This window comes from Diabrotica virgifera, chromosome 6 (assembly GCF_917563875.1).
Source record: "Diabrotica virgifera virgifera chromosome 6, PGI_DIABVI_V3a".
NCBI classification, from domain to species: domain Eukaryota; kingdom Metazoa; phylum Arthropoda; class Insecta; order Coleoptera; family Chrysomelidae; genus Diabrotica; species Diabrotica virgifera.
Genome location: NC_065448.1, coordinates 71,387,169 through 71,459,257, shown reverse-complemented (window position 1 = coordinate 71,459,257; position 72,089 = coordinate 71,387,169). Strand labels below are relative to the sequence as shown.

At 32.2% G+C, this 72,089-nt stretch overlaps 1 protein-coding gene across 1 annotated transcript; it reads right to left on the bottom strand.

Annotated features, from left to right (window-relative positions):
• Positions 1 to 18,739: 18,739 nt before the first annotated feature.
• On the bottom strand, positions 18,740 to 40,265 carry LOC114344555 (adipocyte plasma membrane-associated protein Hemomucin). Its single transcript, XM_028295386.2, has 5 exons — positions 39,951 to 40,265; positions 27,362 to 27,681; positions 23,772 to 23,940; positions 21,806 to 22,214; positions 18,740 to 19,007 (listed from the first exon to the last, which is right to left on the bottom strand). Exons 1-5 carry the CDS (start codon positions 40,073 to 40,075, stop codon positions 18,765 to 18,767), a joined length of 1,266 nt encoding a protein of 421 aa, XP_028151187.1. The 5' UTR covers positions 40,076 to 40,265; the 3' UTR covers positions 18,740 to 18,764.
• Positions 40,266 to 72,089: the final 31,824 nt, after the last annotated feature.

The window sequence follows — 72,089 nt, the reverse complement described above, 5'->3', positions numbered from 1 at the left end:
ACGCCGACCGGCCTTTTGAAGTTTAGTGTTTAATGGTTATACGATTAGCGAACTGATTATTTATGTAAAAAGATATACCATAATTACTAAGATATATCATCTGTGGTTTAGCGAGTTTTTGTAGTTAGTAAAAATAAAGTTGTTAAACCACTTTTAGTTCACTTAGGTCCGGTTTCACCAACAACAAATAAATCAATAAATAGTTATTCGTCGAATAAAATTTATTAAACGTTTATATTTATATTTTGTTTCAATATAATTTTGATAATTTAAAGTTAAACCAGCGAATTTACTTTCTTATAAATATTTACAGTGAGATTAACTTACCTATTTATTCAAAGAGTAAGTATTTATTTGATAAATAAATAAAATAAGTCCAATTTGACGTTAGTAAAATGGAAAAATGTCAGTTTACTGGTCGAATAACTTTATTCGTAGAATAAACAACCATTTGTGGTTCGTGAAACCGGCCATTAATCCCTAAACCCACATTGACAGAAACAACAAATTGGTGTCAGAATTGGGATTAAGTGACAGAAAGTATTTTCGAGATGGAGGAAATTCGAGATATGATTGTCGCAGTGGAAAACGGCCAAGAAGAAAAAGAAAAACATCGACAAGAATCTGAAGAGAGACGTCGAGAAGAAGAAAAAGAAGCTGAAGAAATACGTCGTCAGGAAGAAAAAGAAGCTGAAGAGAGGCTGGTTGAGAAGAGTTCAGGTGTCTTGAAATTGAGAATTGCAAGGAGGAATGGTCGGTTATTATCAAGAATTTTCTTGATAAGTGAACGAATAGAAGTCGTAGAGGAACGAATGATAGTACTCTACTGCTTTGACGATCAATAACCAATAACTCCTTTCTGGTGACAGTATTTTCCCAGAGTTTCACTGAAGTATCCTATGACGTGTCCCTCACCCTCCTGAACTTGGGAAAGCACCCGCGATGCCATTTTGAGAAGCAACCGTATCAAGCACGAAATGGCCCCGTTCTTTCGTATATCCCAGAAAGGAAGCCGTAGTCAATTTATGCTCGAGTGTGGTGAAAGCAAGCTGGCAGTCTGGTGTCCAGTCAAATGGCAGCTTCCTCAGTTAATAACTGCAGAGGACAAGGAAGCTTCGAACATCGTGTGTTTGTTTCTTGGTGTGGGCCATTCTTGTACTGCTTTTATTTTTGCCGATCTGCTGCAATTCCTGAGGATGAAATTACATGTCCAAGGAAACTAACTTCTTGGAAGAGCTCGCACTTCTTGGTATTTACTTGTAGGTGAGCGTTCATTAGTCTGGTGAAAACTTCTTTCAAATTGGCAAGGTGTTCGTCTAAATCTTTTCCGATTACCATGATATCGTCGAGATTTACCAAACAGGTTTCCCAAGTCCTCTAAGTACTAGCTCCATTAATCGTTCAAACGTGGCAGGTGCGTTATACAATCCGAATGGCATCACTTTGAATTAATAGAGCCCATTTCCAGCAGAAAATGCGATCTTTTCTCTGTCTTCAGGGTATACTGCAACTTGTCAATAGCCGCTTTTGAGGTCCACAGTGGAAAACCATTTCGATCCAATCAAGGCACTAAGGCCAGCATCAATACGGGGCAGTGGATAGCTATCTTTCTTGAAGATGCTATTTAATATTCTGTAGTCATACAGAATCTCTAGTTAGTTGTGAAAGCCAGCAACTTTTTTTAAGCAAATATGGAAGGTGATATGACCCTGGAGCAATTGTTAGCTCTATACGGTTATCAATGCGAGAATCAAGCAAACGAAGACCCTGGCCAAAAACCTGGCGAAGATCCACCTGAGGAGGAAGAACAGGAACAGGAAGTCGAAGGAAACAGTCCTGAAATGTCGGAATCCATAGAAGAACAAGATAGTGTACCTTCTCCCCCAGAGCCATCAAAATTGAGTGTTCTGTATGAGCCAATACCTGACGACCAAGATGAATCTCGTTTATTACGCTCTGTATCATCGAGAGTAAGCGAAGAGGTGGGTGAAGACTATGATTACAGCCCTGTTGAGGAGGATTGGAGAAAGGTTAATAAATGCCCAGGAATCATTACCTTGAGGGATGAAGATGAGAATACTACGGAGTGTGTATATCAGCCGATCAGGACGATTATGGTAGGTAGTGATCTTCGTGTCTTCGGCTACTAATAACTTTAGCCCATTTTACTCATTTCTAGAGGACAGTAGAATTTCTTCATTGTCGACGACTAAGGTCCTGTTTTTGACATCTACAATAAACCTATTATTCGGACATTATGATGTCGACGCCTAGAACGAACTCAACTACTATGTCAGCTATTAGGACCACTACTTCTATCTCGACGTATCCCAGTTTGATTTTTACGCATCTCTCTCCATAAACAGTTATGTCTTCACCTGTCTCTGTCTCCAGTATGGAAGGTTTCGATATTGTTCTTATAAATGACTGATCCAGGAAACGTTTAGTCATAACTAACCTAGTTGCTCCAGAATCGATGGTAAAACTGCATCTGTGGCTATTGATAATTCCATCGGCAACTAAGCTGTCGCTACTTCGTCTAATTGTGGATATTGAAAATTTGGGGGCTTGAGACAGGGTAGCCAACGTGTGCCCCTTGACGTTGACTTCTTTTAGTTTTCCGAGTTACGTTGCTGTTATGGAGGTTGCCTACTGTCCTCTGATACGTTATCTGTAATTACGTTGAAGGTGGCCTACCATACCATAATAGGGAACTTGAACATTTTTGTTTTATTACATAATACTGTTCAATTTACAGTACAATACAGAATTATACTCGTCCAGTGTAGCAAACCCCGAACCCCACAATATGGAACGAAGAATACTAAACGTAGGATCTGAAACACTACCAGAAATTATTAACGAGGAAGTTATAACTGCTTTAAAACAGATGAAAAATGGAAAAACTCCTGGAGATGACGGAATAACAAAGATGATTACAGCTCGAGGTCAAACTATTTTAGAGGTAGTTAAAATCTTAATGAACAAGTGTCTCTTTGGGGATGCTTTTCCAACGTCTTGGCAAAATGCGCAGGTACTTTTACTACACAAGAAAGAAGACAAATACAAACTAAAAATTACAGACCAATAAGCCTGTTACCATGGCAGTGAAGCCTGGGTCCTGAAAGAAACATCCAAAAACAAACTCGACACATTAGAAAGTCGATACAACAACGAACTTTATTAACTCTATAAGGAAGCACCCCTGTCAGGGGACATAAGGCCGGACATGTGATAAGAATGGGAGAGGATAGGCTACCAAAAAGAGCAATGAATGCTAGAATGCAGGGAAAGAGACCGGTTGGAAAGCCAAGAAAGCGCTGGGAAGACACAGTAAACAGTGACACACAAGCCCTTTTAGAAGTCCGTGTACGGAGAAGAGCAGCCACAGACAAGCAAGGGTGGAGGCAAAAAATAAAGGAGGCCAAGGCTCAATTTGGGCTGTAGTGCCGTACAAGAAGAAGAAGCCTGTTACCACATCCGTACAAACTACTTACCAAAATAATTACCAACAGACTATTCAAATAAATTCCGATAGTTACCAGCCTGTTGAACAAGCGGAATTCCGCAAAGGTTATAGCACCATAGAACACCTACAGACAATAAGGACACTTATCGAAAAGTGTAACGAATACAATGAACCTTTTGATTTTACATTTGTGGATACAATAAGGCATTCGATTCCATAGAACTCTGGGCCATATTACAAGGAATGAATAACGCAAGGATTGATTCCAGATATAGAATACTCCTAAAATACATATCCGACAATGTAATTATGCAAATTAATGTACCTGAAGTTCTAACAACAAAATAAGTGGAACAACGTGGAATTATAATTGATGGCAGATTTTAAGTCATCTAAGAGTTGCCGCTGACATAGTACTCATAAGCGACAATATAGAAGAACTAATCTACATACTATAGGAGCTTAAATAAGCATCTGAGAAAGTCGGTTTAAAAATGAATTTAAATAAAACAAAAGTGATGACAAATAAAGACACAATCGACTTAGATAGAAGTGAGATCCAAAGTGTCGAAAAGTATACATATATACCTAGGTCACACGATCAAACTACGCAAACAGAATCAAACGGCAGAAATAACTAGAAGAATCCGAATGACTTGGGCAGCAGTAACAAGACTCAGTGATGTGTTGAAAAACAAAAAGATACCAATAAATATCAAGAAAAGGGTATTCAACAGCTGTATTTTATATAGGTACCAGTTATGACTTATGGAATGGAGACCATGGCACTTACAGAGTCGTCAGCCAATAGATTAAGAACGACATCTAACGGGTGATCCAACAAGCTATAGGAGTATCTCTAGTGGAATATATATGCAATGATGACGTGCGAAGCAGGATGAAGGTGGAAGATGTAATTGGAAGAATTGCGCAGAGGAACGTGGAACTGGGTAGGGCAAGTGGCCCCATACAACATCGAAAGGTGGACGGGAAACATTGTACATTGAAGACCACGTGAGCAGAGTCGTAGTGGAGGAATACCACAAAAACAATGGCTAGAAGACATCAAACCAAAAATTGGGAAAACTGGCACCAAATAGCAGAAAACAGAGAAGAATGGAGGCCTTCGGGCAGAAGTGGATTCAAACAGGCTAAAAAAGAAGAAGGAGAAGAATGTTCAATTTCGTTTAAAAATAAGATTTTCAATGTTTCACGCCCCAAAAACTTAGGGTAAGAACAGAATAAGTAGGTCAAGATGGAGGTGTAGGTCGCGGTGGATGCTACTAGTTAAGTCGCGGTCGATGTCGACAGCACATAGCAAGGAGGGCACCTGCGCTGTCAGTCGAGCTAGAACCACTATCAAGTGATTAAATTTAATGAAATTTGAATGACAAAAAGACTATGCTTTTGCGATGTTGTGTCAGTCAAGTGATGATAGTGATGAAATGTCAGCTGTAAATAATCAGATCCTCCTTGATAATTCAAAAATTTACTGTATTTAAGTGCTTTAGAAATTCAAAAATAAACTGAATACAAAAAAGGGATTATATAAAAAGTATCAACTCAGATAGCGCAGGTAATGACAACTTGTCTTCGAACGGACCAATCACAGGGAAGCATCCTTGTAGGCCGCGCAGTAGACATCCATGTAAAACAAACTCATTTTATTTTTAAAAGCATCGATGTAAACCTCCACCGCGACTTACCTGCTCTGTTCTCTTCCATTCACTACAATGTGTTTGTTTTACATGGATATCGACATCGACCGCGACCTCCACCTCCACCTCCACCGCGACCCACTTGTTATGTTCTTACCCTTAGAATATCTTCGCAATATAAATTTAAAACCTTCTGTGTATTTAAATCATTTCAAACGATCGAAAAAGCATAAGAAAACTTGTGACGTCAGACGTCACATAGCTATTCTCTGTAATGACAGATCTCGTGTCTCGTATAAAAGTCTAACCGTTTTATTTATACTGGTATATAGTTTTTGAAGAGATAGTATTGAACTGTGTGTGTGAAGATCATTTTAATGTAAATATTTAATATCTGTTGTCTGCTTAATAGTTTTTTAATAAAATCAAGTTATTTTGAACAATATAGAACTTTTGGTATAGGCATTTCGTAAATGTACATTACAGATTGAATGACATTTCTCTATACAACATGTTTCTGAAACTGTTTTTACTGTATAATTAAAATAAACTAATTATAATAAAATTTTATGTTTACCTATAATCTAAAATAAATACCTAATGTATAAAAATAAGTATTCGAAAATCACATGAACTATTCAAACTCTTTCTCTCTTTCTCTCATGTTATCTGCCTACAGAATGTATAATATATAATGTAAAAATATGTGGCCACCATAAACATACACTGATAAAACCAAAAAGTAGCCACTTATAAAGATATTAACTCCTATTATTATCCACTCCGCTAACTCGTCGACCCCCTGCACAATGTCCAGGCATGCTTTCAATCAAATTTCGAATAGTTTCTTGCTCTCTAGTTGTTCCCATTCTTCAACAAGAACTTCCTCGACATTTTATAGGTTTCTTAAATTGTGGAATCCAAAAAGCGCTCGCCTAGTCTTTAATCACTATGATTAACACTGCAATCAATATGATTTAAAAGACATCTGGACTCGTCAGTAAGCATCCCACTGCTCCATTGTGCCATAGTCCAATTCATAGTCAAGGAATCAAAGGAGGTAATTTAGCTGGCCTTCTTGCATTCAACCCATGTTCGTGAATCCGATTACGTATAGTTTTAGTATTTACTCTTGTACCTGTAGCTTCTACCAACTCATTTTGTAGCGTTCGGGCAGTACCTACTTTGACTATTTCTTACTGCAGAATAGTTGTAAAAGTCGAATCTCTCTAGCTGTAGTCGCCCTTGCACGATGCGTGTAAGGTTGTCTTCTAATAAGTCCATGCATTTTAAGTCCATGTAAAAGTTCCAGGCTCTATTTATCGCAGCACTACTAACATTTAACATTTCTGCAGTACAGCGTCTTGAGTAACCTTCTCGAGTTATTGCCCTAGAAATTTGAATCTCTGTGAGATACACTCTGCGCCTTCGGGGCCTTCCAAGCACATCAAAATGCATCATTAATTTTTAATAACTTTAACGTAAAGGGCCTAGCCGGGTAAGATGATGAAAAATGCCTCCAATTCTATTCGAATTGCAAATAGGTCAACATTTAGCACATATAGAGAAATTCACTTTCTGAAATTTTTAGCCCCTTAGGTGGTCACGTGACCCACCTAGAGCCTAATTAGACTTTTTATGTTTTTATTTTTTATCTCGGTCGCATCGAGAGCTAGCGAAAAACTGTAAATAAAAAAGAATGTGTGTGTACTTTGTACGCACGTAAGAAGTTATACTTCTATTATAATATAATTTCAACGAAATAAATATACCTACTTAACAGTTACAATACAAAAAATTAACAATAATTACCAAAAATGAACCAAAACTTAAAAATGCCAAATATTAAAAAAAAAGAAAAAAGTATGAATCATCCGGGATTTGAACCCGCAATCTCGCGATTTTTTGATCTCTGGTCCAATGCTCTACCAACAAGGCCATCAAGCCGCATGCTAGTTACGTTTCAGATATACATAATTATACATCCCGGTGACAAGTGAAATATAAAAATAGATGTTTTATTATTTTACGCCCAAGGAAGACAAATCCAAAGACACAAAATTATAATAAAAAACCTTTTAAACCACCTTTTTCAAATTGCGCAAGTTGTATTATTAATATTAATGTTAATAAATGAAATATAAATATTTTGACGTTTCACAATTTGACAATTCACTTTTAACTGCAGTGCCTTAAAAATTTTAAAGCACTAGTGCCTTAAAGCAGCATTTTTAACGCTCCTATGGAGTCCTAAAAATTGCATTTTTAACACGTTTGTAGAAAAATATATTTAAAAACACTAATATATTCTTTCCACACCTTTTCTGGACTGATACATACATAAATTAAAACATTTTGAAGTATAACTTCAAAAATATGATATGAAAACTATTTAAAAAGGCAATATAACTATTAATAACCTTTGTTGTTTCTCTTCCCACAAATTTTAAAACGCAACAACCATACATAACCAAACTTAACGATCCCAATAACTGAGCGGGACAAGCCGACGTGAACCGACTACAAGCACAACCAGATTGTCGATCTTTCGATGTATACGCGGTACGAACGAATGGATAAGTACATATTTTAGAACTTTAAAACTTCTAAAAATCTTATAAGTTTTAAAAGTATTTAAAACATTGTTTATTTTAAATCATTGTTCATTATCACCTAATATATGTATTATTCTGAAGCTAATTCTTTGTGGCATTTACCTATGTAATTTATTATTCTAAATGGGAAATAAGCCACAATTTAACTTATATTAATGATTGTATACTTCGGACGTTTAAATATACAAGTAGTTTTTAATAATAATTGATTTCAGACAATTGTTGTGGTTGTGTTTTTTTTGTAAAATTTCCACAACAATTGTCTGAAAACAATAATTATTATTAAAAACTACTTGTATATTTAAACGTCCGAAGTGGAAGTGGAAACGTTAATATGTACAATCATTAAGTTAAATTGTGGCTTTACTATTTCCCATTTAGAATAATAAATTACATAGGTAAATGCCACAAAGAAATAGCTTCAGAATAATATATTAGGTGATAATGAACAATGATTTAAAATAAACAATGTTTTAAATACTTTTAAAACTTTTAAAAGATTTTTAGAAGTTTTAAAGTTCTAAAATATGTACTTATAATTATAATGATCATTCGTTCGTACCGCGTAATACATCGAAAGATCGACAATCTGGTTGTGCTTGTAGTCGGTTCACTTCGGCTTGTCCCGCTCAGTTATTGGGATAGTTAAGTCATAACCAAACCGTCAACCGTCCGAACCACAGCTGCGCTACAGCTGCCATATTTTATAATTTTTGACATGTCATTTGAACATCCAATCAGAACAAAGTTATAATGCGCATGCGCCCGGATCGTAGGTTTTAACATATAAAAATTCACCCTCATATCGCGCGTAAATAAGTATAACTTCAAAAAAGTTGTAAGTTTCAAAAAGTTCTGTCCGAAAAAATTGTTTTTTTATTTTTTGGCGGGAAATTCAAATTTTAGGACGATTTTAGAATTTTAAATAGATATAAAAAAAAATAACTAAGACAATCGTTCTCACGAAAAAAATTTATAACGTGTATTTTTGCATAAGGTTTCACCCTGAATTTTTTCAGATTTTTAAAATTGGTGAAACGTACTTTTAAAAATAAAAAACCGGATTATTTCGCTTTTTGATACAATTTTATACAGGGTGTTTAAAAAATCTCACAGTCACTAGTACATGTAAAAAACTAAAAAATAATTGGGGTTTGCTTAATAAAAAAAATTTGTAATGTCAACCATTTTCAAGATACAGGGCGTTGAAGAAAACAAAATGTTACACATATTTATATAAAAAATTAGCAATAACTACTAGTTATTGCTAATTTTTTCGCATACAATAAGGAATTTTATATTCATCATTGGCGCGCATACGGGTAATGGTATGAATTTTTAAAGAAAAAAAGATAATACGCCACTGACATATTTCAAATTAACAATCATTTTTGAATTCCTCGTTCAATTTGTGACAAAAAATCTCTCTTCCCATTTTTTCATACGATGCGACATTTTTATGCAAGAAATAAAATATTTTAATCCTTACAAAATATTCGAATTTCTATGTAAGTTTCAATACATCTACTATACATTAATACATTATAATACATATTAATACATTATAATACATATTAATACATTATAATACTACTAATACATTATACTCATATGTACAGCTGGTTCCAAAAAAAAACTGATACGACTCTTAAAGCGTATTTTGTAGAAAATTGAGCAGTGTATTTTGAAGGATAAATATTTATTATTTACATAATGGCTCCACATTCTGGCAAATAACTAAAATCAAGAATTATAAGGAAATTAGAAGATGGTTGGTCACTATCTGCCGTAGCAAACCATTTTAACGTAAAAGCAGAACAACCGTTTTTAATATTAATAAAAGATGGAGAGAACAAGAAACTCTCGAAAGAAAGCAAGGTTTGGGAAGAGCTCTCTGAAGAAGACAATCTCATAGTTCCTTTCACGCAGATGGGCCAAAGACTACAAGCTGTTATCACTGCCGATAGAGATATTACAAAATATTAATTTTATTTTTACATACCTAAATTTAGTCTAGTTTTGATCTTCCAAACCATCGCTTTCTTTCGAGAGTTTCTTGTTCCCTCCATTTTTTATTAATAGAAAAACTGTGGTTCTGCTTATGTTAAAATGTTTTGCTGCCTCTGGTAGTGCCCAGTTATCTTTTAATTTGGTAAGAATTCTTGCTTTAATATACATATTGTTGAGTTAAGTCGTTTGTTTTATTCCTTAATAATAATAAAAATGATAACAACAACCCTATTTTATGTAAAAACTATCATTTACATACTCTTTATAAAATGCAGAAATTCAAAATAATATAAAAATTTAAACCTTAATTATTATTACAATTTATGAATTAACATTATATAATCAGTTGTTAGTTTGTTTATTTTAACTGACTTTGACAGTCTGTCATAATAAATATAATATAATGTCAGACCAATCAAATACACTGCTCAAAATTATCAAATCTTACTAAGAGTCGTATCAGTTTTTTTAGGAACCAGCTGTACATCCATATAAAAACTGAATTCTAATACGTTGGAAGCGGTAAGCTATTTTATTGTTTGCATGAAGACGGCGCGTCGTATGAAAAAAAGGGTGTAAAGACTTTTGTCCGAAATTGGACGAGGAATTCAAAAATTAATATTAATTTGAAATATGTCAGTGGCGTACTATATTTTTTTCTTTAAAAATTCAGACCATTATCCGTATGCGCGCCAATGATGAATATATAATTCTTAATTGTATGTCAAAAAATGAACAATAACTAAATACCTCTTAAAACCTGCCAAATTTTATTACAATGTTGCCAGTAGTTTCGGCAAAATCGTAAAAAAATGTGTAAAATTTTGTGTTATTTAACGCCCTGTATCTTAAAAATGGATGACATTACAAAAAATTTTTATTAGGCAAACCACAATTATTTTTCAGTTTTTTACCTATCCTAGTGACGGTGTTACCTTTTTTAAACACCCTGTGTAGAATTTTATCAAAAAGCGAAAAAATGCGGTTTTTTATTTTTAAAAGTACGTTTCACCAATTTTAAAAATCTGAAAAAATTCAGAGTGAAACATTATGCAAAAATACACGTTATAAATTTTTCTCGGGCAGAACTTTTTGAAACTTACACTTTTTTATTTAAAGTTTTTCGCTAGCTCTCGATGCGGCTGAGATAAAAAATAAAAACATAAAAAGCCTAATTAGGCTCTAGGTGGGTCACGTGACCACCTAAGGGGCTAAAAATTTCAGAAAGTGAGTTTCTCTATATGTGCTAAATGTTGACCTATATGCAATTCGAATCGAATTGGGAGCATTTTTCATCATCTTACCCGGCTAGGCCCTTTCGGCAGAAATTCAATAACGGAGTAAATGTGATTCCAAAATGTTATCAAGTTTTGCTTTTTTATTGAATACAAGAAAAACTAAGCTACGAAACTTGTTTTTTTCTTTGATTTATAAAAACTATATATATGTCTACTGGGTGAACGTACATATTTAAGTTCCTACCTAATGCAATAAACAATTTCCATTAAATTAAGTTATTGGCTCCTTTTTCGTTTTAATCAGCGTATTTACAATAGGTAAGTTATCAGACCGGTCTTTGGAAAAACCCTCTTCGGTCATATTAAAAAAATTGTCTTAACAAAAACGCTCAAATATTATAAAATGTTCACAACAACTATTTAAAGCTAAACTGTATATTTATATAAGTAAATTATATAAAATGACTACAAGTAAACGAATGTCAAACGTAATAAATTAATGGCGCTGAACTTGAACATGTTAGCAATAAGACCAATGAAGGCGCGTTTTGGATTAGCTGCTATAATTTGAATTTTCTTTCGATTTTAATCATTTTTAGGGACCAAATGAAAAACAAACACAAGTATTTGCATTTTGGTACCCTCTAAATGTGATCATTGGGGTCCCAAGGGAGCTTATCTTGGTTTTCATATGGAAGGAAGAGCATCATCATAATCAGAAAATCTTTCTGGTATTTGGGCCTGGTAATCACTAATAGATCTCTGGTAATCACTGGAAGCTACTAGAAGAACATAACAAATGAGGTCTCGAAGTCAACATTAAGAAAACTGAAGCCATGTGTATTGGAGGGACAAAGCAGTGCATTGCATTAGACGACAGGGTAGAAATTAAACACTGTGATGAATACAAGTACCTGGTCATGAAGACTCAAGATGGAACACTGGATGCTGCTATAAAAGACAGAAACATACAGGGGAGAGAAGCCATATCCATGATGAACGGCATTCTGTAGGATCAAATAATATATAAAGCGAACAAACCGCCCATATACAATACCATACTTAAAAGTGTAATCACATATGGCAGTGAAGTTTAGCCACTGAACCAAAGAACAGAGAAAATGTTACTAGTAACAGTATTGGACTTCTGGAAAAGAGCAGCATTTAAATCAAGAAGAGATCGGATACCAAATGAGAGAATACGAGAAATGATGGGAGTCAAACATACAATAATTAATGACATAAAAACAAAACAACTAATATGGGACGGCCATGTACAGAGAATTCCAGATAACAGGATATCTCAACAGATTTTAGCGTGGACACCACAAGGGAGAAGGAAAAGAGGAAGGCCGAAAAGAAGCTGTAGAGAGGGAATTAAAAAAGTACTATAGGAAAGAGAGATCCCTCCAGGTCTATGGTTAAACAGAGAACAATGGCGGTTAGGAGTAGGAAGGCGTCGGAGAAAACTGTAAACAGATAGCAGTAGTAGTAATCACTACCTACCATAATCGTCCTGATCGGCTGATCTACAGACTCCGTATCTAGTATTCTCATCTTCATCCCTCAATGTAATGATTCCTGGGCACTTATTAAACTGTCTCCAGTCCTCCTCGTCAAGGCTGTAATCGTAGTTTTCATCCTCGTTTTCGCAAACTACCGATAATACACAGCTTCATAAATGAGATAGTTGCCGATGGACTTCTCAATGGCCACTAATGCAGTTTTACCGTCGGTACTGGGACAACTAGGTCATTTATGAGTAAACGTTTCCTGAACCAGGCAGTTATAAGAACTATATCGAAACCTCCCATACTGGAGACAGCGGCAGGTGAAAACATAACTGTTTATGGGGAGAGATGCGTAAAAATCGAGCTGGGACACGTCGAAATAGAAGTAGTAGATCTAATAGCCGACATCGTAGTTGAGTTCATAAACATGGGTTTATTTTAGATGTCAGAAACAGGACCATAGTCGTCGGCAATGAAGAAATTCTACTGTCCTCCTCTAGAAATTAGCAAAATGGACTAAAGATATTAGTAGCAGAAGACACGAAGATAACTACCTACTATAATCGTCCTGATCGACTGATATACACACTCCGTAGTATTCTCATCTTCATCCCTCAATGTAATGATTCCTGGGCACTTATTAACCTTTCGCCAGTCCTGCTCGTCAGGGCTGTAATCGTAGCCCTCATCCTCCTCTTCGCTTACTCTCGATGATACAGAGCGTAATAAACCAGATTCATCTTGGTCGTCAGCTATTGGCTCATAAAGAACACTCAATTTGGACGGCTCTGGGGGAGAAGGTACACTATCTTGTTCTTCTATTGATTCCGACATTTCCGGACTATTTTCTTTCGACTTCCTGCTGCTGGTCCTTCTCCTCTGGTGGATCTTCCCAAGTTTTTTGGTCAGGGTCATCGTTTTCTTGATTCTCGCATTGATAACAGTATAAAGCTAACAATTGCTCCAGGGTCATTTCACCTTCCACATTTGCTGCAAAAAGCTTGCTGGCTTCCACAACTAACTAGGAATTCTGTATGACTACAGAATATTAAATAGCGTCATCAAGAAAGACAGCTATCCACTGCCCCGTATTGATGCTAGCCTTAGTGATTTGGCTGACCAAAAGGAAGGCCACGGAAAGGGTGGGAAGATGAAGTGGTACACGGCGCCGGCGCAGAGAGAGAGAGAGAGAGAGAGAGAGAGAGAGAGAGAGAGAGAGAGAGAGAGAGAGATAATAAAATACCGCTCGGTATAACTTCAACACTATTCAATATCCACCGTGGCCATTAGACGTCCTACCACCGAACTTAATTGCCTGTGCATCTGACATAATCATATAAAAGATGTAATAAATGTATTTTATCGCCATCCGTCACTAAAGTCATTCATTATTGTACTCATTTGCCATCATTTGCGGTAGTAAAGTAGCACTTTATTGTACTGAAAGAAGAACTTTACTTTACCTGTCGCGATTATTAATCAAATTAACCGAGATTGAATGTAAAGTGGTCGAATGAAGTTAACATTTATTTACTTTATTTAGTAAAAATATTGTACACAATTTGCGATATTATCAATTAAATTTATGTCAAAATGCGAAATTCTGTATTATTTTGTAATTACATTCATATAAAAAATATTATCCGTAGAAAAAATATTTTTACATATTCGAAAAGCTCGTACTTTACTTTACCGATTTAGTAATTATTCAATATTGCTAACTATCGATTAAAAATCGAAAGCGACAATCTTCAAAAAGTTATCTGTCATCACTGTCATGAAATTATTATTACGTCTAAAATTTAAAAAGTTCTTGAATTGCAATTAAGTGTTAAAACGATGTTGGCGATAAAATTTTGTATGCAACACGTCAATAAAGACTCTTTATCGAACTCGTCTGTTACACGCTTCGCTCGCTACGCTCGCTCTTAGACTCGTTCGATAAAGAGTCACTTTACTGACTTGGTAAATAAATAACTATTATTTAATTGTTAGAGAAAATATTTTTATCATTACGTTGTTATTAATGTTCAATTGTTCAATATACTTTTTGAATTATTTTTAAATTCGTTTCAATTAAATACTACATCTTTTGGTGAAGGTCGAGTCTAACTCAAAAAACCTCTTATCTAGCTAGAAGCAACGAAAACGTTGATTGTAATTTACATAATGGCGTCCAATGTCGATAATCAGAGTACGATTAATATGAAAATCATCCATTTATTCTATCCAAAAACCTCTGCTTTCTTTTTCATTTTTTACTAAACCTACACAATACAAATTATTTCTCATTTTTCGGAATTTCAAGTAGAAAATCCTATAATCAAAACCAGCAGACCATATTAATACGTTTAGTTGCAACAAGTATTTTTGATAGACAAAATGTGCCCATCATACACAAAGGTTGATCGATTTTTGACAAAAATACAAAACCAACAGTGATAACAATTACATATTCAACATAACTTGCATCAAAAATTCACACATTATCTTATAGTAAAAATTAAATACTTTAGTATTTGGAATGTCCTAATATAAATGTTTCATTATACATTTGCTACGGGTATTTAACACATTAACCGTCATATTAAAAATTTTTGTTTTTGCCTTCAGGCACCACGCTCAGAATCTCAATGTTAATGTGAATTATGTTTAACTCACTGAGCGCCTGGGCCAAACAAGGCGTGAGTTAAATACAACTCACGTGGCGTTCAATGTGTTAAAGACCAGTTTCAATATATTTGCTTTAAAACTCTCCTAATTGCTGAAAATCGTTGAAGTCTATAAATAATAATATTGGACACTATATCTCGTTTTTATACTAGGAGAAGTACTTCAAATTTACCGCGTCGTAATGCTTGTTCGTAATTGGTCAAACCGCAGGCAAGCTTACTCCACTAAATTATGAAATTTTGGCACTATTGGCATTTAAAATTTAGCAACTTAATTAAGTTATATCGGAGATTTTTTCGTGTTTTCTGCGTTATCTCTTTAATTTTTAGACTTTTAGTCTGTAATTTATATAAAAAAAACAGTTGTTTTTAGAAGTCTTTAGCGACGTATTAATATAATATAATATTTATGAATTAACGTCAAAGGCCGACACACAGTGGTTCGAAATTCTGAAAACGTGGTCATGATTTTCATGTTTACATTTGTTTTCTCATACTATAGTAGAGTCGTAATGCGCAGGTATAAGGATCAGACCGAATCTATTCTTATTCATAGCCCAGGGACAAGTGAGCCATATCCGACGTTATTTTGACCGTAAGTGAAAGTCAAAAGTCAAAAATGTACTAATGTAAGATAAAAGTTGACTAAAGATTTGATAACAATAAATGCATACAATTTTTTAATAAATAAACAACAAAAATATACTTAAAATAATCAAAATTTCGTAAAAATACATTCAAAAAGTACATAATTCTGCGATTAATGTTTACTATTGTCAAAACGTACAGTCAGAAGATACAGAATCACATTAGTTTAGCTGCCTTTGCATTGCTGGCAGTTGTTTGAATACAAAAGTGTGAAATGACGCATATTACATGTTTCTGGCGAGTGTTGCGTATGTATGGGCGGTTATGCAGAAGTAATAGGTTCTGAATATTGTACTTCAAAAAGAAAATGTATTGGTAAACAGCAATTTCAAAAGCCAAAAGTTCATGGCCACCTTTTAGCCCGATCAAAAAACAATCTGACCCAAAAAAAATAAAGAAAGGATGAAAATTTGGGAATAGGTAGTTGAAATTGTCTATTATTATATAAGAAAAAGTTTACAATAACATTTTTGTAAAATGGAGGGGATGTAGATATGTTCATTTTTAACAAAAAATGTTTTTGGACGGTTTTTCGGAGATAGCTCAAAAATTAAGTATTTTATTGAAAAAAATATTCTTAGCAAAAATATAGCTTATAAAAAATTTAAAAAATGGTGTATGCATGAGGTCTGTAGACCCAGTAGAAGCAGAGTTGTAGCTAATGAAAAGTAGGTTCTTCGTAAAATTCCAAATCGAATATTTCAATGTGAAATAACCCAAAAACGGAGCACTTTTCGGGGAAAATTGATTTCAACCTTTATAAAGTGTTTAAAATAGAAGAAAAATAAACCTCTTTTTAAACACTTTAAAAATCCGTTTTTGAGTTATTTCAAATTGAAATATTCGATTTGGAATTTGACGACGAAGAACCTACTTTTCATTAGCTACAGCTCTGCTTCTTCTGGGTCAACAGACCTCATGAATACACCATTTTTTCAGTTTTGTATAGCTATATTTTTGCTAAGAATTTTTTTTTTTTCGCTAAAGTACTTACTTTTTAAGTTATCTGCGAAAAACCGTCCAAAAACATGTTTTTTTGTTGTTAAAAATGAACATATTCACTCGCAAATAACTCTAAAAGTATTAACTTGGTGAAAAAACTCTATAGAACAAAAGTTACTTAGAATTAGTCATTTTCGACAATTTCGGCTTATTTTGAACGTATATTTTTTCACCCCCGAGGAAATATTGTTCACCCCGTAATTCCCAATTTATTGTAAAATGGAGGGGATGTAGAATTGTAAACTTTTTCTTATATAATAATGGACAATTTCAACTACCTATTCCCAAATTTTCATCTTTCCTTTATTTTTTTTTTTGAGGTTTTCGTAAAATTTTGTGTTCTCTGATCGGGCTATTTTGGGAATTTGGAACCACAGTGCGGCATGATTAACCAAAAAAGAAGATGTATTTGATGTTTTTTCTACTGACATTATTGAGTGTAAATCTGTCATATCAGTTTACTCCTCTTAGTTTAAAAACAGGGTATATAATAATATATGGTAGTCAATAAACTTTGTTGTTATAATAACATAATATATTGACTTTGACATTTGACAAAAATTAATGCCAATAAATATAATTTTTAAATTTCTAAAGCTATAATTTTATTTTTATAAGAAAAAATCGAAATCATAGGAAAAAATAAAAATGTAATGTCAAGGTTTAAAAAGAAGATACCTTTATCTTATTTGTTTTGATAATAGAATCCAGTTGCTTGGATTAGATTACCAATTGTTTGTTATTGGTAATTATCTAAGTTATCAACACGGAAATATGAAATATCACAAGGTTCATTTGTCACCTGAATCTAAATTGGTCTAATAAAGGCTGATTTATCTTACGACGGGACGTGGACGGCACGGGGCGTGGAACAATAGACGGCGCACGTCCCCGTTGTCGGCCCGTCCAGTTGTACTATAAACTACGCAATGCTTTTCATATCACACAATTCTTCAACGTGCTCCGCAAGACAGTCCACGTCCCTTGCTAAGATAAATCAGCCTTAATACTAATAATACGGTATACGGCAATATAAACAGTACTGAAATACGTATGCGTCAAATTTGTATATGTCATGCGCCGAAACGTACTGAGTGTTTTCCGAACGTCGTTATAACATATGCGAATGTCGTGTTAATGTTAGATGCTTTAGGATGGTTCTCAGTGTTGCAGAATTTTTTTTTATCGTGGACCTATTTTCGGTCATAAGGAAAAGGTCGCGAAAGCAATCCAAGCTTAAAATCAGTTGCCGACGCATTTAAGCTAATTAAGCAGACAACACAGTTTCTTCGTACGCCCCGATGTAATCGTCGAGCACCCCCCTCACAGTGACCATGTTAACATTTGGTGTGCTGTATCCGCACATGTCATATTAAGCTCGTATTGTCATTGAAGCAAACGTTGGAACGCCGACACTATCAAATGTTATCAGGAGCGCTACAGAGGACAGATTATCATGTCATTTCTACATGAACTTCAGCGGTTTTGTCGTGCCAGGAACCTACCACTTAATAACCAATGGTTTCAGCAGGACGGGGCAACCTATTACACGACCAGGGAGTCCCTTCGAATGCTGCTCACTCACCAGACCTGACGCCACATGACGCCTACATATGGGGAATGCTGAAGAAAGCTGTTTTTCGTACCTATCCACCGTGTGACGTTCCGGAAGATTTTTCGTTCCGGAAGATTTTTCGTGTTATTCAACAGCCTTAGCTCACAGACATGATTGAGAACCTTCGTTAACAGTGCGAAAAAGGCTTGAAACTAAACGGACGGCATCTTGAACATGTTTTATCGGGAACGTCGTCGTGAGTAATGTTTGCAAGCCTATATCATGTATACTAAATATTAATTTCAGTACCGTTTATTTTGCCGTATACTGTGTAAAAATTAAATAATTTTTTCCGTAAGAAGACGTTTTAAATAATTTTTATTTCATTAATTCTTTTTACTATCGTCTAGATGTTTCCAACCAATTTCGGCCAACGAAATCCTTGCTACGTAATCTTCTTGAGATGATCCGAGGTAAAGATATTTCTTAAAGATGTAAGCTTCGGATATGGCGCGTATTTTTTTATTTGTAGCATGCAAACTGTCTAATATTACACCATCTTTGGATATACGTAGTATGGTCACTCGAGAAGATTCAACCAGTTGTGTAAGTGGAGCTATTCGTCCAACCTGAAAGTTAATACTAATTAGTAAAAAATTAGAACAGGAGCCGAGCATGTTGACAATAAAAAATAGAACCTAGGTAACATCTGGATGCCCACTCTGTATGCAGAAACTGTCAAAAAGGCGAATGAGGTCAAATATGTAAGAGTAGTACTAGATACAAACTGTACCCGTTGACAATACCAACAAAATTATTGTAAATGAAAACGTAATAAGAAAATAATGGCAGCTGTATACAGTGCGTACAGTCCGTACTCCCCCTCGTAGCTTTTGAACCCTATAATAGTGAAATTCGGAGGGAGGAAATAAACGGACATAAGCTTTTTAACTAGTCATGACAGGTGACGTAATAGTGACAGTTGACTTTACAGCGCCACTGTGACAGATAATTTTAAATGGGAACTTATGGCAAGTGATGCCTCGTTTGAAAGGTATTGAAAATACCTATTCAGTCATACTATTTTGTTTGAGTTGAACCTAATTTTGATGAATAAATGAAATAAATATAAAATTGTAGTTTCGCACTTAATTAATAAAAATTCAAAATCCCGCCTATGATTACTTATCAAAAAGGTTGACGTTGACGTAAAAACTACTAGAGAATTGAAAAACGTCAACTTTTTTGACAAAAAAAACCATAGGCGGACATTTGAATTTTTATTAATTAAATGCGAAACTACAATATTATATTTATTTAATTTATTCACCAAAATCAAAATCAACATAAACCCAAAAAGAAATAGTATGACTGAATAGGTATTTTGAATACCTTTCAAACAAGGTATCACTTGCCATAAGGTTCCATTTAAAATTATCGGTCACAGTGGCTCTGTAACGTCATCTCTCACTATTACGTCACCTGTCATGACTAGTTAAGAAGCTTACGTCCGTTTATTTCATCCCTCCAAATTTCACTATTATAGGTATAACCGTTTAAAAGATAAGAGGGGGTACGAACTTTTGACTAGCACTGTATATCAGAGTTGTTTGAAGATGACAGAAATAATATTACCGACTTCTACCAAAATTATTGTACTGACGGTTCAGAAATTATGGCATCAGAGGTAGAACAAGCTATAAAAAATGCTAAAATTAGATAAGCTTGTGGTCCAGATGATACACCAACTGAGTGGCTGAAGTTAAAAGGTGAAGACAACATAAAAGTAGTAGGTAGTAAGACTTTTTATTGCAATATACAGGGTGTCCAGAAACTCTACCGACAAACGAATACAGGAGATTCCTCAGGTAATTTTAAGACAATTTAACCAAATTCATCTAGTCCGAAAATGCTTCCTAAAGGAACTAGAGCTATCTGAAGAAAGCGTCTGGTAATTGGTTTTTCTTAAACATCTCCAGAACGCTTATATTTAGAAAAACAACAATTGGTACACATACTTATCTTCAAGAAATAAATCGATTCCATCCACTGCAAATTTTTAGTACCGGTCACAGGCGTCCGTTTTGGGTAGGGGAATAGTTATATTGTCGCATAACTTTTTTGTTTTTAATTTTTAAGCATTTTTGAGTCTCGATTATTAAAATGTAAGGTATTATAGTACTAAAAGGTACTCTTAGTTTAAGTCGATAGGATACACCGTATTCTAAAAAAATCGATTTTAAAATTTTTCGTTTTTTTAATATCAATAAAAAAATTTCAAAAAAAAACTATTTAGAAAAAAGAAAACTGGTAATTTTATTTAAATTCTACAGATGAATCGATTTCATTAATTGCGAATTGCTAGTACCGGTCATATGCGTCCGTTTTGGATAGGCCAACGGTTATTTTATCGCATAACTTTTTTGTCTTCAATTTTTAAGAATTTTTTACACTAGATTATTAAATTATGAGGTATTCTAGTACTACAAGTTACTCTCGCTTTAAGTTAATAAAATACACCGTTTTTGTTTTGAATTTTTTTTTTTTTTAAAGGAAACGAAAAATTTTCAAATCGATTTTTCTAGAAAACGGTGTGCTATATCGACTTTTAGCAAGTCGCCAGTTTGTAAGAAAAGATTCAACATCCCGTACCTCGGAAACGAAACATTTGCGGACATACGTTTATAAAGCCAACTGTCATTATTTTTTCATGCAGAATTACCTCTTAAAGTTTGTCGCACTTATTTAAAAACACCGTGTATTGATGAAGAACATGTCTAGTTGTTAAAGTACCTAACTTTTTTATTATCCAACATAAACGAATGAATCCATAAACATAATGTTAAGAAAACCTGATGATGTGGTTGGATTTTAATTTCAGTATGTTATAAATGCTAGAATATTCCACAGGGTGATGCGAACTTTGAGAAAAAACACAGTTTGATTGGTACACCCAGTATACAATGAAAATTTACCTGTTTAGCAACAATATTATTACAGTGGTATTGTTAAAGAATCAGGCTATAACATGTTCAAAAAATCACTTAAATGGGTCAACAGATTTAGGAAATATGAGACTTCAAAAATGACCAAATTTTTAAGTGGGCCGATTTCTATGCACGTAAGTTCATTTACCGACCAGTCGGTGCATTTTGATTCAGTTCTTTGATCTGATTCTCAGTCTCTTTGATAACGGATAAACCTAGAAGCACATGTCAGAGAATGGTAAGAGACTCGAGTTGAATCAAAACCAAACCGTCTATTTTTATTAAAAAAAAATGAATTATTTAACGCACAAGCGATGGCATATAGTGACTGTTATAGATGTAGTTAAAAAATTTTAAATAATAAAAATAAAATATTAAGTAAAAACTAAAAAAATATTCCAAACATTAATAGATTTATGTTAATTTTTCAAAATACTTACAGTGTATACTCCCATTTTGGCCATATCATTTGGATAAATCTTATTTATTTGTTCAAAAATCCATTGAGTAATCCCCAACATTCTGACGATGAATTTTCTAGCCAAAGGAAATTGCTGCAGAATCTGCACGATATTTGGATGCTCGTCGTCGATGGGTGTAACAAGTGCCACTAAGAATCCGCCAGCATTGTCCGAATTAATGTTGTCTGGAAGACCTGGTAGTCTATCGATGAAAACATCGTATGTTCCCTTGAACGAACCTTTCAAATAGTAACGAAGAATTCTACCGGTAACAGATTCTGATACTAAAACGAATTCTTCATCATCAGATAGAGCTACACCATTAGCTGCGTGAATTTGGTCGATAAGCACTGTGTTCATTTTTGTTTTAGCATCATAATGAACTAACCTACGAATATCATTGAGTTATGGAATGTAACAGTATTAGGCCAGCAAATGGTAGAGGAATAGAAGGTAGGGAATATTCCAAGGATCATTTTCTATATCATGCCACTGTACGCTAAAACCTTGGGGGTGGTTGCCACCCCATCTAGGGGGTGGGAATTTTTTATTACATTTTAACGATGTAGATCGATGACAAAAGTAATTCTAAGAAAAAAATGTTTACATTTTCTTCGTAAAACTAACATTTTTCGAGTTATTCGCGGTTGAAAGTAACAGTTTTTTGACGAAAAAATCGACTTTTTAGAGGGTTTTTTGAGAATACCTCGAAAAATATGCATTTCAAAAAACCTGTAGATATCAAAATTGTATATTTTAGTAACACAAACCAAATTCTTTTTCTATAATATTTTTAAGACCAATACAAACCAAGATACGGCATGTTAAAAGTTAGATTTTTTCGTCAAATGCATACTTTGACATATTCAAAGCAAAATAACGGTGCATTTTTTCGAGGAAAACTTAAATAATCTTTTTTGGATATACAATTAGATCATTTAAAAAATAATAATAAAAAGTTTCTAGCATGAAAGTTGAGCGACTTGTGATCAAAAAAAGGTAGATACCTGCTTTTCTCTACGAAAAAATCAGTGAAAATAACCCCCTAACTGCCTACTAATTAAAAATTGGTCTTCACCTTTCTGTAATTGCTTTTATATTTGTATTATCAATACACCCAAGAACTTTGACCTATTTAAAAGGCCTAATTTTAGAAAAATTGGAGTTTAAAGAAAAACTTATTTTTTGCAATTTCGTATTTTTCACCTTTTACTTCAAAATATCTCCGAAAATACTGGAGATACGAAAAAAGTGATAGACTACTATGTAGCTTTTTTAAAAACAAAAAATCACTTGTGCATAGCTTTTCATTGCAATGAACAGGAAGCGAGATACAGCTGTTTAAAACCTCTATTTACGAGCAAACACCCCTTATCCGAGCCCTTCAAACCCACCACAATTAAAAACTAAGGGATCTTACGGAATTTGATTTACACAGTCTTATATCTCATCAAAAATTCTACAAAATCATTTTTGAAAAAACTTTTTATCGCCAAAAATGAAGGAGATATGTTTATAAAACGATTTTTTTTTTTTTTAAATTCGAGTAGTCCGTTATGGAGCATTTTCAATGTATGTATAATACCACAGAACCGGTTCGTATACTGGAATATGATTAAAAAACTATTTGTATTTGTATCTTTGTACATATTTGTAATTTCGTATTTTTGTATAAACGTTTTGTAATTCTTGAAATCTACTTTTTTTTACTTATCTACTTATAAAAATTGTAATGTTATTAAGGGTGATTTTTAAGGGTTGAAAAATACATTTAAAATACATTTTCGCGACACGTAACATTCATATCAGATCTTTTGTAGCTGGGATATTGTATGCGCCACTCATTTTTACGGCGTTTACCGGTTTTTTATTTTTGTATGTAATACTACAGTAAGATATTAGTAGAATTAGTACATATACGAAAAGTAGACAGATTTTTACTTACCTACCAGATGGATCCGACAACAGCTCAAATAATCCATTCTCCAGATGAAATGTGCTTGAGGAATCTGTCCAAAAGATATCACCATTTTTGGCCACAGCTATACCATTAAACCATTTGGACTGTTTGCCATCGATTATTTGATGTGGTGAAACCAAGACCTTTTTCTTGCCTAAAATAATTATTTTATCTGTCTTTATTTTATTATGAGACTGTTCTTTAATTCAAAAATACAGAAATAATATTTTCTAAGACCGCACAGGCTCATTATTTACATTATTGAATAGATAACAACACCAATTACTTTACCCTTGAGTAATAATTCATTACTCACGGGTCATTACTCACGGGTTGAAATTAGGTTCAATTAGGTTGAAGTATTCGATGTGGAATTTGACGAATATGGATCTATTTTTCATTAGCTAACGCCTCTGCTTCTACTGGGTGTAGAGACTTCATAAATAAACATTTTTTTCACTTTTTTATAGGCTATATTTTTGCTAACAATTTTTTTTTATAAAATACCTACTTTCTTTTTAAGTTATTTACGACGAATCGTCTAAAAACGTGTTTTTTGTTGAAAAATGAACATATTCACTGGCATATAACTCGAAAATTATTGACTTGTGAAAAAACGCTATAGAAGAAAAGTTGCTGAGAGTTAGTCAGTTTATCCACTTCCGGACTTATTTTTAACGTATATTTTTTGACCCCGAGAAGAAGTGAAACTCACCTCCAGGGCAAAAGCACACAACGGTAAAATATCACTTTTTTCTTGGGCATGTACAGTCGGAAAAATGAAAGAATACCCATGAACGATCATATCAAGCACATATTTTGGATTTGCTGCCTTTTCCTATAAATAACAAACGAGAAAGATAGATTATTAAGTGTTGTCTACAAAGCAAAAACGTTATCCAAGACATACGCAGTTACATATTTTTATAAATGACAGAGTGAGACGGCGATACAATTGTTCAACGTAGTTATATTAATTTAGTAAAAAATTTAAACTCACACTCGACTATTTCTGTACTTCTAATGTTATTCTTAGAAAAACATTCAACATGAGTAGAGATAATGATTGTATAAACTACTATTCGAGTAATCGTGCTGGGCAACTATAATCTGACTGATTCGATTTCTGTCACTTTGAGAGTGAAACTGGGTTAGGTTCGGTAGAATTTATAAATTTCAATAATCAGTCGTATTTACTTGAATAAATTCAGTTCTTTTAATAGTCCAGAAAGCCACTGCGCCGCCGCTAGGAAAAATATTCTAATTCGGATTTTTTGCACAATCTTACTCAAAAAGGACTCCTTTTAACAAATTTGCATGTTGCCAAGACCAAAAGGTGGTCAAAATTTTTTTAAACGTTTTTTTTTGTTTTTTTCCTAAAATTATTATTTTTTCATGGAAAAAAGTTTTTTTAGGTTTTTTGGGTCATTCCAAACAGAAAAGGTCTTTAGTGACTTTTCTCTAAAAATGATAGTTTTTGACATATAAGCGATTAAAAATTGAAAAATTGCGAAATCGGCCATTTTTAACCCTCAAAAACTATGTGAAAAACTGAAAATGTGAATGTTGCCAAGGTAGGTAGATATTCTTTAAACATCGATTGATGAAATCCCGAAGAGTTTTTTGCAATACAATATTCAAAACTACTTTGTTTTTTAATTGCTAATCAAGCGTGCGCGACACTATTTTCCACCGACAGTATGGTGCAAATGAAAGGAATAAATTCGTTATTTCGTAAACTGGCGACTTTAAGGAAAAATCCCGAAACAGGTCGATTTTTATTTTTAAGTTATGATATTGTGGCATATATGGTATACTAGTGACGTCATCCGTCTGGGCGTGATGACGTAATCGATGATTTTTTTAAATGAGAATAGGGGCCGTGTGGTAGGTCATTTGAAAGGTTCTTCAATTCTCTATTCAGTAATGTAAACATTTACATAATTATTTATACAGGGTGTCCTTCTACTTTTTTTTTGTCAAATAATTTAATTTAATAAAAATGTTTTGGACACCCTGTATAAATAATGATGTAAATGTTTATATTACTGAATAGAGAATTGAAGAACCTTTCAAATGAACTAGCACATGACCCCTATTCTCATTTAAAAAAATCATCGATTACGTCATCACGTCCAGATAGATGACGTCATTAGTATACCATATATGCCACAATATCATAACTTAAAAATAAAAATCGACCTGTTTCGGGATTTTTTCTTAAAGTCGCCGGTTTACGAAATAACGAATTTATTCCTTTCATTTGCACCATACTGTCGGTGGAAAATAGTGTCGCGCACACTTGATTAGCAATTAAAAAACAAAGGAGTTTTGAATATTGTATTGCAAAAATATCTTCGGGATTTCATCAATCGATGTTTAAAGAATATCTACCTACCTTGGCAACATTCAAATTTTCAGTTTTTCACATAGTTTTTGAGGGTTAAAAATGACCGATTTCGCAATTTTTCAATTTTTAATCGCTTATATGTCAAAAACTATCATTTTTAGAGAAAAGTCACTAAAGACTTTTTCTGTTTGGAATGATCCAAAAAACCTAAAAAAACTTTTTTCCATATAAAAAAAATAATTTTAGGATAAAAACAAAAAAAAACGTTTAAAAAATTTTTGACCACCTTTTGGTCCTGGCAACATGCAAATTTGTTAAAAGGAGTCCTTTATGAGTAAGATTGTGCAAAAAATCCGAATTAGAATATTTTTCCTAGCGGATGCGCAGTGGCTTTCTGGACTATAAGAGCTATTTTGATATTATATTGTATTTTTGGTTTGGTAAGTATTTATTTAATTAAAATACGTCAATAAAATTTGTAAGTAATCATCTGTCAATATGGTTAACTTCTGTCTATGAGTTCGCCAAACGTGTAATACCTACATATTACCTAGTCTGACTTTTCAATCATAGTGTATGAAATTACAGATTAGTATATTTTTACGAATGTACATTTATTTGCAGATAACGTCTGGAAAATTATCTGGATACCTAATGATCTGAATTCATTAAGTTTACTTTCATTTTAATCACTTAGTGCAGCTGACATAAACGACATTTTTTAAATTCCTGTTACTACTTACGTCCACTGGCAACTTTAACATGGATAAATTCATAATTCCACAAAGGAAAATATTTGCTTACTCATTATTTTTGTATTATTAATCTACATATATCAAATAATTAATTACGGTAGTTATAGTAACATTTATCACCAATAAATATATATTATCAGAAAAAGCATAACATCACAAAAAATTTTTGACACATTCTTACGTAGCGAAACATCGTACGGTGGGGTAGTAGTCACATCCGTTTATTTTCAGTATTAACTTAGTTTAGACTTTGTTCTGACTAGAAATTTTTGATTTGATTCGTAGGCATATCATCGATGACGCATGGGTATTCTTTCATTTTTCCGACTGTAATGCATGCCAAATGCCATGGCAATCCAAGCCGTTCTTTAAAATTTGGAGCAAAGACCGTGAGTAAATGGCCTAATACATTTTTCACTAAAAACTAAAAACAACGCATTTTAAAATAGAAATCAAAAAATGTTACATACCATTGTTAATGTTAATAGACAAGATACCATAATATGCATCAGCTACATACAGAAGTCCTTTGTGAAACTTTAAACCTAAAGGTCTTCCACAAATTCTCTCCTCATATTGTGCTTTACAAGGTTTACCGGTCTTAGCAATGGGTGATATATGATTCCCCGTTAATTTCACAATGTCTCCACTATTTAATCCTGTATATAGTTCACCGTCATATTCTGAAAATGATTCTGGACCCGACAATCTTCCTTGATACTTTATTTCAACATTATTTAATTTCTGGTTTAGAGATAGAGATCCTTTCAAAGGATGAGGAGGAGGTAACCTGAAATATATGGAATTAGTAGTTACGTATTATTGTTTTGTTTTAATTTTATTTGTATGACAGAATTAGTGAAAAATGTATATTAGCAAAATAGACCGGGAGATATTATACAGAAGTTCAGCCACGATTTTCTAAGTCCTGCCTTGCAATCTGTGGAAACATCCACAAATTTCCAGTGACATTTTCCTGTAAAAACTAGATTTTCCCAAAAAATAAAAATAGGGTTTTGCGATGAATTTCTGAGTCCTGACATATCCCTAGAATGACACGATGTTCCGAGTCATGCCATTTTGCAGATGTTTCAAGAATCTTAATATAAGTCTATTTACAAAGAGGCAGGATGGTTTTATAGTTATTTCGTATACAGGGTGGGCCATTAGTGTAACAAAGTCCAATTACTCGTTTGTCGTAAGAGTTACGAAAAAAAGTTATTTAGGTAAAACGTGGGGCAAAGCTAGGATCATACTTTAAAAATATTTTCTAATATACAGGGCTACCCGTATTGACAGGGCGACAAAAACTTATGTTTTTTTAAATGGAACACCCTGTATATAATTTTAAGATTCTTAAGATAATTTTAAAACAACTTAACACAATTCACCTAATCCAAAAATGTTTTCTAAGGGAGCTAGAGCTCTTTGAAGATGGCCCCTTGTAATTAGATTTTTTTATATCTCCAGAACGCTTTCATTTCGATAGACAAAAACTGGTCCAGAGATAAATCGAGAGATTCTTCGATCGAGAGTATCTTCCAGAGATAAATCGATTCCATCAATTGCGAATCTCTAGTACCGGTCATAGGAGTCCGTTTTGAGTAGGGCACCGGTTATTTTATCGCATAACTTTTTTGTCTTTAACTTATAGGCATTTTTGACACTATATTATTAAATTATGAGGTATTCCAGTTAGTCCTGTCGCCAGGGGGGGTACAACGGCCTCGTTAATTCAGATGGACTTACCCAAATTTTTTTTATGTATTTTGACCCGTAGAACACGAATTTTTTGGGTAACAGTTGATCCGGATGTCGATAAGATTGTTATAGACCAAGAACTTGAGGAATCAAATAACAGCGATTTTTGGCAAAACAAAACAATATTTTGTATTTTTTGGGCCATTTTAAGTAAAAAATATTTCTACAAGTTTTTTCGTAGGATGCACAGTTTTCGAGATAAACGCGGTTGAACTTTAAAAAAATCGAAAAATTGCAATTTTTGAACCCGAATAACTTTTGATTAAAAAATAAAATAGCAAGTCTGCTTACCGCATTTGAAAGTTTAAGTCAAATTATATCGGTTTTGATTATTTGCATTGGTAAAAATTTATTTTTTTATTGTTTAACAAAGCTATAAACACGTAGGGTTTCCCGTGCTTTTACATGCGTTTTAACGCATGTAACGTAGAAATAGTCTTGATTGCACTAGTACCTATTCTACCTACTCGTTCGATTTTAAATGAGAAATCATAGAAACATCACTCACGCACTAGTTGTTTGTAGCTTTGTTTAGCAATAACACAATAAATTTTTAGCAATGCAAATAATCAAAACCGACATAATTTGACTTGAACTTTCAAAGGCGCTAAGCAGAATTGCTATTTTATTTTTTAATCAAAAGTTATTCGGGTTTAAAAATTGCAGTTTTTCGATTTTTTGAAAGTTCAACCGCGTTTATCTCGAAAACTGTGCATCGTACTAAAAAACTTGTAGAAATATTTTTTGCTTAAAATGACCCAAAAAATACAAAATATTGTTTTGTTTTGCCAAAAATCGCTGTTATTTGATTCCTCAAGTTCTTGGTCTATAACAATCTTATCGACATCCGGATCAACTGTTACCCAAAAAATTCGTGTTCTACGGGTCAAAATACATAAAAAAAATTTGGGTAAGTCCATCTGAATTAACGAGGCCGTTGTACCCCCCCTGGCGACAGGACTAAGTACTAAAAGGTACTCTTGCTTTAAGTCGATAGGATGCACCGTTTTCTAGAAAAATCAATTTTAAAATTTTTCGTATTTTGAATTTAAGAAAAATTTTAAAAACAAAAAATAAAAGCAAGACTTAAAGCAAGAGTAACTTTTAGTACTAGAATACCTCATAATTTAATACTCTACTGTCAAAAATGCTTAAAAATTAAAGCAAGTTATGAGATTTCGTTGATCTACCCAAGACGGACGCCTATGATCGATACTAGAAATTCACAATTGATAAAATCGATTCATCTCTGGAAGAGAAATAAACGTACCAATTTTCGTTTTTCTAAATAGTTTTATTTTTATTTATTTTTTTTTTCAAATTCAAAAACTACCGACTTAAAGCAAGAGTACCTTTTAGTACAAGAATATCCCATAGTTTAATAATCCAGTGTCAAAAATGCTTAAAAGGTAAACACAGAAAAGTTATGCGATAAAATATCCGTTTCCCTACCCTAAACGGACGCCTATGACCGGTATTAAAAATTGCCAATTGATGGAATCGATTTATCTCTGGAAGATAAATAGGTGTACCAATTTTCGTTTTTCTAAATGTAAGTGTTCTGGAGCTATTTAAAAAAAACTAATTACAATACGCCATCTTTAAAGAGCTCTAGCTTCCTTAGGAAGCATTTTCGGACTAGGTGAATTGAGTTAAATTTTCTTAAAATTGTCTGAGGAATCTCCGGGCTTCGTTTGTTAGAAGAGTTTCTGGACACCCCCTGTATAATAGGTGCAACCCCTACTATAACCAATTAATTATAAAATTATTGATTTTCTTCCTATTACTTTTATTACGTTTACTTAGATACATTACAGTTTGGTATTAGATTTGAAATGTGTGTAAAAATCCGAGACATTACTCAGGAAAATGATATTTAATACCGTACGATTGTTTTAATGATGTAAGAATTAATTTTTATGTATTAAATATCTTTGCCATTATCCTGCCACGTTGTTAAGGTGAAACAGTAGCGATCAACAGGTAGCGAAAACGCGTTCCAAGATTACTGCTGTAATTTTGAATATGTTTTCGAGATACTTGGCACACGTATTCGTAAAATAATAAAGAATGGCGGTACAGAGCCCAATTTGAAAAATATATTAATATGTGGAAATTACTCTGTAATTAAATACAATATTAAAAAAACGAGCCTGTACCGCCATTAAGAAGAACAAAAAAATACAGTTTCTTCAAATAAACTTTTTTATCCCATGCCTAGTTTTTGTGTCATTTTGGAACTAATAATGAAATAAAAAATTTTAGTAGTTCCAAAATGACAAAAAATCTAGGCATCGGATAAAAAAGTTTATTTGAAGAAAGTGTATTTTTTTGTTCTTCTTAATGGCGGTACAGGCTCGTTTTTTTAATATTGTATTTAATTACAGAGTAATTTCCACATATTAATATATTATTCAAATTGGGCTCTGTACCGCCATTCTCTATTGTATTACGAATACGTGTGCCAAATATCTCGAAAAAATATTCAAAATTACAGCCGCAATCTTGGAACGCGTTTTTGCTACCTGTTGATCGCTACTGTTTCCTCTTAACGGCTTTAGATTAGTGTTTTCTAAGCATACTTGACATGCCATGCCATGACTCAGAAAATTGTGGTGATATGAATATGTTTGTATAACAACCTGAAATAATTTTACAGACTTAAAATTTTATTTCTATATACGAAATAACTGCACAACCATCCTGCCTCTTAGTAAATAGCTTTATATTAACATTCTTGAGATATGTGCAAAATGGCATGACTCAGAAAATCGTGTAACTTTCCACGAATTTTCTTACACATTTTTTAACTATGTGTAGGAAAAAAGGTGTAACTAAACATCGTGCCATTTTGAATAATGTCTACTTAAATTATTTATTTTGTAATAACATTTATTTTATGACTCAGAAAATCACGGAACCAGGGTGAAAATTTTCCACAGAATTTTAAAAGGGACAAGTGCAGTTAAAAACATTAGGAGACGTCATGCCAACATTTTTTTCGATCATTTTCAAATATTTATGTTTAATTTATTAAGTGGGCAGGACTCAGAAAATTATGAAAATTTCATTATTTTCATTACATGTTTGTATATCTATATACTCCCTTAGTCCTTTTGCAACCCTCCTGCCCAAAAGATTTTCTTCATAAAATTGGTAGTATCCTGTCATTCTATGTATATGGCAAGGCTCAGAAATTCCTCGCAACTCCCCTTTTTTTTCTCATGGAAAATCTAATTTTCACAGGAAAATGTCACAGGAAACCGTGGATTTTTCCATAAATTGTAAGTACTTTTTCAAACCTTCCAGTATTGCAAAGGGCAGGACTCAGAAAATCATGGTTGAAGTTCTGTTAATATCTCCCGGTTTAAAATTGTCAGCTCTTGCTTCAATAAAAACCAAAGTATGAATGTGTTCCTTGTGTGTGAAATACTAGGCTGTTAAATAAGTTTTGCGGTTCGATAAGAGAGGGCGTTGCTAGTTGCTACTAGCATAATTTATTTTGTCGGGCACACCAGGTTTCCTCAACACGACTCAACCTTATCGGCAGAGTCTACGAGAACTGTACCTACGGTAAATTGAAGCTGAAATTACAAAAAAATAAATATGTATGTCTTTGTACTCACTTTATAACGCTCAAAAAATTACGGGATCTGGATTTCAATACATATATTTTTTTATAATTCTCGTATCAAAGTTACGCGTGAAGTTAGTCGTATGGATGACAGTTGGGAGAACACGGGCGACCATATTTTGTTATGTTGGTCACTCTTCATATGAACGCGTTTGAAGTTTCATTTCAATCTGCCAATTAATTTTTGTCATTTAATTATCAAGTATTGTGGAGTGATTCGAATTGTTTTTTAATGTTTAAAAGCAAAGGAAATTTGTGAACGAATCTTAAAGTGTATAAGGATTCTTCGCCTGTAATTAGTACAGTCGAAAGATGGGTTGCTGAATTTAAACGTGGTCGTACACGCCTTGCAGACGATCCACGTCAAGGACGTCCAAAAACAGCAACACCAGAAATCGTAGAAAAAATACGGGATATGGTATTGGAAAGTCATTGAGTGACTGAAAAAGGTTTAGTAGAAGTAATAGGTGCCTTATTGGGTAGTGTAAGCAATAGTTTGGCTGAAGTATTGGGTTTTAGAAAGCTGTGTTTACAATGGATGCTGCATTTGCTAACACCGGAACAAAAACATCAATCGATTGCGACTTTCTCAGCAACATTTACAGCGTTTTCGAAAGGATAAAGTAGATCTAGATTGGGTACGTCAATTCATCACTATGGATGAGACTGGGTGTATCACCATCATCCTGAATCAAAACAAGTGTCTAAAGCAGTGATACTCAACCTAGGGCCCGCGGGCCACATGCGGCCCTCTAGCGTTTTTTATGCGGCCCTAAGTCTAACTAAAGGGCCCTGTAATCTATTTATTTGTCAAATTCCACGTGTTTTTTCTAATTATTTGATAGTGTGCCGATGTGTTTGAGGCGTGTTTGGGAGTGAGGCAGACAATTTAATGACTTTCATTTTAAATATTTTATTGAAATTTTTAAGAACTCTGATTAAAGGGCAAGGTATTAGTAACTTTTAATAATAAATTATTAAAGTTAATGAACAAATACTCATTTTAAAAATAATCAATACTTATTTACTACATTGCAACGACCCATTTAGTAATCACAAGAAAAATTCAAGTTCAGATTATAAAAAGATCTGCATGGTCTAAAATCTAAGATGCAATCATCATATATCAAATTTTATCAATTTTATTCGAGGTATTCAAAAAATATTAATTTCGCTCGAGAATAGAGTACCTTTATAGTTCACAATATTTAAATTAGGATATAATTGCATTAGGATATAAGTTGACAAATGACACTATTTTTAAATAGACACAGTAAATGTGCTCTTAGAATTTATCAATTTTTAAGTGGTTTTAAATAAGAAAAAATACTGAAGTTTTGCATCAAAATAATCCTTAAGGATTTATCTAATTGAAAAATATAAAGTTACAATAATAAATTTAATGGTTTAGTTGTAAAACTGCATTTAATACCAAAATGTAATTAGTTGATGATAAAAAGAGATTTTTTCCACTTAAAAAGTTAATGTGTTTTGGTGACCAGTGGTGGAGTGTACTTTGAATTCGGCAAAAGATCTAATTGTTAAAACTTGAAAATGGCTGGAATATGTTAAAGTGTCAGACTTCATGCAATTATAAAGAAGTCAAAAATGAGATGTTTGGATGCCCATGTGACTTATGCAAAAGAGTAATATGTAAATCTTGCTCTGGCTTATCAGCTTCTGAAGTAAGAGTTGTAGTTATGTCTAATAGAATAATGCCTTTCTTTTGCCCTTCATGTAGGCATGCTTTAAACATACCTGCCCTTATAAAAAAAGTTAATGATCTGGAATCTGAACTCCAATATTTCTCATCTAGCCTTAATTGCAAAATCACATCTTTAGAGCAAAGGATACTAAGAATGGAAATTTCCGAAGCTGATAAAGAAACTCAAAGTTCCAAATTAATTGTTTCAAATTCTGATCATGAGAAATCAACTGACACTGGTAATAATTATGAATCTTTTATAAGTGAATATAGTGAACGTCGTAAACGTGAAAATAACCTCATGTTGTTCAATGTTTCCGAATCTACCAACGATTTAAAAACAGTTGAAGAATTACTTTCAAGTTTTACTGAAGTATCCATAAAAAAGTTGTTTCGTGTTGGAAAGCAAGGAAATAGGCCCCGACCAATTAAAGCAATTCTGGACAGTTCTGCTAGTGTTATTCGTGTACTAAAAAACCGAAGTCAACTACCTTTAAATATTAGGGTGAGCTCCGATCTTACTATCAGTTAGCGGAATTATTTAAAAGAACTTAGGAAGGAACTGGAAATAAAAAAAAGTGCTGGTGAAACAAATCTGACTATCAAGTATGTGCATGGAGTTCCTAAAATTTTACCTATTAAAGAAAAAAACTAGTATGTAGGGATAAATCTAATTTAAATCATTCAGAGCTATCTATTTATTTTCATAATGTGGGAGGCATGCGTACGAAGTTGATAAATTTTAGTCTAAGTGTATTGTGTTTGAGTTATGATGTTATTATACTTGTTGAAACATGGTTGACAAATAGCTATTCTGATTCAGAATTGGGCTTGGATTCTGATTATAATATCTTTCGAGCAGATCGTGACAGTTTTGATCATTTTAAAGATAAGGGAAGAGGTGGTGGTGTCCTTATAGCCGTTAAGAAAAAGTTTAACAGTTTTGCTTTATCTATACCTCATACTAAAGTTGAACAAATTTTTGTACTAGTTAATATTGGAATAGAAAAAGTTATTTTTGGCTCTGTGTACATACCGCCACGATCTGATCATGAAATATATGAAGATCATTGTAATGTCCTTGATTTTATATTAATGAACAATAACTACTCTAAGGTTTTTATTTCTGGGGACTTTAATCTTCCGAATGTTACGTGGACAAACGATAATTTAGGAGTTAGTTTATCGAACTATCCACCAAATTCACCAGCTTTACATATGGTTAATTGCTATAGTTTCTACAACCTTTTTCAAAATAATTTTGTGTCCAATAGTAGAAATGTAATTTTAGACTTAATATTTTCTAATTGTAACGAGTTGAGTGTTGTAAATGCTGCTGATTTAATTTTTCCCAACTCCCTTAACCACAATGGTGTAATGTTCGATGTTAATATAATAAATAACAGTGATTCTTTAAAGTGCGCTGAGTCATATTATGATTTTAAAAACGGTGATTACTTTGTTATGAACTTTTCCTTGTCGGAAATAAAGTGGGAGTCACTAAAGGCTTTGAATATTGAGGACGCTGTGTCTAAATTTTACGATATTATCAATCATGCAATAAATTCTTATGTTCCTCAAAAAGTATGTAATGCAAGTACATTTCCAGTTTGGTTTAGCCCAGAGTTAAAACGACTAATAATAGAAAAGAAAAAATATCATAAAAGGTATAAGATCAAACAAATGAAATAGAGAATGTGGAAAAATCCTTACGAATAACTCACACATCCACTATTTCGGGCTGGGAAAAATTTTCTGAATGGAATCAAAGATCCAAACACCAGTTCTCAGAAATGTGTTTCGCCCTCTTCAACCTCCCTGGGCTCATCGGTAAAGATGAGAGGTTGAATATCTTTAGACACATTCCATCAAAAAACAACATCCGAGACATAGACATAACAGGAGCGTATATCTACGCATCATCTGACAATGACAGTCTCAAGTTTTAATTCCCTAATTACTTAAAGTATAATATATGTTAAAAAAACAAAAAAAAAACGAAGTCAATCTTTGAACACACTCAGTGATCAAAAGATACAAAGTTGGTTCACCGACCAATCGTAACAAATTTGATTTGTCTGGATCTTTGATTCCATTCAGAAAATTTTTCCCAGGCCGAAATAGTGGATGTGTGAGTTATTCGTAAGGGGATTTTTCCACATTCTCTACTTCATTTGTTTGATTTTGTTACGATTGGTCGGTGAACCAACTTTGTATCTTTTGATCACTGAGTGTGTTCAAAGATTGACTTCGTTTTTTTTTTTTTTTTTGTTTTTTTAAGGTATAAGATGTTCAACAATTATGATGATTTTATTATTTTTCATAACTTAAGATCTGAATGTAGTAGACTAAGTAAAGATTGTTATAATTTATATGTTAGAGATTCTGAATTTAGAATTAATAGTGACTCACACACTTTTTGGAAATATATAAACAGTCGTAGGAAAAATTATGATGTACCATGCCACTTATATTTAGGAAATGATCAAAGTAGTTCTGGGGAGGAAGCTGTGAATTCATTTGCCCAATTTTTTTCTACAGTGTTCACTGACCACAATACTACCCCCACAATATCAATTTGAAAATGCTGGTAACATGAGTTCATGCTCTTTTAACATTAATACTATTTTTGAAGAGTATTCACAATTTGTCTCCTAAACTAAATTTTGGCCCTGATGGCATTCCTAACTATCTATTAAAACAATGTGTTTGTACTATATCTAAGCCACTGTATATACTCTTCAATAAATCTTTGCAAGAAGGGGTTTTCCCTGATTGCTGGAAACGTAGTTACGTAAAACCTATATTTAAATCTGGTTCAAAGTCAAATGTTGAAAACTACAGAGCAGTTTGTACTTTATCAGCAATTCCAAAATTATTAGATTATTTAGTTACTAAGCAGCTTACTTGTGAATTCAGTAGTATTCTGGTGAATGAACAACACGGTTTTATACAGGGTAAATCTACAGTAACTAATTTACTTCTTTATCAGAGTGACATTGTTATTGCTTTGGAAAACAAGTTACAAGTAGATTCCATCTATACTGACTTTTCTAAAGCATTCGATAAGGTCAATCATAATATCTTACTTGCGAAACTTACAGCATATGGTATTTCTGGAGGTCTCTTTGATTGGATGCAAAGTTACCTGACTAATCGAAGTTTAAGTGTAAAAATAGGATGTTTTCTTTCTAATGCTCTTACAGCTACATCTGGAGTACCGCAATGTTCCCACTGTGGCCCCCTTTTATTTAATTTGTTCTTGAATGATGTTCACTCTATTTTTAAGGAAGTTAACTTTTTAATGTTTGCTGATGATGTTAAAATATATAAGACTGTCAATAATGAGGATAACATTTTTCAGCTTCAGTCACAAGTAAATGATTTTTATGAGTGGTGTGTTAGAAATGATATGGAACTTAATATTAATAAATGCTTTTTAATAACTTTTGCTAGATCCCATTCGGCTATTCACCATCAATATTTTATTAATAATACTCCTGTCACATGTGTGAACGAAATTTGGGATTTACGTATATTATTTGATTGTAAATTAACATTTTACTCTCACATTGACCATACTGTTTCGAAGGCATTTAAGATGTTGGGTTTTGTATTACGTTCATCAAAAGATTTGTCAATTCACACAATAAAAATCTTATATTGCAGTATCGTGAGATCAATTGTTGAATATGGATCTATTGTCTGGTCACCTAGTTATGCATATCAAATTATAAATATTGAAAAGGTTCAAAACAAATTTTTACGTTTTGCAGCTTTTAAGATGGGTTTAACAGTCGGAAATTATACTTATGACAATATATTAATGAGACTAAATTTACAAACTCTTGAACGCAGAAGAGTCATGTTGGATATTCGTTATCTTTGCAAAATTATCTCTGGTGTCATTAACTCCGAAGAATTGTTAAGTCTTGTATACTTTAATATACCTGCTAGATTGACACGAAATCCACAAATATTCAAGGAACAACGGCATGCTACAAATTATGGTCAATATGCACCAATGAGTAGATTGACCCTGTATGGAAACAAGTTTAGTCATCTAATAGATCTGTTTGGTTCTTCAGTTTCCTCTATTAAACAAGAACTCAGGCGTCTTGAATTTTGAATTCAAAAAATTAATTAGATTTAACTGTTATAATGGATTCAGTTGTTTTCATCATTTAACAATATTTTATATTCTTTTATTTTTTATGTTTGTGTTTCATACTTAGCTGTAGTTTTACATGTATCTAAATTTTATATTTTCATTATTAGGACGAAAGCTCTGCTTTATTGGATTTTGTATGTATTGGGTTTATCCCGTTAATTAATAAATAAATAAATTAAAACAGCATTTAATACTAAACAACTTTTTATAATAGAAATTTTCCATATTATGAATTTAAATATGCAAATAAACAAAGTTTTCGTTATGATAATGCTCGCATTTTCAGCTTGTTTTGTATATTTGTAATATGTATTTCAATAAATGGAATAAAAAAAAGTTCTGTGAAAGATGCTACACAGGATCGCTAGGACCTGCGCAAATAGCAATAAGAAAAAAAAATCTAAAGCTTGGTAATTTACAGTAATACAAATACAACTCTGACTTGGTAATACAAACATAACCAAAATATAAGCCCCCAATAAAAAATGTACCAAACTACCCCACCGTACCCTACACAAGAGCAACTCAACTGTAGTTGCGATCTGATTAAAATTGTGTTGCTGTCACCGGTTGTTTTGGTGAGAACATAGCCTTAAAGCTGCAACACTATTTAAAGATTTATACCTGTAAGATCTATAATAATAAATACAGTAAAACCTCCTTTAACTGACATAATAATTATATCCCCTCCTCCCAATTATTTGAGGAGTGTCCATTTCGGATAACAAGAATTTCTGTTAAAACTATCATTGATTTCTTTATATCAAATTATACAGTACATATTCTTGAGCACAGTTGGCAGGGCCGGCAATAACGGGCCTACAAAGGATGCACTGCAGGCAGGCGCCCCTCTTTGGGGGGCACAAAACTGAGCTTTTTTCCTGCTGGTGCTATACAAAATACCAATTTAAAAAACCAAAGGGTGCCTATACTAGTGTTGGAGGCAGGCGTCCTATACCCTAGCGCTGATACTGACAGTTGTGGTATTAAAAAATACTATGAGGTGATTTCGTAATGTGTTGTATATGTAATTGCGTTCTTTCTATTGACAAAATCAGCCGTTTTGGTTAAACGATGTTTTGGTTAACAGACGTTTTACTGTAGCTATAAAACCTTTGTATTTAGATTTATTTTAATCAAGAATTTTATCAGCATTTGCATTAATTACAATATTTATGTATTGAGTATATACAGTAGGTGATTAAATTAGAGCCACCTAGTAAAATTCATTTTTTTAAAGGGTATATAATAGAGCTGTATAATAATAATGAGTTTATTTCCTTTTGATTATATTTTAACACTAAGTGCAATAAGTAGTCTACCTTTAGTGGCCACACAGTGGGCATGTCAATGTGTGACTCAGATGCCATTGTTTGCCAGTGCTGTCCAGCCTAGCTTGCAACTTATGTGTGCATATTATTTTGTATTCTTGGTATTTAGAGTTATAATAAACTTTGAGAGTTTCCATTGCTCTCTAGTAATATTCTGAAAGTCCTATATTCTTTGTCATGAATTTAGCAAACATTGCTGGTTCGTTACACCTGTGGTACCAGAACATCTTGGGAAAAGCAATGGACATCTCACCCTCACCAAGGAAAATAGCAGAAATAAAAACTTTATTATTCAACACTAATCGCTCCAACAGAAAAATAGCATCAATTTCTGAAGTCTCAAAGCAACTGTGAACCACAAAGGTCCACAAATTACATACCATTATTAAACAACAAGAAAAATTTTCGGAGATGGCTCTAATAATTTGATCGTCCACTGTAGCTGTAATATACTTACTTTACTGATTTTGTAAACTGACTGTAAGGTGGTAAATTTGGAATGAACAAGATTATAACCACCACAATAGACAATTCCAAAAGTCTATTGACTAAAAATTTCAAAATTCCTCCAATGAAACCCATTGTTAAAGGATAGAAATGCCAAATTGCTATTATTATTGAAGCATTATTTTCAAATAATAAGAATAAAAAACTAATGAATCACACTTTATATTCTTTGTTTTCTATCTGAAAATTGAAAACCATACTTATTAGTTTATTTTTGCTTTTTGATTGGATTGATTTGTTTTGTTGATTAATTTGTATGCATTGACACTTGACACTGACATAAGTGACAGGACTCCTGGCAACATGTTCTAACCTTAAGGCGCGTACACATCTGCATGTGAGGTAGAGCTAAAGTTCTTATGGAAATCCAACGTTGCCAGTTGATCTTGAGAAAACTGTCATCTGTCATTAGTGTCATTTATGAAAAGTGATTTATTTTTTATTTTTTGCTTGCCTTGTTTTCTGTTTTGTTGCCCTTGCCAGTGTATTTTATTTTAGTTGCTTTTTGAGTTTTTTTTATTAAGGGTTTAGGCGCAAATTTTCGGCTCCAATGCTTTTTAAATGCGTTAATTTTTTGCGAATACTGAGAAAGCTAATAAATATTTTTGAAAAATTTAAACACAGAATGAAAGATTACATTATTACCGAGGGCTGAAAGTCCCTTAGAATAAACAAATTTTTTTAATGAGATACGTATTTAAAATTAAAAATCACACATTTTCTGTTTTTTTTTCACAACTGTAACTTATTAAAATAAACATTATGGAAGTTTTCAGGGACTTTCGGCCCTCGGTAATAACGTAATCTTTCATTCTGCCCTTAAATTTTTCAAAAATACTTATTAGTTTTCTCAGAATTAAAAAAAAATGAATGCATTTAAAAAGCATTAGAGCCGAAATTTTGCGCCTACGCCCTTAATGGCATAGACATTAGTCATTCAGTCAGTTGTAATAACAAATATACAATCCTATCCTTAATACAATACAATAATAATAATCCCATACAATACTGGTACAATAAAGGACAATAAAATGGACATCGGTTAAGATGTACATTTAGGATAAAAAAGGATTCAAATCTAAACTGAAATCATAAGAAATTTCATGCTCGCATAGAAATCTTATGGAAATGTGCATGTGTCTGGCAAGAAATCTATAATTTATATTTTTGTTGTGAGCCCGTAGCCAGCAGACTGGATATTGAATGGTGCATGTATATTAAGTTTGATTAAATTTTTATAGAGGCAGTTTAAATGCTGTTAAAACTTAGTGCCTACATTCAAAAAAGATATGATCAAGATCACCCTGTTTCCTGCAATGTTTGCAATTATCGTCTTCAATTACATTTATTTTAAATAAATGAGTTACCTATATTGCTTTTTGAGTTATATTTCAGTTATTAAGAGTAACTAGTTTTTTATATAAAAAAATTTAGATGAAGTCTAAGATGAAGACGAAATTTAGGATGAAGTCTCTGACAATATTAGAATAGCTCGCTTTGGAAAGAAAAATAAAAAAGAATGTGTGTGTACTATGTACGCACGTAAGAAGATATTCTTCTATTATATAATAGGTAATTTAAACGAAGTAAATATACTTGAAAGGTTATTTGTATTTTATTTAAAAATCAAACCAACTTTCTTATCTACCACTTTCAAATTTTTTTTATTAAAACAACCAAAAATAAAAAAAAATATGAATCGCCCGGGAATTGAACCCGCAACCTTCCATTCTCAGTGCTAACGCATTTCTGACTACTCCATCGAGGCACTAGAAATAAATATGTAAGTTTCGGATATAATTACACAACACGGCGACATATAGTGTAAAAATGTTATGCTTACATATTTTATTAATCCAAAAACACAAGAATTATAATAAATAATACATTTCCTAAAACCACTAATATATTCTTTTAATGACTTATTTGCACGGTTACAGATACATACATACCTATCTTGAAAGATTAGCAATGAACTACATACTGTCAGTGTGCGCAGGCGCGCGGTAAATGTACAATTTTACCCTCAATTGATTCGCCGCTAAAGAAGAATATCTTCAAAAATGGGCACCATCCATTTAAAGTGTTCTTATCTTCAACTGAAAATGTTCAGACAGCAGACATGCAGTTCTTAAACAGAAACACATTGACCATGCTAAAACCATCTTTATCAGCATTGATCAGACCCCTAATAAAGGGAAGGTACTTGAATCTGTATATAAAATTTGAGCTTTTGTCTCTTCAGGAAGCAGGGGACAGAACCTGTCGATACGGTATTATAATATCCCAAAGGTAATTAAAAAAACCTCTAAGCCACAATGACTTGGGCAAGCTCTCCATTTTTATTGAAAATGGTAGAGGACTTCGGACTAAATTGACAACTCTGACTCTAAATGTTTCTAACAGCTACTTTGATGTGATCATATTTACTGAAACATGGTTAACACCTGATACAAGCGATGCTGAAATTGGTTTATTTAATTACGATATCTACACACAAGACCTGACACAAGAATCCATTAATTTCGACAGTGGAGGTGGTGTGTTAATAGCTGTTAAACAAGTTTTATCCCATCAGATGTTTCTGCTGGACAGGTGTTTGTTCAAATGAACAACAAAAATCATATTGACACCAAATGAGGATGCTATAATGGTAGATAGACTTTTTTATAAAAAATTAATGCATTGAGAAGAAAATTGAATTAATAAGACTTGCTCCAGCAAGTGTAAGTGTAAACATTGAAAGAACTATACAATGGCTAAAATCTTTAAAAATCAAAGTACAAGTTACTTTATTCCTATTACATAGTCTCCTTATATGAACTGATATAAATATTATTTGAGGTATTGTTAACCTTTTTACAACAATACTTAGTAATGATAAAAATTAATTTATGTGTACAGTAGAACCCTGATTGTCCGTGCTCCTCGGGGTCAGACATGGCATGGATAATTAAAATTTATTTCTTATATAATATAATACATATATACATACATATGTACCTACCATAAAAAGATAATAGAAAAAATGAATCTTTCATTACGAGTCCTCTTCTTGGCTTACAGAGTTTCCGTCGAGTGAATTAAGGTGATGCTATTTTAATAAAACCTCAAAAATGCAACTTAAGTATTAGAAAACCATAGCATGGATAATCAGGGTTCTACTGTATATATTATCTGAATTCACAGATAATATGAGTGTAGTCAAGTGTGAATATTCTTTTCAAGTAAAAGTACCTATAAGAAATAAAACAATCTTTTAAAACAAGTTTTTTACTTATATAATTGGAATAAAACTGATAATACATACATACATACTTAGACTTATTTTTTCATACATATTTAAATCAACTGATTCATAATTTTTTCCCACGGAAGGGTACAGTATTTTATTTAAAATTGGAATTATACAATTGGTTGACTTTAAGTGGCCAACTTGGGCTTTTATTTTTATGATAAGTAAATAAATGGCAATAAATTGTCCCAGTTACTTGCAGTCACGTCAGCTTTTTTCATGCTTCTCCAGTTTGGTTTAGCATAGTTAAAGATATTTCAACAGAGTTACTGTAGCTTACTTCAACATTATTTGAGTAAAATAGAGCTAAATCATAATTTAGTACAATATCAGTAGCCCATTTATCAGCAGACTGGTAGGACTTTATTGTTGACTATGTTGTATTATTGTTTTTTAAATTATCCCCACTGTTGTTTGATGTCTGTGGTGCTTAATTTTTTCAAATTTTCCATGGTATGCCTGTAAGCAATAAAAAAGAATTATAAACAAAGTTGCAGTGAAATGTGAAATGGTTCTTTTATCAAACCTTTATGTAATCACTTATCGAAAAATATATCGTAATGTGCCAATTATATGTTTGCATTTACCTGAATTTCCAGCTTTACATGTACAATTACATAGGTACAAACATTTTTAATATCAATCATTTCAATTTACAATTATAATGGTTTTTGGTGGGGTTGTCCTTTCAAATTGCCCATTTGAAGGCACAAACACTGCGGTTTTCCCACTAGATGATAATATTTCACAAGTAATAATACGGTTGGAATCTAAAATTGATTTCCTTTCTACTAACTACTAAGGTTCTTTTTCTTTTAAAATGTGTTTACAATATCCTTATCCTATCAAAAGTTGTCAACAACACATAACCAAACATAACAAAGATCATCAGACAATTGACAGTAATTGATAGACGTCTCTTCTCATATTTGAAGATGTGGCAACAATGGATTTCCATAAGAACTTTAGCTCTTCCTCTGCATGTGACCGAAGCCCTTCGATCGAATTCATTCCATGTTTTCAGCGTTCGATGAAAAATTTGGTCTTTCGTCACAGAATAGGAAACAGTTGTTTCCTTTCTGTGCTTTCGTCCATGATACTAGAAATAAAGTTATTTATAGTACAATATCATGCTTTTGTCCACATTACAGCGAAAGAATTCGTTTGCAGTCATTCGTTCAGTTTTGCGGGTATTTTTGGCGATTCGTGGCGTGGCAGTTATTTATTTGATGTAAATTGTTTTAAAAATGACATCGGGTGAGGATAATTATTGCAAGTGCGTCGTATACAGTGATGAGCATGCTAATAACCGGCAAAATAGCACAAAAGATGAATAACGTATTAAGTTATGAGATAAAATTACGCTGTGTCTAGGTACACGCTAACGTGTACGCAAATAATCAAGTTAGGTACACGCTTAAACGTCATCAAGTCAATGACGTCATTATTTAGCGTCTACTATGACTGGGTTTTTTGGTACACGCTAATTTGAGCCGCGTGTATGCTGTGGTATTAAGTATCTGTAAGTATTGTGAGTGTCAAGGCCGCCTCTCATTATCAAACAGTTTGAGCAAACTCCGGAAGTACGTCAAAGTGACGTCACAATTGCAGTTTTTTTGAAATTCTAAAAATCTGTGCTCTCACTATCAGTTGCTATCAGTCTAGTTTGATCAATTTTTGTGTATTAAGTTGTCTAACTTGTTTGTACTTTATTTAAAATTAAAATTTTTCATTATTATCCACAATGAACACTCAGGATGTGACGTCATTAACTGTCACTTTCAGTTTGCTCAAACCAGTTTGATCAAATTATTTGATGGTGGGACGCAGCCTTCAGAGTGTGGTTAGAATTTGTCTAATCGCGTTATGTTTACACTTTAATATTGATTTGTAAAGAGTTTTTTTTTAAATTAACTATGGAGTGTGGACAATTATTTAGTTCTTTTTAATGAGTTTAACAACATTCTAAAACAGTATGAAAAAGATAAAGGACAAAAATTCGTGATTAAGGGTAGCAGAAGTAATAAGATAAAATATACGGGGCCATTGATTAGTGTGATAAAGCTCAGTAGATCCGCTATACGCTCTGAGCTTCGCTGGTGTCGCTCCTAGCGGTTACTTATTCAACTTTTACCGGTAATTTTTAAATTTATTATTTAATTGTTATCGCTTAATATTTACAACGCAAAAAAGTAATTAAATTGTAATCTATTTTTTTAAGATTTTTCTAATCATTTTGACGTTCTATTGATAAAATATCAATTTCTTACTTCGGATACTTTGACAATGATCGTGTAGATGGCGCTAAGATTATAATAGATTATTTATAATTAGATATTACGGAACATTAAAAAAACTTAAATTCAGTATTTAAAACGTAAGTATATTTAAGGTAAAAATATATACCACAGCTGTGACCAACTAATATTGTTTATAATTAATGTTTTTAATTTTAATTTTAAATTAATCACTTTGACATTTATGTCAAATTTCCGGTAAACGTTTACAAACTTGTCACTACTGGCGTTCGCGAATTTGTAAATATCCCCTCTACGTACGAGCTCACAGCGTATAGTAATAGATAGCAATAAAAGTTAGTAACAAAAATTGTAGCAAACTTTGAGCTTCATATCGCCGTGTCTAGGTACACGCTAACGTGTACGCAAATAAAAAAGTTAGGTACACGCGAATTAAACTTCATCAAGCGAGTGACGTCATTATTTAGCGTGCGCAGTGACTTTATATTTTGGTACACGCTATTTTGATATTTTTAGTGTTTGTTGTTTGTTACCAAGAAAGACGCTTTCTCTGTAACAGCTATAGTTAATTTAAAGAAAACAAACAAATAAAATTCAGACCATAGAGATTTGAGACTTCTCTGGGGTGGGTTAGAAAACATAAGAAGGAATCATTTTAGTCTGGCCTAAAATGATTTATTCAAAGTAGATTTTAGGAATATCTAATTACAGGGTGCCAGCAAAAATATGTGAGAATTATAAATTAAATAGTAAATACATAATATAACTTTATTACCAAAACAAATATTATTTATTATAAACATCAATATAATAAGTATATCGTTACAATGTTTGAAATGAAAGAGAAAAACACTTGCTAAAAAGTCACCTCGAAGAGGTTTCAACTAAAGTACCTAAATTCCCTAAGAGCTCTTTACATTATTTTAAAATAAAACTGTTGAATAATAATTTTATTATGACTTTAATGAAGTAATAAAATATTATCTATCTTAGGAACAGATTGACTAGTGAGATGTTGAAGTGTCTCTCAAATAAAAAAAAACAAAAGAATAGTGTTTTCTACGCGAAAGTAGTGATGTAAATAATTTCACTAACCTTTAGTTCCAAAACTTGAACGTCTTTACACCATCAACATTCTTACAAACAACCAATAGAAAAAGTTGCATCCAACAACCTCATTACTGCATTTCGGCAAACATCAAATCGGAATAAATATCCGACTTCAGCGGACAAAGGTCTCCAACTAATATTTAAAATACATATAATTCACAGCCTCTATACAAAATTCAGGAAAATCTATGCGGTGGAAACACGTGGTTTTTTCTACGTACAAAAAATGTATGGCTAACGAAGGCTTTCACAGAAACTAGATTCTATAATCTCCAACAAGGAATCGGAAAACTAAGTCCATACGATGTTCCACAAACTGATGTAATCTTTAGAATAATCCAAAATATAATTTGTGATAATATATGCACATTTTGATCGAAGTCTGATCGGTTTACTTAAAAAACCATGCTTTTACTTCAAGCTATCAACGAAGACCAGGGCCTGGGCCTAGATTCCGTGCACTGTAGATATCTACATGTCGCTTTCTATGGATATTTGAATATCAAAATATTTGAATTTTTAGCTTTAATTGAATTATTTTCTAGTTTTGCTAGGTTATACTCTAATTGATAAACTATAGCAAAACTAGAAAATAATTTAATTAAAGCTAAAAATTCATATATTTTGATATTCAAATATCGATAGAAAGCGACATGTAGATATCTACAGTGCACGGAATCTAGGCCCTGGATTCCGTGCACTGTAGATATCTACAGTCGCCTTCTATCGATGTCACGTGTCATGAAAATATTTGAATTTTTAGCTTTAATTGAATTATTTTCTAGTTTTGCTAGGTTATACTCTAATTGATGCTGAAGTGACACTTAGTAAAACAAGAAAATATTTGAATTAAAACTAAAAATTCAAATATTTTCATGACAATTGCCATCGACAGAAAGCGACTGTAGATATCTACAGTGCACGGAATCTAGGTCCAGCCTCAAATTAATTATCTATTTCGCACCTGACAGAAACCTTGAACTTAGCCCAATCAAAATAAAATGTAGTATTTACCATTTCCGTTACTATTTAAATGTTAAATAAGGCCTAATAGCTATACAACTTGTTATACATCTTATCAAAATTTGATATTCATTATGAATTATACAAGAACTTTGAGAAAAAGACCTTTCAACCGTAACATGTTTGTTTGATAGAAAATATTTTTATTAAGGGAAGAGGAAGGGAAGAAAACTATTCAGATGTTTCAAACTTAATTATTGTAATAAAACAATATGTATATAAAAGTATATATATTTTATTCAGGTTAGCAAAATAAATATTAGTTAACATGATATACTTATACAAAATACTGCTAAAATCATTTTTATACGTAAGTTAATTATACCAGTTTATATTGGTGTTTATTTTTGCTGTGGTGTTTATTTTTATTTATACAGGGAGTTAAACTTGTTACGATTTTCATAGAAAATTGGTTATAACTTTGTAAATACCCTGTATAACATAATAAACCTTTATATTTTTGTGATATGGAAGTTAAGAAGATTTCGAATATAAAATAAAATATAGGGTGTTCCATTTAAGAAACATAAGTTTGGTCTGCCACCATATTATCGAACGCCCTGTAACATTCTAATTAATTTTAGTAATTTTGTAATATGAAGCTCAAAGTGTGCTAAAATTTTTTTTACTAACTTTTATTGCTATCTATTACTATAGCGGATCTACTGAGCTTTATCACACTAATCAATCGCCCCGTACATTTTATCTAATTTACTTCTGCTACCCTCAATCACGAATTTTTGTCTCTTATCTTTTTCATACTGATTTAGAATGTTGTTAAACTCATTAAAAGAACTAAATAATTGTCCACACTCCATAGTTAATTGAAAAAAAAACACTAAGCCAGTGATCTCTTATCTTTTTCATACTGTTTTAGAATGTTGTTAAACCCATTAAAAGAACTAAATAATTGTCCACACTCCATAGTTAATTAAAAAAACACTAAACAAGTAAAAAATAAGAAAACTCTTTACAAATCAATATTAAAGTTTAAACATAACGCGATTAGACAAATTCTAACCACACTCTGATCGACACGCGATACTTACAGATACTTAATAACGCGGCGCAAATTAGCGTGTACCAAAAAACCCAGTCATAGTACACGCTAAATAATGACGTCACTGACTTGATGACGTTTAAGCGTGTACCTAACTTTTTGATTTGCGTACACGTTAGCGTGTACCTAGACACAGCGATAAAATTAAATGAAACTAGTCGAGCTGGGAAATTTATCGATTGTAACCTTTTTATTAACATTATAATTATATTGATTGTTCCCAGCTTTACACGTATCAGGGGAATATAATGTCAACGAAAACTGTCACTGTGACAGTGGTATATGCCAAACTCGCCCGATAAGTCTAAAGGTGGGAAACAATCAATATAATTTAAATTAATACATAGGTTAATATCCCTAAATATCCCAGCGCGACTAGTTTCAATTCTTTTTATCTCACAACTTGATACGTTTTCTATCTTTTATGCTATTTTGCCGGTTTTATAGCGCGCTCATCACTGTATTATTATTTGTGAGGCGGAGGAAGAGGCAGTGATAGACCTCTCCAAAGAAACGAAGAAAACGGCACTGGTGGACAACATCATTGTTCAAAAGCAGAAGTTGATACAGTGGCGGCTGGTGGGGTAAAGTTTTAGGTAGGCCAAGCCAGCAAATTACATAGTATAGTGTAATCAGTGGCGGATCCAGAGGGAGGAGTCACGGGGTCATGACCCCCCCCCCCCAAATATTTGAAAACCCACTTATCCTATTGGTAGTAAGACTAAAAGTGACCTTGCATCAGAGAAAAGCAATCACCCTCAAGATCCATGACCCCCCAAAAAAATACCCGCCAGTGTGTGTAATACATATTTTTTTTTGTGTGAGAGTGGGAATCTTCTAAAGACCGTACCAGATGAATCGTACCTGACGTGTGTTGGATTCAGAGTAAACGGAGTACATCCGAACGCAGTTCCCCGTGCCCCCGGATGAATCCGTGTTACAAAGCCTACCAACTAAACCCACTCTCGGCTTACGCGCGTGGCACGTCTTTCCAGACCGTTCTCACGCGCGCACAGCCGCTCTTTTTCTGTTCTTTTCTTTTTCTCTATGTTGCTTATATTGCTCTTGTTTACCCCTGTTGTCTCTCTCTTTCTACAATCTCTCTTTCTATAATCAGTACACAGTGATGAAAGCCGATTTTGCGTCATTGTCACAGATCACCTACCTCCTCTAGATGTTTCACGATAACGCTTTGGTTAAATATGAAAAACAGCGCTCCATGCCGCTTGTATCGGAACTAATGCAAGCGGGAATTTCAAAATGTAATTTTGGTGGGAAGAAAATGTTAGGTTAAAATATTTGTATAGTTGCAAAAAAATAATTTGGTTTTAAAATATGCAAATTATTTTTAATTTCAAATGTACAAAATACCATTTGGGAACAAATAAGACATGACAACGTATTTTTATTTATTTATTTAATACCAGCAAAACCACTTTGTATATACTTTTTTACAAATTGTATCTTTACAAATGAAATTATTAATAGTTATCTTCCAAATACTTCTACAAAAGAGTATCTCAAATGATTGAAACATGTGTGCATCTCTACTTGTTGAGGACTTTCAACTAAAACAAAAAATTAATATAATTGGTTTGATAATAACCATATTCATTTCACGTAAAATAATTTGTATTAATTATATATTTTCTGTAGGGGTTACTTACTTGGTCTTGGTGTTACATTCGTTTGCTTCCCTACACCACTAACTGTGTTACTTGTTCTCTAATAACAACTCGCCATGCAAATGTAAGCTAGGAATTTGATCTTAATAGGGATCTTCAAATCACATTCGTTTTGTTTCAAAAACTGTATTTGAATCCATTTTATCTAAATCAGGATTTTTATTATTGCTAACAATCAGATTTCAGATAAATATTTTTACTGACATAAAGATGAAAGATAAAGGCATACTGACACTGACAATTGATGACAATTGACAAATTATAATGACACTCAGACTCAGTGATATAGAAGAAATCTTCACTCCAGGGCCCTGATTCTAATTCATTTCGACAGTCGCAATTTCATTTCGACACCGCCATGACAGCCGCAGAATATAGCGATTCTTATTCATTTCGATATTAGTTACAACTGGGGATATTAATCTTATCATGTTGAGACTGCTCAGAATTTGGGTTGGCGCTCCCGTTTATTGGAACTTGTTGATAGTCTGGGAAAATTATCGAAAAAATGCCATTGTTGGGAAAAATTATTTACCAGCTATTTTATTGCTAAAATCGAATCTTAAGATTGCATATACAGTGCGTCCATAAAGTAACGCATAAATTCATTATTTCGTAAACCAGCGACATTAATGAAAAATCCTGAAACGGGTCGATTTTTATTTTTAGATTCAGATTTTTTGGCATATATATCATACTAGTGACGTCATCCATCTGGGCGCGATGACGTAATCGATGATTTTTTTAAATGAGAATGGTCATGTGATAGCTCATTTGAAAGGGTATTCAATTCTCTATTCACTAATATAAACATTTACCTAATTATTTATACAAGGTGTTCAAAAAACATTTTTTTAATTAAAATAATTGAAACAAAAAGAAGAATGTACGTAATTTATTTAATTCAAAATACGTTTTACTGTTGTCAGAAAACAGGAAAAAAATGTTTATTTGAGAAATAAATATTGTTTTTTGCTTAAATTCAATGTTAAAGCTGCCACCCACCTGTCGCTTGGCAGTTTGAACATTTCGTTTAAGCGAAAATCAATGTTTATTTGTCAAATAAAATTTTTTTCTGTTTACTGACAGTAGTAAAATGTATTTTGAATTAAATAATTACATTATATTCTTCTTTTTGTCTCACTTATTTTAATTAAAAAATGTTTTTTGAACACACTGTATAAATAATTATGTTAATGTTTATATTCTTGGATAGAGAATTGGATACCCTTTTAAATGAGTTATCATATGACCCCTATTCTCATTTAAAAAAATCATCGATTAAGTCATCACGCCCAGATGGATGACTTCACTAGTATGATATATATGCCAAAAAACCGTAATTTAAAAATAAAAATCGACGTGTTTCGGGAATTTTCCTTAAAGTAACCACTTTACGAAATAACGAATTTATGCGTTACTTTATTAGTAATATGGGGTATGACAAGTCCGCAGAAAGTGTGTTATTTTATTTATAAACAAATTAGCACTTCTAAATCTTCTTTATTTTTCAATTAGTGGTCTGTAACTCCTAAAATCTTTCCTTTGAGCCAAAAACACTCAAATAAAAATTCACCGTAATTTAGTTCTGCACAAAGTTATTTTTTTTCAGATTTCCTTCAACAAAAATTTTACTCAGAAAATCCGAGTTTTCCCAAAAAATCTGCAATTTTCAATTAAAATTTTAGGGAAGTACCTAATTATTTATCAATAATTAAATAATTGATGACATGAAAGATTTATTATAGTAGATTATACAGAGGGGCTAAATTATGGAATAAATTCATTTCTTTAAAACGGACGATTTTGGAGCAAAATCCCGAAAGAGGTCGATTTTTATTTTTAAATTACAATTTTTTGGCATATATTTCTTACTAGTGACGTCATCCATCTGAGCGTGATGACGTAATCGATAATTTTGTTAATGGGAATAGGGGTCGTGTGGTAGGTCATTTGAAAGGGCGTTCAATTCTCTATTCAGTAATATAAACATTATTATCATTAGGTATTTATACAGGGTTGCCAAAAAAAATTTTTGAATTAAATTAATTGGCGCAAAAAGAATGTATGTAATTTATTTAACTCAAAATACATTGTACTGCTGTCAGAAAATAGAAGAAAAGGTTTATTTCACAAATAAGCATTTCTTTTCGCTTAAATTAAATCACAAACAGCCTCCCTCCTACCTATTGGCAGTTTGAACATTTAATTTAAGCTAAAAGCAATGTTTATTTGCAAAATAAACATTTTTTTCTATTTTCTGACAGCAATAGAATGTATTTTGAGTTAAATAAATTACATGCATTCTTCTTCTTGCGTCAATTAATTTAATTCAAAAATTTTTTTGGCCTCCCTGTATAAATAATGATATTAATGTTTATAATACTGAATAGATAATTGAACGCCTTTGTAAATGAGCTACAACACGAACCCCTATTCCTATTTAAAAAAAATAATCGATTACGTCATCACGCTCGGATGGATGACGTCACTAGTTTGAAATATATGCCAAGAAATTTAATTTAAAAATAAAAATCGACCTGTTTCGGGATTTTTCTCTAAAATCGTCCATTTTAGAGAAAATGAATTTATTCCATAATTTAGCCCCTCTCTGTATATCAGGAGACCGGCGACAATCTAACCAATAGTTTAGCAATAATTAAAATGTTAATTAAAAAATTTCGGTCGAAATAATAACCAGAAAGATTATGATACACCAGAATAACTATGATTTTCGTATAAAAAAGCACTATACCTATTCAACGTTCCTTACAGGATTGAAATTGGACCATTTGAGCGGTCTCAGGAATGTTATAAAGAAACAATTTTTTGGCTTATAAACAAATAGAACCCCTCAGAAAATATTAGATTTAATTAAATTAAGTTAACGCTGTTGAAAAGGGCACGGCTTCTGTGTCCTTTACGAAGAAAAACAAATTGAATTGCGAGGAGTGATTCCAGGTATAACCGGTCAAATTTGACCGGCATTTGCGACAGAGTTATAAACAACAGGATTTTAATCTTTGAACCATTAGATACCTTTTAATTCCGGTCCTCTTTGTACATACAAATTTTCATATCTTCAAGACACTTATAACAAAAAAGATTTATGACACTGTCACCAAATTATTTAATTATTGATAAATAATTACTTCCCTCAAATTTTAGTTGAAAATTAAAGATTTTGTTTGGAAAACCCGAATTTTCCGAGGAAAATTTCCGTCGAAGGAAATTGGAATAAATTATCAATGTGCAGAATTACTGTCAATTTTTATGTGAGTGTTTTGGTTTAAAGTTAAAATTTTCGGAGTTATAGAGCAATAATAAAAAAAGATTTCGGAGCACTAATTTGTTTATAAACAAAATAGCACACTTTCTGTGGACTTTGCACAGCTATATTACTAATATAGGAAGTCTTAAGATTTGATTTCAGCATGTCCAGCAATAAAATAGCTGGTAATTAATTTTTCTTGTTTTTTACTAATTTTCCCAGATTATTACCTTACATCTTTCATTGAGTTGATGATTCATGTTGTGGACATTCTCAATTATTATATTTCTAATTTAATACTATTCTATCTAATTCCTCAAAACAAGCAAATTTCAATTAAACCCAGCTATATTATAATACCTTTTGCTTTAGTTTTCCTTGCAAGAAATAAACAAAACACATCTAAACTAAACCTAACCTCGCTTTTGGCCAATCATTCATCTCCGTGTCAAATAATTTCGACAGTCGAAATTATAATATCAACACCCTTTTTAAAGTCGCTATTAATTTCGATAGTCGCTATTTCATGACGTCACTTCGTTAGTTCAACTAAAATCCACAAGGCTCGCACAATCGCATTTCAACCGTCGCCATATTGAAAGCGACTTGTTTAGTGTCGAAATTTGATTTAGAATCAGGGGCCTGATTCTAATTCATTTCGACAGTCGCAATTTCATTTCGACACCGCGCGATTCTTGGGGATATTAACCTTATTATGTTGAGACTGCTCAGAATTTGGGTTGGCGCTTCGGTTTCTTGGATTTTGTTGATAGTCTGGGAAAATTATCGAAAAAATACCATTTTTGGGAAAAATTATTTACCAGCTATTTTATTGCTAAAATCGAATCTTAAGATTGCATATATTAGTAATATGGGGTATGACAAGTCCGCAGAAAGTGTGTTATTTTATTTATAAACAAATTAGCACTCCTAAATCTTCTTTTTTTTTTCAATTAGTGGTCTGTAACTCCTATATTTTTTCCTTTGAGCCAAAAACACTCAAATAAAAATTCACCGTAATTTAGTTCTGCACAAAGTTATTTTTTTTCCGATTTCCTTCAACAAAAATTTTACTCAGAAAATCCGAGTTTTCCCAAAAAATCTGCCATTTTCAATTAAAATTTTAGGGAAGTACCTAATTATTTATCAATAATTAAATAATTGAAGACATGAAAGATTTATTATAGTAGATTATACAGAGGGGCTAAATTATGGAATAAATTCATTTCTTTAAAACGGACGATTTTGGAGCAAAATCCCGAAAGAGGTCGATTTTTATTTTTAAATTACAATTTTTTGGCATATATTTCATACTAGTGACGTCATCCATCTGAGCGTGATGACGTAATCGATAATTTTGTTAATGGGAATAGGGGTCGTGTGGTAGGTCATTTGAAAGGGCGTTTAATTCTCTATTCAGTAATATAAACATTAATATCATTAGGTATTTATACATGGTTGCCAAAAAAAAATTTTGAATTAAATTAATTGGCGCAAAAAGAAGAATGTATGTAATTTATTTAACTCAAAATACATTGTACTGCTGTCAGAAAATAGAAAAAAAGGTTTATTTCACAAATAAACATTTCTTTTCGCTTAAATTAAATCACAAACAGACTCCCTCCTACCTATTGGCAGTTTGAACTTTTAATTTAAGCTAAAAGCAATGTTTATTTGCAAAATAAACATTTTTTTCTATTTTCTGACAGCAATACAATGTATTTTGAGTTAAATAAATTACATGCATTCTTCTTCTTGCGTCAATTAATTTAATTCAAAATTTTTCTTGGCCTCCCTGTATAAATAATGGAACTAATGTTTATAATACTGAATAGAGAATTGAACGCCTTTGTAAATGAGCTACAACACGAACCCATATTCCTATTTAAAAAAATAATTACGTCATCACGCTCGGATGGATGACGTCACTAGTTTGAAATATATGCCAAGAAATTTAATTTAAAAATAAAAATCGACCTGTTTCGGGATTTTTCTCTAAAATCGTCCATTTTAGAGAAAATGAATTTATTCCATAATTTAGCCCCTCTCTGTATATCAGGAGACCGGCGACAATCTAACCAATAGTTTAGCAATAATTAAAATGTTAATTAAAAAATTTCGGTCGAAATAATAACCAGAAAGATTATGATACACCAGAATAACTATGATTTTCATATAAAAAGCACTATACCTATTCAACGTACCTTACAGGATTGAAATTGGACCATTTGAGCGGTCTCGGGAATGTTATAAAGAAACAATTTTTTGGCTTATAAACAAATAGAACCCCTCAGAAAATATTAGATTAAATTAAATTAAGTTAACGCTGTTGAAAAGAGCACGGCTTCTGTGTCCTTTTCGAAGAAAAACAAATTGAATTGCGAGGAGTGATTCCAGGTATAACCGGTCAAATTTGACCGGCATTTGCGACAGAGTTATAAACAACAGGATTTTAATCTTTGAACCATTAGATACCTTTTAATTCCGGTCTTCTTTGTACATACAAATTTTCATATCTTCAAGACACTCATAACAAAAAAGATTTATGTCACTGTCACCAAATTATTTAATTATTGATAAATAATTACTTCCCTCAAATTTTAGTTGAAAATTAAAGATTTTGTTTGGAAAACCCGAATTTTCCGAAGAAAATTTCCGTCGAAGGAAATTGGAATAAATTATTAATGTGCAGAATTAAATTACTGTCAATTTTTATGTGAGTGTTTTGGTTTAAAGTTAAAATTTTCGGAGTTTTAGAGCAATAATAAAAAAAAAGATTTCGGAGCGCTAATTTGTTTATAAACAAAATAGCACACTTTCTGTGGACTTTGCACAGCTATATTACTAATATAGGAAATCTTGAAGATTTTATTTCAGCATGTCCAGCAATAAAATAGCTGGTAATTAATTTTCCTTGTTTTTTACTAATTTTCCCAGATTATTACCTCACATCTTTCATTGAGTTGATGATTCATGTTGTGGACATTCTCAATTATTATATTTCTAATTTAATACTATTCTATCTAATTCCTCAAAACAAGCAAATTTCAATTAAACCCAGCTATATTATAATACCTTTTGATTTAGTTTTCCTTGCAAGAAATAAACAAAACACATCTAAACTAAACCTAACCTCGCTTTTGGCCATTCATTCATCTCCGTGTCAAATAATTTCGACAGTCGCCATCGCCATATTGAAAGCGACTTGTTTAGTGTCGAAATTTGATTTAGAATCAGGGCCCAGGGCCCTGGGCCCTGATTCTAAATCAAATTTCGACCAAAAACAAGTCGCTTTCAATATGGCGACTGTCGAAATTATTTGACACGGAGATGAATCATGGTACAATAAAATGAAACTTTATTGTACCATGGAGATGAATGAATGGCCAAAAGCGAGGTTAGGTTTAGTTTAGATGTGTTTTGTTTATTTCTTGCAAGGAAAACTAAATCAAAAGGTATTATAATATAGCTGGGTTTAATTGAAATTTGCTTGTTTTGAGGAATTAGATAGAATAGTAAATTAGAAATATAATAATTGAGAATGTCCACAACATGAATCATCAACTCAATGAAAGATGTGAGGTAATAATCTGGGAAAATTAGTAAAAAACAAGGAAAATTAATTACCAGCTATTTTATTGCTGGACATGCTGAAATCAAATCTTAAGATTTCCTATATTAGTAATATAGCTGTGCAAAGTCCACAGAAAGTGTGCTATTTTGTTTATAAACAAATTAGCACTCCGAAATCTTTTTTTTTATTATTGCTCTATAACTCCGAAAATTTTAACTTTAAACCAAAACACTCACATAAAAATTGACAGTAATTTAATTCTGCACATTGATAATTTATTCCAATTTCCTTCGACGGAAATTTTCTTCGGAAAATTCGGGTTTTCCAAACAAAATCTTTAATTTTCAACTAAAATTTGAGGGAAGTAATTATTTATCAATAATTAAATAATTTGGTGACAGTGACATAAATCTTTTTTGTTATGAGTGTCTTGAAGATATGAAAATTTGTATGTACAAAGAGGACCGGAATTAAAAGGTATCTAATGGTTCAAAGATTAAAATCCTGTTGTTTATAACTCTGTCGCAAATGCCGGTCAAATTTGACCGGTTATACCTGGAATCACTCCTCGCAATTCAATTTGTTTTTCTTCGAAAAGGACACAGAAGCCGTGCTCTTTTCAACAGCGTTAACTTAATTTAATTTAATCTAATATTTTCTGAGGGGTTCTATTTGTTTATAAGCCAAAAAATTGTTTCTTTATAACATTCCTGAGACCGCTCAAATGGTCCAATTTCAATCCTGTAAGGTACGTTGAATAGGTATAGTGCTTTTTTATATGAAAATCATAGTTATTCTGGTGTATCATAATCTTTCTGGTTATTATTTCGACCTAAATTTTTTAATTAACATTTTAATTATTGCTGAACTATTGGTTAGATTGTCGCCGGTCTCCTGATATACAGAGAGGGGCTAAATTATGGAATAAATTCATTTTCTCTAAAATGGACGATTTTAGAGAAAAATCCCGAAACAGGTCGATTTAATTTAATCTAATATTTTCTGAGGGGTTCTATTTGTTTATAAGCCAAAAAATTGTTTCTTTATAACATTCCTGAGACCGCTCAAATGGTCCAATTTCAATCCTGTAAGGTACGTTGAATAGGTATAGTGCTGTTTTATATGAAAATCATAGTTATTCTGGTGTATCATAATCTTTCTGGTTATGATTTCGACCGAAATTTTTTAATTAACATTTTAATTATTGCTAAACTATTGGTTAGATTGTCGCCGGTCTCCTGATATACAGAGAGGGGCTAAATTATGGAATAAATTCATTTTCTCTAAAATGGACGATTTTAGAGAAAAATCCCGAAACAGGTCGATTTTTATTTTTAAATTAAATTTCTTGGCATATATTTCAAACTAGTGACGTCATCCATCCGAGCGTGATGACGTAATTATTTTTTTAAATAGGAATATGGGTTCGTGTTGTAGCTCATTTACAAAGGCGTTCAATGCTCTATTCAGTATTATAAACATTAATATCATTATTTATACAGGGAGACCAAAAAAAAATTTGAATTAAATTAATTGACGCAAGAAGAAGAATGCATGTAATTTATTTAACTCAAAATACATTCTATTGCTGTCAGAAAATAGAAAAAAATGTTTATTTTGCAAATAAACATTGCTTTTAGCTTAAATTAAAAGTTCAAACTGCCAATAGGTAGGAGGGAGGCTGTTTGTGATTTAATTTAAGCGAAAAGAAATGTTTATTTGTGAAATAAACCTTTTTTTCTATTTTCTGACAGCAGTACAATGTATTTTGAGTTAAATAAATTACATACATTCTTCTTGTTGCGCCAATTAATTTAATTCAAAATTTTTTTTGGCAACCCTGTATAAATACCTAATGATATTAATGTTTATATTACTGAATAGAGAATTAAACGCCCTTTCAAATGACCTACCACACGACCCCTATTCCCATTAACAAAATTATCGATTACGTCATCACGCTCAGATGGATGACGTCACTAGTATGAAATATATGCCAAAAAATTGTAATTTAAAAATAAAAATCGACCTCTTTCGGGATTTTGCTCCAAAATCGTCCGTTTTAAAGAAATGAATTTATTCCATAATTTAGCCCCTCTGTATAATCTACTATAATAAATCTTTCATGTCTTCAATTATTTAATTATTGATAAATAATTAGGTACTTCCCTAAAATTTTAATTGAAAATGGCAGATTTTTTGGGAAAACTCGGATTTTCTGAGTAAAATTTTTGTTGAAGGAAATCGGAAAAAAAATAACTTTGTGCAGAACTAAATTACGGTGAATTTTTATTTGAGTGTTTTTGGCTCAAAGGAAAAATTATAGGAGTTACAGACCACTAATTGAAAAAAAAAGAAGATTTAGGAGTGCTAATTTGTTTATAAATAAAATAACACACTTTCTGCGGACTTGTCATACCCCATATTACTAATATATGCAATCTTAAGATTCGATTTTAGCAATAAAATAGCTGGTAAATAATTTTTCCCAAAAATGGTATTTTTTCGATAATTTTCCCAGACTATCAACAAAATCCAAGAAACCGAAGCGCCAACCCAAATTCTGAGCAGTCTCAACATGATAAGGTTAATATCCCCAAGAATCGCTATACTCCAGGCTAAATCAAATTTCGACCAAAAACAAGTCGCTTTCAATATGGCGACTGTCGAAATTATTTGACACGGAGATGAATCATGGTACAATAAAATGAAACTTTATTGTACCATGGAGATGAATGAATGGCCAAAAGCGAGGTTAGGTTTAGTTTAGATGTGTTTTGTTTATTTCTTGCAAGGAAAACTAAATCAAAAGGTATTATAATATAGCTGGGTTTAATTGAAATTTGCTTGTTTTGAGGAATTAGATAGAATAGTAAATTAGAAATATAATAATTGAGAATGTCCACAACATGAATCATCAACTCAATGAAAGATGTGAGGTAATAATCTGGGAAAATTAGTAAAAAACAAGGAAAATTAATTACCAGCTATTTTATTGCTGGACATGCTGAAATCAAATCTTAAGATTTCCTATATTAGTAATATAGCTGTGCAAAGTCCACAGAAAGTGTGCTATTTTGTTTATAAACAAATTAGCACTCCGAAATCTTTTTTTTTATTATTGCTCTATAACTCCGAAAATTTTAACTTTAAACCAAAACACTCACATAAAAATTGACAGTAATTTAATTCTGCACATTGATAATTTATTCCAATTTCCTTCGACGGAAATTTTCTTCGGAAAATTCGGGTTTTCCAAACAAAATCTTTAATTTTCAACTAAAATTTGAGGGAAGTAATTATTTATCAATAATTAAATAATTTGGTGACAGTGACATAAATCTTTTTTGTTATGAGTGTCTTGAAGATATGAAAATTTGTATGTACAAAGAGGACCGGAATTAAAAGGTATCTAATGGTTCAAAGATTAAAATCCTGTTGTTTATAACTCTGTCGCAAATGCCGGTCAAATTTGACCGGTTATACCTGGAATCACTCCTCGCAATTCAATTTGTTTTTCTTCGAAAAGGACACAGAAGCCGTGCTCTTTTCAACAGCGTTAACTTAATTTAATTTAATCTAATATTTTCTGAGGGGTTCTATTTGTTTATAAGCCAAAAAATTGTTTCTTTATAACATTCCTGAGACCGCTCAAATGGTCCAATTTCAATCCTGTAAGGTACGTTGAATAGGTATAGTGCTTTTTTATATGAAAATCATAGTTATTCTGGTGTATCATAATCTTTCTGGTTATTATTTCGACCGAAATTTTTTAATTAACATTTTAATTATTGCTGAACTATTGGTTAGATTGTCGCCGGTCTCCTGATATACAGAGAGGGGCTAAATTATGGAATAAATTCATTTTCTCTAAAATGGACGATTTTAGAGAAAAATCCCGAAACAGGTCGATTTAATTTAATCTAATATTTTCTGAGGGGTTCTATTTGTTTATAAGCCAAAAAATTGTTTCTTTATAACATTCCTGAGACCGCTCAAATGGTCCAATTTCAATCCTGTAAGGTACGTTGAATAGGTATAGTGCTTTTTTATATGAAAATCATAGTTATTCTGGTGTATCATAATCTTTCTGGTTATTATTTCGACCGAAATTTTTTAATTAACATTTTAATTATTGCTAAACTATTGGTTAGATTGTCGCCGGTCTCCTGATATACAGAGAGGGGCTAAATTATGGAATAAATTCATTTTCTCTAAAATGGACGATTTTAGAGAAAAATCCCGAAACAGGTCGATTTTTATTTTTAAATTAAATTTCTTGGCATATATTTCAAACTAGTGACGTCATCCATCCGAGCGTGATGACGTAATTATTTTTTTAAATAGGAATATGGGTTCGTGTTGTAGCTCATTTACAAAGGCGTTCAATGCTCTATTCAGTATTATAAACATTAATATCATTATTTATACAGGGAGGCCAAAAAAAAATTTGAATTAAATTAATTGACGCAAGAAGAAGAATGCATGTAATTTATTTAACTCAAAATACATTCTATTGCTGTCAGAAAATAGAAAAAAATGTTTATTTTGCAAATAAACATTGCTTTTAGCTTAAATTAAAAGTTCAAACTGCCAATAGGTAGGAGGGAGGCTGTTTGTGATTTAATTTAAGCGAAAAGAAATGTTTATTTGTGAAATAAACCTTTTTTTCTATTTTCTGACAGCAGTACAATGTATTTTGAGTTAAATAAATTACATACATTCTTCTTGTTGCGCCAATTAATTTAATTCAAAATTTTTTTTGGCAACCCTGTATAAATACCTAATGATATTAATGTTTATATTACTGAATAGAGAATTAAACGCCCTTTCAAATGACCTACCACACGACCCCTATTCCCATTAACAAAATTATCGATTACGTCATCACGCTCAGATGGATGACGTCACTAGTATGAAATATATGCCAAAAAATTGTAATTTAAAAATAAAAATCGACCTCTTTCGGGATTTTGCTCCAAAATCGTCCGTTTTAAAGAAATGAATTTATTCCATAATTTAGCCCCTCTGTATAATCTACTATAATAAATCTTTCATGTCTTCAATTATTTAATTATTGATAAATAATTAGGTACTTCCCTAAAATTTTAATTGAAAATGGCAGATTTTTTGGGAAAACTCGGATTTTCTGAGTAAAATTTTTGTTGAAGGAAATCGGAAAAAAATAACTTTGTGCAGAACTAAATTACGGTGAATTTTTATTTGAGTGTTTTTGGCTCAAAGGAAAAATTATAGGAGTTACAGACCACTAATTGAAAAAAAAAGAAGATTTAGGAGTGCTAATTTGTTTATAAATAAAATAACACACTTTCTGCGGACTTGTCATACCCCATATTACTAATATATGCAATCTTAAGATTCGATTTTAGCAATAAAATAGCTGGTAAATAATTTTTCCCAAAAATGGTATTTTTTCGATAATTTTCCCAGACTATCAACAAAATCCAAGAAACCGAAGCGCCAACCCAAATTCTGAGCAGTCTCAACATGATAAGGTTAATATCCCCAAGAATCGCTATACTCTCCGGCTGTCATGGCGGTGTCGAAATAAAATTGCGACTGTCGAAATGAATTAGAATCAGGGCCCAGGCCTTCAGTTTCTCCAGGACTTGTGTTATGGAAGAATTTGGACCAATCACGGGTCACAGATTTTCGATTTGGCATTTGACAGTTCGATCAACTTTTGAAAATATATCCATTTACCACATTAAAAACAAATTGTTTTTAATACTGTGTGTTTACCTCTTTAATTTTGTTATTTTAGGTGAATTGGATTTATAGAAGTATAATATTGGATTTACATTTATCAAAATGTAGTGAACTGGAAAAATGAATTCAAATTCAGAAGATGTAAGTGTAATGATATGTAGATAATTAATATTAATGATAATAATTTTAATTCTATGCAGATGTAAAATAAATACACCTTAAATATAAATACAAGTGTTTTAATTTATTACCAAAACAAATTTTAAATAGTAATAGTAAATTTAAATAGTACAGTTTTGTTAGATCCAAACCCCCAAAAATAGAAAAGTTACAATCAAAGAAATAAAATGATTGGGGTTTTTTAATTCCCTAATATGTAGGTATGTATTTTACCTTTCATTATAAGACTTTTCTATGCTTGGAGTCACACAAAATAATAAGATAAATACTTGTGGATTTTCTATAATTTTTTTATAGAAAACAGCCAATATCATCTTGTTCTTACGGTATTCCCTGCAGTACATAGTACATCTATACTTATAATATAGTTTGAAGGATTATAGAGGATATATAATATATTTTGCTTATATACCTATGCTTGTATAAATAAAATATATAAAACTATAATGTAACCAAAAGTGCGTTTATGCTTTTAAATACATACCTATACAATTTTATTTTAAGTATAATCATACACATTACCCATTAAACTGTTAAACGTATACACAGTTAAAAAATGGACAGGAAAAAACCTACAATGAAATAAACACATAAGTTAGGTATCATTCTAAAATTCTTTACCCAAATCCAAATTATTTATTAAGCTAGATTTATAGTTTGACGGACTGTAGACATAGACACTCTGAAAAAAGATCAACATAGAAGTTTGTGTACTCTTGTTTATAAAGCTTGCCACTTGCCATGCATGGGGAGCTATACTATAATAATATATATTATATCATATTGCTCACTATAACGATTCCTAACTAGGAACCTAATTAGTTTAGAAACTAATGGTTCCATGTGTGCAGGTTCACTCATCATTAGATACTATAGTATCATATTGCTCACTACAGCGATTCCTAACTAGGAACGAATGGTTACATGTGTGCAGGCTCATTCATTTACTATAGTGAGCGATGTGATATATTATATGTAGTATAACTCCCCGTGCGTGACAAGCTGTATAATCAAGAGCACACAAACTTCTATGTTGATCTTTTTCCAGTGCGTATTCCTCTACAATCCTTCAAACTATAAATCCAGCTTAATAAATAATTTGAATTTGGGTAAAGAATTTAGAATGGTACTAATGTGTTTATTTCATTTTAGACTTTTTCTGGCTATTTTTTAAATGTGTGTATGTTTAATGGGTAATGTGTGTGATTATATATCGTCGCTGATTTGCAAAAAGAGGCCAAGTAACATTTTTATATTTTTACTAAGTGGAACTTTAGCTCCCTTTTACACAACCAGTTTAAAACAAAATGTTACTTGGTACCAAAAATTATGAGGCTATCTCAACAACAATAAGTAATACACTTGGCCCCTTTTTACAGAATAGGTAGAACCTTCGTACCTACTTATACAATACTTTTGCTTATATATGCTTATATAAATAAAATATATAAAACTATAATGTAACCAAAAGTGTGTTTATACTTTTAAATATATACCTATACAATTTTACTTTAAGTATATAATCATACACATTACCCATTAAACTGTTGAAATGTGCACACAGTTAAAAAATGGACAGGAAAAAACCTAAAATGAAATAAACACAATATAAGTATCATTCTAAAATTCTTTACCAAAATCCAAATTATTTATTAAGCTGGATTTATAGTTTGACGGACTGTAGACATAGACACTGAAAAAAGGTCAACATATAAGTTTGTGTACTCTTGTTTATAAAGCTTGCCACGCATGGGGATCTATACTATAATATATTATATCATATCGCTCACTATAACGATTCCTAACTAGGAACCTAATTAGTTAGGAACTAATGGTCCCATGCGTGCAGATTCACTCATCATTACTATAGTATCATATCGCTCACTACAGCAATTCCTAACTAGGAATAAATGGTTAGGTGCGTGCAGGCTCACTCATTTACTATAGTGAGCGATATGATATAGTATAGCTCCCCATGCGTGACAAGCTTTATAATCAAGAGTACACAAACTTCTATGTTGATCTTTTTCCAGTGCGTCTTCCTCTACAGTCCGTCAAACTATAAATCCAGCTTAATAATTAATTTGGATTTGGGTAAAGAATTTAGAATGGTACTTAATGTGTTTATTTCATTTTAGGCTTTTTCTGGCTATTTTTTAAATGTTTGTACGTTTAATGGGTAATGTGTGTGATTATATATTATTTAAAATAAAATTGTATATGCATTATGTATTTAAAAGTATCAAAGCACTTTTGATTACATTATAGTTTTATATATTTTAATTATATAAGCAAAAGTATTGTATAAGTTATAAGTAGATGTACTATGTACTGTAGTGAATACCATAAGAACAAGATGACATTGGTTGTTTTTGTATAAAGAAATTATAGAACATTCAAAAATATTTACCTTATTATTTTGTGTGACTCCAGCCTAGCATAGAAAAAGTCTTATAATGAAAGGTAAAATACATACATACTATTTTTTTTATAGAAAATTAAAAAATCCCAATCATTTTATTTCTTTGATTGTAACTTGTCTAATTTTTACTGGTTTGGATCTATAACAAAAATATCTCATTTACTATTTAAAATTTGTTTTGGTAATAAATTAAAACACTTGTATTTATATTTAAGGTGTATTTTATTTTACATTTTCATAGTATTAAAATTATTATTATTATTTATCTACATATAATTACACTTACATCTGAATTTGAATTCATTGTTAGAGTGCACTTTGATAAATACAAGTAAGTAAATCCAATTAAACTTCTAAATCATCCAATTAACCTACAAAGATCAATAAAAGTACAGAATACTACAGAACAAAATAAAAATGGATAAAAATAACAAAATTAAAGAGGTAAACACACAGTATTAAAAACAAATTTGTTTTTAGTCTTATGTCTTATTGCGGTAAATGGATCTATTTTCATTTTCGAAAGTTGACAATCGAACTGTCAAGTGTCAAAAAATCGAAAATCTGTGACTCGTGATTGGTCCAAATTCTCCCATAACACAAGTCCTGGAGAAACTAAAATCTCGCACTCCAGGTGCATGGCGACATCTCAAAAAACGTATCATTATTAAAAATGACATTTAGTTTAGTATGACCTTGAGATACCTGCGTGAAACATCTAAAGAGAGTTTATCTGTGGTCATTGGGTGCATTCAGCAGACACAATCGCTAACTAATCGATTAGTGATTTTCTGCTGAATGCCACATAAATTGTGACATTGGCTGCATTCAGCAGAAAACTGCGATGACTAATCGATTACTTAGCGATGTGTAATCGCTAACGATTCTTCTGAATGGTATACTTTCATGTACATACGAAATAGGTTATGACAACTGTCACATTTTTCAAAATGATTTGCAAATACGTGAAAGACACCCCAAGAACAGAAATAAAAATTATTATGAAATGGTAATTTATAAATAACCCCATTTAATTCATACATAGTTTCAAATTCTTGAATTTCTTGCGACATAGGTAAACCTAATAGGTACATACGAATAATCCAACAAAGCAGCTCAGATATTTATCAGCGTGATTTATATGCCTTTCAGCCTTCCTTGCCTTCAATTCATGTTTTTTAAATATATATAACTTAAAATATACGTATTAGACACACGTCATACGTCAATCTTATTTTGATTTGCTAAGAAATCATATTTCAAAACCGATGTTTAAAATGGCGACCGATAAGTCATCGAATGATAACTAATCGACAATTTATGTGGCATTCAGCAGAAAATCACTAAGCGATTAGTCATCGATTGAGTCTGCTGAATGCACCCATTCAGCATATAAATCACAAATCGATTACTAATCGATTAGTTAGCGATTGCGTCTGCTGAATGCACCCATTGGGTGCATTCAGCAGACGCAATCGCTAACTAATCGATTAGTAATCGATTTGTGATTTACATGCTGAATGTCACAATTTATGTGGCATTCAGCAGAAAATCACTAATCGATTAGTTAGCGATTGTGTCTGCTGAATGCACCCATTGTATTTCGAAGAGACACCGAGAAGAGATGACTTTATATTCGCTGTAAAGTGGAGAAGGTTCTTTCAACTGAAGCGCTTGTTGCAGGTATTGTAGCAAGTAAACAAAATAACTTGTAGCTTTCAGGAAGAATTTCATTGGTTTCGTTGTCAAACATACTTTTAATTAGTTCTAACAAACTCTTATCGTGAAAATTTTCACGATGAATAGCAGAAAAAATCATTTCCAGTTCAGTTTTTAATAAGGATTTATTAAAAAGTAGTTCATATGTATCCATCAATGAATCCAAAGCTTTTTGTGGAAATTTAGCGCCATATTCTGTGTGAATCATTATCGCCCAGTTCCAGAAATAAATTCCGTTTGTTTAAAAATATGTTACAATTATAGATTATGTTACAGTTACATATTTTTTTATCATAATTTAAAAGAAAATTTATATTACAATTCGATAATTACGTTACAAGTGGCAACGATGGTCGGCGAAGGCCCGATCGTCTGGTGCCTAAACAGCAAGCATAACACGACAAATATAAATCGTTGTCCGGCAAGCGACTTAACTTCAAACGCTTTTTGTACAGAGATCTTATGTGAGCGGGGTCGGCCGGCTCCGAACGGGCCTATTAATGAGTATTTAAAATGCCTGGATATATACGATTCAATGCTTTCTGTGATAATATATAACATAGTTGTTTTAACGGAAGCTAATGTATTGAGTGATTTAGTACATTTAACAGTTATTTACATGCATTAACATAATTTTTAAATATATGTTTTTCAATTTTAAAGCTGTTAAAATTATTGGGTAGACCCGGCCTATCCTGCCTACCCCCAAAAGCCGCCACTGAGTTGATATAATTATGTAATGTAATGTTAATTTATACGCTGTGAGCTCGTACGTAGAGGGGATATTTACAAATTCTCGAGCGCCAGTAGTGGCAAGTCTGTAAACGTTTACCGGAAATTTGACATAAATGTCAAAGTGATTAATGTAAAATTAAAATTAAAAACATTAATTATAAAAAATATTAGTTGGTCAAAGCTGTGGTATATATTTTTACCTTAAATATACTTACGTTTTAAATACTGAATTTAAGTTTTTTTAATGTTCCGTAATATGTAATTATAATTTAATCTAAAAATCTTAGCGCCATCTACACGATAATTGTGAAAGTATCCGAAGTAAGAAATTCATATTTTATCAATAGAACGTCAAAATGATTAGCAAAATCTTAAAAAAATCGATTACAATTTAATTTATTTTTTGCGTTGTAAATGTTAAGCGATAACAATTTAATAATCAATTTAAAAATTACCGGTGAAAGATAATTCCAGTAATCCGCTAGGAGCGCCACCAGCGAAACTCACAGCGTATACGTTTATAACTATCATTTCCACCTCCACTAGTTTCATCTCTTTTTGTTTTTCAATGTATTATGTTTTCCATCTTTTGCGTTATTTTGCCGGTTATTAGCGCGCTCATCACTGTATACTTATTTAATGATCTAAAAGCTGAAATGGAATACGACTGCATTTCAAAATTTTTGTAGAATGAAGTCTACTGCCAGCGATACCGCCAACAGAAAGGTTAATGTTAATCGTAGATACTATTAGCTACTGGTGACTCACATAATTTTGACTAGCCTCAGTGCTTTTAGTTTCTTTTCTTATAAATTTCTCCATTAAGAGGATGGGTACGTATTTTCGGCCGCAATGCTATTCAAATGGGGATTAATTTTTTTCGAATCCTGAGAACGCTGATAAGTATTTTTGAAAAATTTAAACGCAGAATGAAAGATTACGTTATTGGCGAGGGCCGAAAGTCCCTGAGAACTTCTATAATGTTTATTATCATAAGTTACAGGGGTGAAAAACTAAGAGAAAATTTAGTGTGATATTTAATTTAAAATATCTCATTCAAAATAAATTTTTTATTTATTCTAAGGGACTTTCGGCCCTCGGTAATAATATAGTCATTCATTCTGCATTTAAATTTTTCAAAAATATTTATTGGTTTTTTTAGGATTCGAAAAAAAATGAACACAATGTCCGTGGTAATATTTCCAAATCTATCTTTGTCATACAACGCACTCAGTCGAATAGAATATTGTCAGCATACTGTCAGTCAGACAGTGACAATCAGTGGCAATTTTAAATATTTGACATGGCATCGGGAATATTTTTAGTTGTTGATTAAATAATATTGATATTGTATAGTGTATTTACTGTGTATTATTTGTGGAAGATCCAAGCAGAGAATACATCAGGATAATATATTCTGTGATCCAAGTATTTTGTGGTTAAAAATGTTCAAAATTGTAAGCGTTCCATAGTAACAATATATTATTAAAAAATCACTTAAATACTTTTCCTCTTTTCTCGATTGAGTATTAGTTTTTCTTGTACATATAAATTATTACAATCACTGAATACATAGTTAGTGAAAAAATTATCACATATGCAATCATAAAAATAACAGTTATCCAAGAACATTTAAAATCCATCTATTTAAATTAATGATGACATTTTCAAGTAGAATGACATTCTAATAATGTTTACATAATATCCATACCAGTGTAAATTTTACTAAACGTAATTTGCCGTGTAAAGACAAAAAAAGTAGGGATACCCGTAAAATATTTGCGAATTCTGTACCGATAGCCTTCTTCTTAGCCTTCTATCGTCCACGTTTGGACATAGGCCTCTCCCAACTCCTTCCATCGGTCTCTATCCTGAGCAACATATTTCCAATTCGTTCCGGCTACTCTTTTAATATCATCAACCCATCTCATCTGTGGTCTTCCTCTCGGTCATTTACTTTGGTAAGGTCTCCAATGTTGTATCGTGGCATTCCAACGTTGGTCTTTTTGTCTAACAGTGTGGCCTGCAAAGCTCCATTTAAGTTTGGCAACTTTTGTTGTTATGTCCTCGACTTTTGTTTTTGATCTTACCCAGTCGCTCCTCTTTTTATCTGACAGTCGTATACCTAACATTGCTCTTTCCATAGCTCTTTCTGTTGATACCGATAGCCTTAAGAAAAGCATATTTTGAAAGCAAATCAGCTAGATTTAAAAATTCTGTTGGTTCCTGAGCCAGTTTTAAAAGAGCTATCTTATTTTTGCCTCTCACGTCGGAATGACGTTAATAAAGATTCCATTTTCTTTTTTCCCTCCCCTGTACCGCGTTCCATAATTTTGACGATGTCTTCTTCTTCTTCTTTTTTGTTTTTGGTTTCGCTACAAGGCGATTACCAGCACGATTTATAATCGATCTTGACGTAGTCTGGCTCTAAGCCATACCAAAATCGCTGACTATGTTCTTGTAAGGAAGCTTTTGATGAGGTGTGATGATTATAATTAAATGAGATTAATTGGGTCAGGTTCAGTATGATTAAAAATTAAAACATAAATTAAATGACAAATAGCAACATAATATAACACGGATACATATAAACAGTTGAGCCTTGCAATTTGTAAGCTTATTTTGTTAATTGCTAGAAAACGCATTGCAGTTTATAAGCTTATTTGGTTAATTGCAAGAAAACGCATAATTACATTGACTGATTCTTCCGTTAAAGAACTTAGAATATTGTATATAGAGAGCGGTGTTTTGAAGTTCATGGAAATAAATTTTGTGTATATATCAAAATTAGGAATCACATTAATCGGGCATTCAAAAAAGATGTGGTTTAGATCCTCGAGACGACCACATTCACAAAAAAGGATTATCTTTCATATTCATTTTATACAGATGTTGTTTTGTTAAACAATGGCCTGTGCGCATTCTAATGATGGTGGTAGTGTGTCTTCTATTTCTATATGTAAAATTTGAATACCAAGGTTTTGTAGGAAAGAAGTCTTGAATTGTTTTGTATTGCGAAGTCTTCTTCTGGACTAAAGATTTCCATTTTTCTTGGTACTCTTTTGTAATTTTTCCTCTGATGATTGATAGGGCATCCTGGGAATTCAGTTGTACTTCCATGGGTACATTCAGGTCTCTTCCTATTTTTGCCAGTATGTCAGCCTGGGTGTTACCAAATATATTAGAGTGTCCAGGTATCCAGGAAAGGAGAATTTTGGTACCATTCTCATTGGCTGAAGATATAAGTTTCTTTGTTTTTAGGGCCCTTATATCTGCTGAAGCAGATATGTTACATGTTTTAATATTGGTTATTGCATTGAGCGAATCAGAAAATATTATAGCTTTCTTTAGATGTTTTGTAGTTGCGACTTCTACCGCTTGATGTATTGCTATACTCTCTGCTTTGCTTATGCTTAGAGCTCCAGGAAGTCTTGAGGAGAAATTATAATCAATACTCGGGATTTATATCCCAAAACCTACCCTTTCTTTGTTTTTTGAGGCATCAGTATATATAAAGGTATGGTCTTTCCCATATTGTTCAGTAGTCATAAGGAATTTTTCTTTAATCATCGGGTCATATTTTTTGATATTACAATTTAGAATTGGAAGTGGATTCATTAGTGTATCATAATCTAATTCATAGCATGGAAAACTTGGGCTTTTGTATATTTTTTTAAAATATGGAAAAAAATATTCTAATGCCGAAACCAAGTATGGTACATTATGCCTTGTATAAAAATTAGGTTTGTTTATAAGTCTTTTACGTATTTCAATTAGGAGTAATATTATGGGATGATTCTCAATAATGATGATTTTACTTAAAAATTTAGAGGCTAACAATAATCTTCTATGTTCTAGGTCCATTTGGGCAGACTCTGCCAAGATTGCCAAATTTGGTGTAGACTTCATGCACCCCAAACATATCCCAGGCAACCAAGTAACGTCATATAACGTTGAGAAAACGTCAGTTTTTGGTTGAATATAACACGTGTTTGAACATTACGTCATATAGACGTCTTTTGTAGGT

Coding starts and splice junctions, on each gene's coding strand:
- LOC114344555 (XM_028295386.2), bottom strand. CDS start 40,075: ATGGGTTTCATTGGAGGAATTTTGAAATTTTTAGTCAATAGACTTTTG. Junction 27,682..39,950: donor CAGTTTACAAAATCAGTAAA/GTAAGTATATTA, acceptor CATATATTTCAG/GTTACCTCCTCCTCATCCTT. Junction 22,215..23,771: donor TTGTCGGATCCATCTGGTAG/GTAAGTAAAAAT, acceptor TGATATTCGTAG/GTTAGTTCATTATGATGCTA.